This window comes from Mirounga angustirostris, unplaced genomic scaffold (assembly GCF_029215605.1).
Source record: "Mirounga angustirostris isolate CCGP_5_RB_7025 unplaced genomic scaffold, mMirAng1.0.hap1 SCAF_4, whole genome shotgun sequence".
Lineage (NCBI taxonomy): Eukaryota > Metazoa > Chordata > Mammalia > Carnivora > Phocidae > Mirounga > Mirounga angustirostris.
The window spans coordinates 173,026,958-173,099,046 of record NW_026991712.1 but is presented as its reverse complement, the minus strand read 5'-3'; the positions used below and the strand labels follow the sequence as shown (position 1 = coordinate 173,099,046).

At 38.4% G+C, this 72,089-nt stretch overlaps 1 protein-coding gene across 5 annotated transcripts; it reads right to left on the bottom strand.

Moving 5' to 3' along the window:
- Positions 1-35,760: 35,760 nt before the first annotated feature.
- On the bottom strand, positions 35,761-70,596 carry HNRNPR (heterogeneous nuclear ribonucleoprotein R). Of its 5 annotated transcripts, none has more exons than XM_054513078.2 (11): positions 70,440-70,595; positions 67,075-67,240; positions 64,697-64,815; positions 63,952-64,059; positions 61,342-61,455; positions 51,268-51,444; positions 49,522-49,656; positions 46,428-46,643; positions 41,803-41,952; positions 39,576-39,697; positions 35,761-39,442 (listed from the first exon to the last, which is right to left on the bottom strand). In XM_054513078.2, exons 2-11 carry the CDS (start codon positions 67,229-67,231, stop codon positions 38,830-38,832), a joined length of 1,911 nt encoding a protein of 636 aa, XP_054369053.1. In that variant the 5' UTR covers positions 67,232-67,240; positions 70,440-70,595; the 3' UTR covers positions 35,761-38,829. The 5 variants fall into 5 exon arrangements, with proteins under 5 accessions (XP_054369053.1, XP_064445844.1, XP_054369052.1 ...); XM_064589774.1 differs by having other exon boundaries at positions 46,428-46,633; positions 49,521-49,656; positions 67,075-67,243; positions 70,440-70,594; XM_054513077.2 differs by having other exon boundaries at positions 67,075-67,243; positions 70,440-70,594.
- Between the last annotated feature and the right edge of the window lie 1,493 nt (positions 70,597-72,089).

Here is a 72,089-nt window from a genome sequence, read left to right as displayed (position 1 = left end):
TATATTTTAAAGATTTTATTTATTTATTTGACAGAGAGAGACAGCGAGAGAGGGAACATAAGCAGGGGGAGTGCGAGAGGGAGAAGCAGGCTTCCCGCGGAGCAGGGAGCCCAATGCGGGGCTCAATCCCAGGACCCTGGGATCACGACCTGAGCCGAAGGCAGACGCTTAACCGACTGAGCCACCCAGGCACCCCTCAAATAAAAATCTTTAAAAAAAACACAAAAAAACAATAAAATAGCTGGCTTGGACACTTCAAAAACACCACATAAAAAAGGCTAAAGGACATTTTCAAATTAAAGGAGACTAATAACTAAATGTAATGTGTGATCCTGACTCAGATCCAAGACTGGGGTAGGGGGGAGGATAGCTGTAATGGGCATTTTGGGGACTGTTGATGAAATCTGAAAATGTGCTGTGGGTTAGACAATAGTATTCTATCAATGTTCAATTTCCTGATTTCAATAACTGTGCTGTGGTTAAGCAAGATGTCTTTGCTCTTGAAAGATGCACATGAAATATTTATGGGTATAGGGACACAAGTGTTTCCAATTAACTCTCAGGTTGCAGAAACACACACACAGAGGGAATGGTAAAGCAAATAGGGCAAAAGCAATTGATGAATGTGGATGAATGTTATAGGGAGTTCCTTGTACTATTTTTGCGACTTTTCGATAAGCTAGAAATTATGTAAAAGTAAATAATAGGGGCACCTGGGTGGCTCAGTCAGCTAAGTGTCTGCCTTTGGCTCAGGTCATGATCCCAGGGTCCTGGGATCAAGCCCCGCATCGGGCTCCCTGCTCAGCGGGAAGCCTGCTTCTCCCTCTCCCTCTGCCACTCCCCCTGCTTGTGATTTCTTTCTCTGTCAAATAAATAAAAAAATTTTTTTTTAATAATAAAAAGTTAGCCCCAAGTCTTATTTCACCCTATAGCACTAAAAATATCCCTAAAACAGGAGTGTACCTTTTTGGTGTGGTAAACACCTTTACAGAACATAACTGAATCTCTCTGAAATAATTCAGAGGTTCTTCACTGTCCTAAATGTTCAATCACCAGTTATTGTTGATGAGGAAAAAAAATTTTTTTTAAATAAATTTAGCTAAATTTCCCACATAATCAAAACTTACTCCTTTAAGTCATTCTTTCAGCAAATAAATGGGAGCCTCCTTATGTGCCAGACACATTCTAGGTGTTTGGTGAACCAAAGAGACAAAGCTCCCTGCCCTTAGGGAGTTCGTGTTCCAGCAGAGGGACACAGACAATGAACAGTGGACATAACTCCTAAGTAAATCATGTGTTATGGGTTAAAAGGTGATAACGTGCTGGAGCAAGAGTAGGGCAGGGTAAGGGGGATCAGAAATGCAGGTGCAGGGGACAGTAGGCCAGGCTGCCGTTTTAAATGGGGGCAGTCAGGAAAGGCTTATTGCGGAGAAGCACAGACTTGAAAGGGGTGAGGAGTGAGCTTTCCAGATCTCTGTGGAGTGGGCAATCCAGGCAGAAGGCACGGCCACTGTAAAGGCTTGGAGGTAGAAGCCGCCCAGTTTCAAGGAGCAGCATGGAAGCCTCTGCGGCCGCAGCGAACTGAGGAACTCTGATTTCTGTTCAAAATCCTCTACTGCTTCCCATTTCTCTCAAAAATCCTCGCAGCAGCCTTGAAGACCTTATCCTTGTTAGCTTCTTGATTCCATCTCCTACCTGTACCTTTAAGTTCAGGAACATTTTTAACTACACTGGAACAAAAATATCTTCTGAAAAATGTGTTATCTTCTCAAATGCAAGCATCACATTTTTTGGACTGCTGGTTATTAGTAATTACACCATAGTGTAATGGCACTAGTCATAAACTATCCTGAGTACTGCATATAGATTAAGATGTTAAGGACCGCCGAAGTGTAGTGTGTGAATGTGTGAGTTGTATGAAAGGAAGGCACGGTAAAGTCCAGGGTTGTGTGTACAGACTTTCCCCTCACTGCTGAGTTCTCATTTTTATGGTTTTTCCCACCAAAATGTGCAGGCATCATCTGTTTCAGAGAATCACACATCAGATTATCTCCAAGGTCCCTTTCAGCTCTGGACTGACACCCCATTTTCCAGTAAGAATAAATTACTTGTCTAAAGGACACAATCCAGGGACAACTAGGTATCTGTCTTAGCCACCAGAAGCCACCTTCTCCCAACCCCCCCGCTTTCCTACTCAGCAGCTCATCACGGTCTCCCAGAAGCTCCCGAGAGGACAAAAGCACAGAAGTTCCCTCACCTAAGAATAAAACATTTCACCCTATTATTCTCCAGGGACAATCAGGGAGGGTTTCAGGTTGTGTCACTGATTACTTGCTATCATTTTGCAACTCCAAATAACTATGTTCCCATAGCAACTCTCTCTCTTCTGGAAACCGACATTGTTCTCTAATCCACGTGGGAAGAAATAAGAACTTCTCCCAGAAAACTCACAGCAGGTGGGAGAAGACACGTCCTGGAGTGTTAAGGGTGGGGATGGTTATTAAGGACTTTGTCCTGCCAAAGACAATGAACCTAACAGCAGTCACCACTGAATGACTAACCAATCCTTGACCATCTTGAATAGACTCCAAGGAGAGATCTCTGCCAAGAAAGAGTCTTCATGTTGCAAGAAGCATTATGATGGTTGGCCAAACCAAGGCAAGAAATTAAGATCTTAAGCTCCATCAAGTGAAAGAAACTTCCACTAAACTTCACTAAAAGTACACAGTACATTGCAAACCCATAAAATTTATGTTGGCAGATAGACTGGAAGGCCTATCCTATGCTGAATTATTTGGGAGGTTGTGTACAGACGTCTGCAACTTACTTTGAAAGGGATCACAGAAATAAAATTGACTGATGGCAGGATGCATAGACATGTATAAAGCAAGTATAGTCAAATAACTGTACAACCCAGGTAGTTGGTATAGGGGCAGTCACTGTAAATTCTCTCCACTTTTCCCAAAGCTTGAAATTTTCATAATATGATGTTGGGAGTAAACTTACAGGCATATCTATCACATTAGGAGAGAACAGGGAAGAAAAGGAAACAATTGAGAAAAAAGGTGGCAGGGAAAGGGGTAAAAAGGAAGAAGAGACAGATCTTTAGTGTCATCCTGAAGTTGATTCCTTTTCTTTCTCACCTCTGTCCTTGAGAACGGCTTAAGGCAGATGATTTTGACTGAACTCAGTTGAAGTCATTGAAATATATCTTGTTGTCAAAAGGAACCCAAAGGAACTTTTTAAAAACACCAGTTACTGATGCCACTTGATATTCTGGAATTGGCTATGGTTGTCCTAACAGATGCTTGGTTAAATTAGCATCTATAAAGGGCAGGGTAGAATTAAACAAGGGTCTTTTCGCCAGGCAGTCCAAAACGGAAGCTAGAACGGAGAGATTTTGAACGTTAGTCCCTCTCATTCCCGTCTTGGGACCAGTGGAATACATAGTTGGAAAACTTCGAGGCTGATGCTCATTCTTTTATGCACAAAGTTCACAACAGCGTGTCAAGGTAAAAACAAAATAACACAAATCTTTGAAATCTGAAGGCAAGGATTTTCTGTGAGCTACTGACAATTTCAAAGCATACCCTACACCCACAGCGAAGTAGCTCTAATCTAGAAGCAACCAAGACCTGGTAGCTGTGACAACAGTGCCACCTGGTGGCCAGAGCCAGGAACAGTCTGGCAATGCCTTCGAATGTCTACTAGCCCTTTATTTTTTCCACTGTTTTTAGTTATTCGACAAAAATGTATTAAGGAACCTCTGGAATGCTAGAAAGCAGGGCTTGCAGACAGAAGAACTTGTCTCCATACTACTGTTCTATAGCCCTTCTGTTCCTAGGAGTATTTTTGAACATAAGTTCTCACAGGGGGCACCTAGGTGGCTCAGTCAGTTAAGCAACTGCCTTCGGCTCAGGTCATGATCCCAGGGTCCTGGGATCAAGTCCCACAACGGGCTCCCTGCTCTGCGGGGAGCCTGCTTCTCCCTCTCCCCCTCTCCCTGCTTGTGTTCCCTCTCTCGCTGTGTCTCTCTGTCAAATAAATAAATAAAACCTTTAAAAAAAAAATAAGTTCTCACAGGGACTTGCTCATTATAAGGCCCACAGAATGTTATGTGATGTGATGGAGGTGTTCGCTAACCCTATGATGGTAACCATTTTGCAATATATATGTGTATCAAATCAACATATTGTATACCTTAAATCTACACAATGTTATATGTTAATTATATCTCAATAAAGCCAACGGTTGAGGCTGGGGGAGAGAAAGAGTCCCAGAGACCCAACTACCTTCCATTCATGCCTTCATAGAAGATGATTGTAGTTGACTCTTGAACAACATGGGTTTGAACTTCATGGGTCCACTTCTACGTGGATTTTTTTTTTCCCCCCCGATAAATATAGTACAGAGCTGCCTGGCTGGCTCCATCAGTAGAGCACATGACTCGATCTCAGGTTGTGAGTTTGAGCCCCACGTTGGACGTAGAGCTTGCTTGCTTGCTTAAATAAATGTATTTCAAGGGGTGCCTGGGTGGCTCAGTTGGTTAAGTGACTGCTCAGCTCACGATCCCAGGGCCCTGGGATTGAGCCCCGCATCAGGCTCCCTGCTCTGAGGGAGGCCGGCTTCTCACTCTCCCACTCCCCCTGCTTGTGTTCCCTCTCTCGCTGTCTCTGTCAAATGTTAAAAATAATAATAATAAAGGTATTTAAAAAATGAAGTATTGCAAATGCATTTTCTCTTATGATTTTTTTTTTAAAGATTTTATTTATTTATTTGACAGAGAGAGAGAGAGCATGAGAGAGGGAACACAAGCAGGGGGAGTGGGAGAGGGAGAAGCAGGCTTCCCGCAGCAGGGAGCCCAATGTGGGACTCGATCCCAGGACCCTGGGATCAGGACCTGAGCCGAAGGCAGACGCTTAACGACTGAGCCACCCAGGCGCCCCTTCTCTTATGATTTTAATAACATTTTTTCTCTAGCTTATGTATATAATATACAAAATGTGTTGTTTATATTTTCAATAAGGCTTCTGGTCAACAGGAGGCTATTAGCTGTTAAGTTTTGGGGGAGTCAAAAGTTATACACAGATTTTCAACTGTGCCAGGGTCGGCACCCCTAACCCCCTGTTGTTCAAGTTTCAACCGTAGTCCTCTTGGTTAGGTCATGGGAAATCCCACCTTTAAACAATTCCTTTCTTAGGGTAAGATTCTGCATTCTCACAGTTTTCTGATTAAAATAGGAATGCCCAGGGAGGAGTGGTACCTGAAATGAAAAGACCTGGGTTCTGAAACCTGTCAGTTTATTAAGTGAGTGATTGGGAAATCAGTCCCTTTGAGTCAGCTTTGTTTAGAGGTCACCTGCCCATCCTACTTCATAGAGTTGTTGATCTTAAATCTTTCATGTCTTCTAGTTAACACCCATCTGTGGGGTCAGCAGCCTTGGCCTAGCTTGACTCTCCTTTCTTCCCTGGGCAGGGGACTCTGCTTCAGTTCCCTTCGGGGTACAGCAGCAGCTAGAACAGCAGGGAGTTAGGGAAGAAACACATGGAACACGCCTTCAAAAGCTGAATAAAGATAAAAATGAAGGCAGGTCAAGAAAACTGGTCAAAGTTATTAAAACTGTTGGGGCGCGTGGGTGGCTCAGATGGTTAAGCGTCTGCCTTCGGCTCAGGTCATGACCCTAGGGTCCTGGGATCGAGCCCCGCATCGGGCTACCTGCTCAGCGGGAAGCCTGCTTCTCCTCTCCCTCTCCCACTCTCCCTGCTTGTGTTCCCTCTCTGTCAAATAAATAAAATCTTAAAAAAAAAAAAAGCTATTAAAACTGTTGAATTCAAGTGAGTATATTATAAATTTTATAAAGAAAAGTTTGGGGGTAAAAGTAAATTTGGTGAGCTGGCCAGTAATAGACCTGTTTGCTGAAAATCTCTCTGAGCCTTTTATTTATTAAAAAAAAAATAGAGGGGCGCCTGGGTGGCTCAGTTGGTTAAGTGACTGCCTTCGGCTCAGGTCATGATCCTGGAGTCCCTGGATCGAGCCCCGCATCGGGCTCCCTGCTCGGGGGGAAGCCTGCTTCTCCCTCTGGCCTTCCCCGCTCTCATGTGCTCTCTCATTCTCTCTCAAATAAATCTTAAAAAAAAAAAAAAGAAAGAAAAATAATAGCATCAGTTTCACAGGGATGTTTAAGGATTAAGTCCGATTATTTAAAGTGCTTAGCACAATGCCTGGTACGTGAAAAGATGCTGCTATCCTATTATTAGTAGCACTGTTAGGCACTGGGATAGGTTGGCTCAATAACCCAGTACTGCAAGGACATTAGTTTGCTCAAGATCACATAGTAAGTTTAGACACAGATCTGGCTCCAAAACCCATATATGTATTTTTTAAATCCATACATTTTTCAAAAAAAAACTTTGTGAAATATAACACCAGTACCAACAAGTACATTAAAAATAGATTATAAAGCAAACCACCACGAAAGCACCACAGACCAAGAAATAGAATCTTCTGTAACGTTGTTGTACATGTATTCTGACACGTATGTGCATGAGCCTCTCTAGGCTGTAACTTTAAGGAGTGGCAATACTGGAAAATGGGGTATATGCATATGTGTCTTCAAATTTACGGTAAAGAAACTTTTTTTAAAAATTCAATTAACATATGGTGTATTATTAGTTTCAGAGGTACAGTTTTGTGATTCATCAGTTGCATAGAACACTCAGTGCTCATTCCATCACGTGCCTTCCTTCATGCTCATCCCCCACCCACCTCCCCTCCAGCCACCCTCCGTGTGTGTTCCCTACAGTTAAGAGTCTCTTATTTGGGCGCCTGAGTGGCTCAGTCATTAAGCGTCTGCCTTTGGCTTAGGTCATGATCCTGGCATCCTGGGATCAAGCCCCGCATTGGGCTCCCTGCTCCGCGGGAAGCCTGCTTCTCCCTCCCTCTTCCACTCCCCCTGCTTGTGTTCCCTCTCTCGCTGTGTCTGTCAAATAAATAAATTTTTTTAAAAAAAAGTCTTATTGTCTGTCTCCCTCTCTGATTTCAAAAGACAAACTGTTTTATAATGTGGTTGTTCTAATTTGCTCTGCCACGAGCTGGGTGTTAGTTCACGTTGTTCCATCACCAATACTTGCCATCATCAGACTTCTCTCCCCTGCAGGGTGGCATTTCATTGTGGTTTTGATATGATGTATTTCCCTGATTACAAATGAAATTGAGCACTTTCCTATGTTCAGTAATCACTGGGACAGCTTCTTTTATGATGTGCTGATTCATGATTCAAGTCTTTTACCCAGTTTTCTATTGAGTTACCCCATTCTTTCTACTCTGCACCTCACGAGAGGCTCTAGAGACGGTCTAAACTGCACAGAGCAGAGGGAGGCCAGGCTTATTCTCTGTTTGTAATACTCATAGTACTAGACAGTGCTGGTCACAGAGTAGGGCTTAACCTGCCAATTGATTGGCGCAGGTCCATAATCCTTATTGGCAATCCCCAAACCCAAAAGGTTAGGAAAACCAAGAGAACTTTTTAAAGTTTGGTATACAATTCACTTGGCGGCAAAACCTAAACTGACCTGAGGCTACTCATAGTTTTTATTGTGTTTCCCTGCAGAAATAGTAATGTGTTCGACTATGGGATGCTATGGTTTAGGACTATGGCCTGGGATGCTGCCCAGACCCAAATGGAAGATAACACACAATATGAAGTACCTATGCCCCAGGGTAGCTTCCTAAAATCAGAAAATTTCTGAATTGCTGGAACACATCTGGCCACAAGGATACTGAATATGGGATTCTGGACCTATTGTTTATTGAATTTTTGCAGTGTTTCTAGCACTAGGAGGGTTTTACATATACAATAGACCTGTGGTCAAAATTAAATAAGGTAGGTATCAGCCCTTTCACATTTTACGTAGGAGACACCAGAGGCTCAGACAATTTAAATAATTTGCCTAATCACAACAGCACTGCTGAGATTCATGTTTCTGGAAATGAGTCTGTCTTGCAAATCGCAAACATGGCACATTAGAGCATACGTGACCCTACAGAGTAATCTAAAGGTTATCACTGAAACATACTTACGAGCAGTTAGTGAGACAAGCTGGATACCTGCACCATATTCACAGAGAAAGGTGATCAAGCTGGATTAGTCACAGTAACAAGGAGCACAGAGTGCACTCTTGTTTCTAGGGACAGACAGCACGGAGGTCCAGAGAGGGCAAGGGGCACGCCCCAGGCCTCACAGCCAGTCTGATGAGCTTGCAGACATTAATTTTAACTGTAACAGGGCTTTCTGAGACAAGATCCCAACAATCAATAGCACATTCCTTCTATGGACTTGTAAAACAAGGTGGAATCCTTATTTCTGAAAATTTCATTATTTAAAGCAAACAAGTTTCAAATAAGGTAGTCTCAAATCTCTCCTTATCTTGCAAACTTACATATTCTTACCTCCAGTGTCAGAGGCTGTGAGATCTTTTTGTCCAAGGTCCACTGCTTCACCAGGGCCTCCCATTCCATGCACTCCCATCTTCTCTGGGGCCTTGGTGCAGTAGTCAGCACCCCCTCCTACACCTAACCCTTCCTATTCTCAACAGGCCCTTCTAATCTTAAAAACAACAACAAGGGGCGCCTGGGTGGCTCAGATGGTTAAGCGTCTGCCTTCAGCTCAGGTCATGATCCCAGGGTCCTGGGATCGAGTCCCACATCAGGCTCCCTGCTCCTTGGGAGCCTGCTTCTCCCTCTGCCTCTCTCTCTCTGTCTCTCATGAATAAATAAATAAAATTAAAAAACAAAAAAACAAAAAAACCCCCAAACCAAACCCACACAAAACCTCATCCCTCCATCCCTTATCTAGCTACCCTGTTTCCTCTTTCCTTTTTCAACAAGCTTAAGAGTACTCCTCACTACTCCCCTCCCTCTCCTCCCACTTATTTCTCAATGCACCACTTGTCCTTCCCCCACTATTCTGGCATCATATTGCCCATTTCCGTGGATGCAGCTCGTTCATCTTTCCCACACTCCCTGCTGTATTTGGCCCTGTCAGCCTTCTTCTCCTTGAAACTCCTCTTGGGCTGAGTGTTGCTCCTGTTTCCTAATTCTCCTGGAGGTTTATTTGCAGCCCTCAACTCTCACTTGAGCTTCAGATTACACGTACACAAATTTTCAGATTCGTTTCTGGTATCTCCAAACACCCATCAAACTGTGATCAAATTCCTAAGTCACTCCCTCTTGAGCCTAGGCATGCTCCTGCATTTCCTATCTCAGTAGAGCTATGATCTACTATATAGTATCACTAGAAACCTAGTAGTCACACCTGAGTCCCGCTCTCCTCAAATTCCTGCCTTTACCTAATCAAATAAGCCCAAAGGGGAAAGAAAATTCTCATTCTTCTTGTCAGTTCAGATGAGCAAACTTTTTAGAGGGCCTGATGTACACTTAGAATGCATCTCAGTGTAGATATTAAGCAGCCTCTAGATCTTAGAAAAATGTCTGCCAACCCAGTTGGTCAAAGATGCTATACACATATTAAACATTTACCTTTAGGTCAAAATACTTTTGGAGAACTCACTGTAGAGTATTAAGATGTACTGGGGGCGTCATTAACAGACATTTCTGGGGCGCCTGGGTGGCTCAGATGGTTAAGCGACTGCCTTCGGCTCAGGTCATGATCCCAGGGTCCTGGGATCGAGCCCCACATCGGGCTCCTGGCTCAGCAGGGAGCCTGCTTCTCCCTCTCCCTCTCTCCCTGCTCATGCTCTCTACCTCTGTCTCAGATGAATAAAAAATCTTAAAACAAAAAACCCCCCAAAGTTTGCATGTCAAGGGCCAGCTTTAGAAACTTGTTTTAATAGAACAGCAAATATCCTCAAATGCATCTCAAGTTGTGGCAACCAGCCCCCAAGATGGCCCGTGATTCTCACCTCCTGGTACTCTTGCCTTTCTGTAGTCCCTTCCCACACTGAATGGGGTTGACCGGTGCGATCAATGGAATATTATGAAAGTGAAGGCGGCTTGCTTATTATTCACTCCAATAGGGGTGGGGGGTGGGGTGGTAGCTCTGCATGTCATGAGAACACTCAGTCCAATGAAGAGGTCCACTTGACTGGGAACTGAGATCTTCTGCCAACAACCAGCACTAACTGCCAGGCACGTGTGAGCGAGCCACACTGGAAGCAAAATCTCCAACCCATCAAGCCTTCAGGTGATTGCAACCTCCGGAGACCCAGAGCCAGATCACTCAGCTAAGCCACTCTTGGATTCTTGACCCAGTGTAACTGTATGAAATAGTAAAGTTTGTTTTGAACTAAGTTTGGCACTTACATAAGGAATGCAGAAAACCCTACAGCACAAGCGTTATTACTTGAGCAAATGATGGTAAAATACTCTGAATGCAGTAACTGTGGAAAAGCCTTGAATGTTTTCTCAATTTTTAAGAAACATGAGAATTCATTCTGGAGAGCCAGTCCTATTGAATGTCATCAGTATTAGAAAGACTTCCATTTTCCCACATCCCTTAAACTTGTCAGAACTCCTGCTACAAGTTAACTTACGAATATAAAGAATGAGGGAACGCTTTTAATGGTGTCTCTTACATTAGGAAAATTCTCCCTGGATGCAAAACCAATGAGGATATTAATTCTGAAAATTTTTTCAGTGATTCCTGTCTTTACTGACAAGCAAGAATTCATACTGGAGGGAAATCCTAGGAATGTAATAAATAGGAGGATGCCTCAGCTTCAGCTCTGCACTGCATGGCCACAAAATCATTTATACCGGCATCAAAAAGCATAAATGTCAGGAATGTGGAGATTACCTTTATCAATACCCCTTTCTTAGATCGGGCCACTAGCTCATTAATTTTAGGTTTCTTGAAGTATAAACATTGATGTCTATAGCTATCCCGTAAAATTAACCTTAAATTACATTTTTTTTTTTAAGATTTTATTTATTTGACAGAGAGAGACAGGCAGAGAGGGAACACAAGCAGGGGGAGTGGGTGCCGAGCAGGGAGCCCGATGCGGGGCTCGATCCCAGGACCCCGGGACCATGACCTGAGCCGAAGGCAGACGCTTAACGACTGAGCCACCCAGGTGCCCCTTAAATTACATTTCAGTGAACAAGCAAGCTGCTAAATTTTGGGGGTAGTCTGCAATGCAGCAATACACAAAGAGCCCCCAAGACACGAGAAAACCTATTCAATACAACTCATGATCTACTGGAACGGAGAGAGCAATCAGACTCTTGGTTGTGAACAGCAAAGAGGTTGAAGTATCTGTCAAAGGAAGTTATTTTAAGTACCCCATTAATCAATCTTTGTGGGACAATCTCCAACTATGGGGTGTAGAAGTTGGGCTCTAGAGTCTATTCGGTAATTCATTTTTTTCTTTTTTTAAAGATTTTATTTATTTATTTGAGACCGAGAGAATGAGAGAGAGAGAGCACATGAGAGGGGGAAGGGTCAGAGGGAGAAGCAGACTTCCTGCCGAGCAGGGAGCCCGATGCGGGACTCGATCCTGAGACTCCAGGATCATGACCTGAGCCGAAGGCAGTCGCTCAACCAACTGAGCCACCCAGGCGCCCCTCGGTAATTCATTTTTTTAAAAAACTGAGGACCAGACCAAGTTACCCTGCATCTCCACTTAAGCCATCAATTTATGATCATAGTTGAGAGCCACACAGCCACTAAAGGAAAAGAACCCCAAACCCAGATTGCTACTGTCTCCCCTTACTACTAGCCACATGCTCAAGACTTTTAGACCATTTCTTCAAAGCAGAAGGCAGTAAATAGCGTTCATTTTTTTTTTACATCTGTATTTCCTACTCCTTTCACTTCAGGCACCACTGAGTCAAGCTAAACAGAACTAATGGCCAATCTCAAGAATTATACCTTTTTAAAACTTCTGAAATCTTAACATGCTATTTTTATACAGATCACACACTGTATTACACCTGAAATCTCCTACTTGATCAATAATTACGAGAGCAGAGGTGTTGTTTTGTTCCTTTATAGTATACCCAAGGCTTAGCACAGCACGAGGTTGGGCACACGGCAGATGTTCAGTAAGATAGCTGGTACACAGGCTCCCAGTGATGCCCTCAATAGTTTAGTACCTTCTGCTGTAGCATCTTAGGATACACCTTTCTCACACACCTCTTTCTAAAATCCTGGCTTACTTCAAGTGTCATCTCCAAGAAATCTTTTCTAATTCCTACCATCTCCAGCATCACTCTACCTCATCTGAACTCCTACAGATCTTTAAATGATCCTTGGCTCCCTTTCTGGCATTGTACTTGCCTTTTTTGCCCATCTAGTTATACCTATCAAACTGCAAACCAAAGCCCAGAATCCAAATCTCTCACAATATGTCAAATCTTAGTTGTGTGAATAAAGGAACTGCGTTTAAGGAGCTCAAATGGAAGGGAATGTACACACCCTCACATTCTGTTCATTCGTCTCTTTTCCCCCAAATGAAGAGCCACCCAGAGATTTTGTAGAACATCATCAAAGATCTTTATAAATATTCTGCCAGTTATATGGGCATTTTCAACTTAGAGCTGTCTTTAAACTAAAAATGAATATTCTCTTCCCTCTTAGAGATCAGATGTACCAATTTACATGAAGAGTTCAAAGACTAGAGGAGTAAGCCCAGGTGCAGTGAGACTGATGTCCAAAGAAACGAGGCAGTGAGGCACCAAGGCCTCGTGAAAGCCAAAACACCTTCTTTGCTGCTGGCCAGACATTACCAGTACAACTAAGTTCATGACCCTGTTTACTTGATAGGTGCCCAAATGTGACCTAGAGGTTGCAATTCAGCATCACCTGGAAGCTTACCAGAAATGCAGACTCTCCAATGGTACAGTCACTTTAGAAAACAGTTTAGCACTTCCTCAAAATTTTAAAGTTAACTTATGACTGAGATCTGCTGTACAACATTGTGCTGAAGTTAACAATACTGCAGTGTGCACTTAAAAATGAAGAGAGTTGGAGCACCTGGCTAGCTGGGTCAGTAAAGTATGCGACTCCTGATCTCGGGGTTGTGAGTTAAGCCCCACGCTGGGTGTGGAGATTACTTGAAAAAAAAAAAAAAAATCTTAAGAAAATTTAAGGGGGGGGGGGGGCGCCTGGGTGGCTCAGTCGTTAAGCGTCTGCCTTCGGCTCAGGTCATGATCCCAGGGTCCTGGGATCGAGTCCCCACATCGGGCTCCCTGCTCGGCGGGAGGCCTGCTTCTCCCTCTCCCACTCCTGCTTGTGTTCCTGCTCTCGCTCTCTGTCAAATAAATAAATAAAATCTTTAAAAAAAAAAGAAAAGAAAATTTAAGAGGGTAAATCTCGTAAGCATCCTTACCACAATTCTTTTTTAAGTTACCATATGACCCAACAATTCCACTCTTAAGGTCTACTCCTTATAGAAACAAAAACACATGTCCACACAAAATCTTACACACAAATGTTCACAGCAGCAGGGTTCATGATAGCCAAAAGGTAGGAACAACCCAAATGTCCATCAACTAATGAATACACAAAATGTGGTATGTCCCTGCAATGGAAAATTATTCAGCCATAAAAGGAATTAAAGACCTGATACGTTACTGGGATGAACCCTAAACATACACTCAATGAAAGAAGCCAGTTACAGAAGTCCATGTAACATATGATTCCTTTTATGTGAAATGTAAATAGAGACAGAAAGTAGATCAGTGGTTGCTAGAGATTTTTGGCAGCAGATGTGGTGGTGAATGGGGGTAGCTGCTAATGGGTACAGGATCTCTATTTTGGCATGAAGAAAATGTCCTGAAATTAGGACAGTGGTGATGGTTTACATAACTGCAAGCTTAAAAAAAACAGAAACAAAAAACCCCACCAAATTGTACATTTTTTAAGGAGTGAATTTTGCATGAATTTTATTTCAATAAATCTGTTTTTTGAGAAAAGAAATGCAGATTCTCAGGCTGACCTGACCCCAGACCTACCGAATCAAAATCTGCATTTTAACAGTATTTACAGGTGATTCACATACACACTGGCTTGAGAAGCACTGATTTAGAATACGATCAAATTTGTTTCTCTGACTAATCATGGAATAGTTAACTTGATTTCACCAGGATAGATTTTTCTTGTCAAATTGCTTCAGATATTCAACCACTGTTCACATTCATTTTGTAACGTCCGGTTTCTCCTCTATAAATTTGCCAAGTTTAAGTACTGGGTGGCACTTGCAATGAGCTAAGAGCAAAACCTTGGCATACAGATTTATTAACTCTCACCGGGACTGGGTATATAGTAGCTCTTACTTTAATTAAACCACCGATTTTGAAACAGGTGGCAGCAACATACAGCAGGTGACCAAAGGAGATACACAGCCAAATGGGAAATGAGACCAAAAAAACACTCACTTCAGAAAACACTTTATTCAAGGTCAAATCAGGTTTACAGGAGTATAAAAACAACAGGGGGTAGAGGTGCAGAAGCTTCAAATAAACTGTGCATACAACAGGACGTAAATTACCTACCTGGGGTTCTCAGAGCAGTTTTCTGCTCCTGCACTGGAGCCTAATCTCTTTTTTAAAGAATCCTAGGAAAAGTCTCAGCAGTCATATTTTCTCATGATTTAGCAGCTAGAGAAAAAGTCCACATTCCAAAAAGAAAGGGGTAAACCCAAGGGACAATAGATATTGAATATAAAATAACACTGAGATAAGCTCCGCTTCTCTGTTTCAGTTCTTTCAATTTTGTGTGTGCACACACTCTGTTGAGGGAGGGGGAAATGCTATTAGAACTTTCCTTTTCAAAAATTTCGAGAAGAATTTGGAATGTTTTGGGGCACCTGCCTGCCTCAGTTGGTAGAGCATGCGACTTTTGATCTCAGGGTCATGAGTCTGAGCCCCATGTTGGGTGTAGAGATTACTTAAAAAACAAACAAAAAAACAAAACAAAAAACCCTGGAATGTTCTATGGGTACTCACAGCCAGCTACTGCATATAAATATCACACCCCAATTAAGAGTGCAAGTTCTGCAATCTGCCTGTTTGGGTTCAAATATTGGGTCCTAGATCACAGTTGTGCCAACTTAGGCAAGTTAATTAACCTCTCTGCCTTAATGATTTAGAAAATGGGCTTTAGTAGCATTTATCTCATAGGATAGTTGTGAGGATTTAAAAAAATATATGTGAAGAGCTTAGAGCAGTCCTTAACACATATGAAGTGTTTTTGCAAATCTCTCTCATACACACACACACACACTCAAGTGCACGCACGCATAGGATCTTTCAAGTACAATCTGTCATATCCAGATTCACAAGCTAGAGTGGACTGTTGATGGGGAAATGAAATTAGCCTCATTCTGTTAGATTTTTATTTCCGAAACTAGAATTCCATCTCTATCATATCAGTAAAAAGTGAGCTTCTGAAGACATGAACTGTGTGCCAGTCTCTTTTGTATTCCAGGGTCTGACACAATGCCAGACACATAGGTGTATAATGAATGTGAAATAATTTAATCCTAGTAATTTAAAAAATTATCTACAAAACCAATATAGGTGAATGTTAATGGAGACCTATAAAAACCCATAATTTCACTCTTACTTCACTGCATACGATGCAAATGTAGTTCTCATAGTAACTCTGAGGCACTTAAGAAGTTTTCTATAGATACAGTGAGGGATAAAATTAAAACTGCAGTACAACAATTCAAGAAGGAATGTGAGCACAAAACAACAAAAAGCAGCACTCTGTACATTTCAATGCCAAGTTCCAGCTTCGCTGCTGAGAAGCAGGGGAGAAGCTCCATGTTGGCTGAACAACCCCTCCATCTCCACAATACTGAGAACCAAACCAAACGGGAGCAAGACTTTCTGAAGCTCGGAATTAAGAAGCTGTCTATCTTTACTAATATGAAACAATTAGTTTAAAAGTACCTAAAGGAGTCTTTCTTCAAAACAGGCATCTCACTTACCTTTTCAGAATATTTCCTAAAAACATTAAAGAAGACGTAAGGCTTAGCTGGTAATTTCCATGAACTCAGTTCTTTTCCTCTGACTGCAGTGATGTTGACACGACAAAGCAGGTTTGGGAATGCTAGAAATGAATTCCTACTTCCCTTTGCATTCTTCAGGTTCATTTTCCCCCAAATTTCTGCACTGGTTGGCTTCCATTTCAGCATCAGCCACGAAATCTTGAAGGTCAGACACAGTAAACAGGGAAGGACATAAAATTAAGTGATTCGGGCGTAGTTTTGAGTCTCACAACTTCAACAGGGATGAGTCATACCTTAAAGTATGTAGAAATGAATTACATGTTCTATTTCTTAATGAAATTCAGCTTAGTCAAGCTAAAGGGAATTAGTTCGCAACAGCCTAAAATTTTGTTCGTTCCTTTAATAAATGTTGAGTGAAAAAAGATGTAACTCCCAAGAAGGGGTGCCTGGCTGGCTCAGTCAGTAAAGCATGCGACTCTTGATCTCGGGGTCATGGGTTCAAGTACATGTTGGGCATAGAGCTTACTTTAAAAACATGAATAAAAAAAACCTAATTCCCATGCAGACCAAGTACAAGTTGATCATTTTAGTACAAGTCCGTGTCCTTGATTTATTTTGTAGTATAAATGTAAAGGAAAAACAGTTCTAACAATAGGAATAAAAAATAATGCCAAATTGTTCTAAGTGATTTTCTAATTTGCCAAATTTGAAATTGGTATTTACATACCACTTAAATCAGAAAAAAGGTGAACTTTCTCTATCATTAGTACAAGCTTTAAATTAAAAGGCTTATTCCATTCAATTGCTTTCTTAGTTATAGGAAATTAGCATTAAAATTAACTAGGTAAGAGAAGTTTTGAATAATTCATGTGGAATTAACAACCACGAAATGTCTTTATGCTTTATAAAATCATAAACTGAAAATTAAAACTTTCTACGTTTCAAGTAGTTCGCAATCAATTTTATTTATTTGCTTCCTATAAACCATTAAATATGTTTGCTTTACTCACACACTGACACTTCAACCCCAAAATGACAGAACTAGGTCACTACTTTGGAAATGGAAATGAGAATAGCTACATTAGGGGAACTCAGGCCAACAAAACCTGCTTTTAGGGGAACGGAAGAGAAAGCCATCAATATGCCATAAGAGTTTGAGCATTCTGACCCATATATCAGGCAGTTATTCTTGCTGAATGGTCCTGGATTCCAAATGACACAATTCTTCCTCAATGTACTCATTCCATCACTGGCTCAGCAGTCGACACTGGAGACCATTTAAAAACGTGCACTTTGCAATAACCATTATCTATCTTAGCAGCTAGAAAGGCAAAACAAAAGTTAGCATATAAAACTACCTTTGGGGACTAGGGCAGAATACTAATTCACAAATGATAAACATGATAAGCAATTAAAAAAGAAAAAGTATAATGAACACATCTGGTCCTGAAGAATCAGGTTTGTTTTTAAGGAAAACAAACAGACAAACCTCAAAATGTCTGTTTATCAGACATGATCAAAGTGCCCTCCTTTCCTGACCACAACTTCTACTTCTGGACTGGCATTCCAGAAGCCTAAGGAATATAAAATGGTTAGGGGTTCACTAGACAGGAAGGAAAGCCAGTGAATTTGCTCATGCTGTCCTATTTAAACACTGGATTTGATAGGCTTTCCATCCCAGAAAAATCCACGCATGAAAATCAGACACGGCAACAGCTGCTCCTGATGTCAGATTCTGGTAGAAAAGCACAAGAGGGACTCATGTTTTCACTTTATAAAGAGAAACAAAAAGCAAAAATCAGTTTCAGGGGAAAAAAAAAAAAAAAGGAATCACCATTTCAAATAACCTGAGGAATTAAGTAAAAACAGTCTGAGAACAAGCTATGTTAATGCTGGGCTTAATGCTTCTTAGTTTGCAGTTAAAAAAATATTCAAAGGGAAGACATTCACATGTTAAAAGTTTCTGAAGCAAGACTGTTCAAAGCTATTCAACAGTGGCAAAGCACCAGTGTTAAACTCCTATCTGGAAATAAGGCAAAAATAAAATACTGCTGTTTGCTATAGGGCTAAGATGCACACTGGATTAGATGGGCTAAACCAACAGACGGGAGTCAACAACAGACCTCTGCTCTTAGATATCCTGGTTTCTAGTATTTTGTTATTGTTGTAATAGCCAACAATTCTTAAGTTTCAAGGTTTGTATTTTGAAACTGATCATTCTTCAGTCTTTCATTATGAATTTTCATGGTAAATCTTACCTTCAAGGTCAGTCGTAAATCCTACCCTACTAAACACTTCTGTATTTAAAATCCTCTACTATAACCTAATATACTTAATCGGAGCCTGACTGACCTCTCAACTGTCCCTATAGACTCAAAAGGTGGTTGGGGGTGGGGAGGGAAGACTCTGAGAAATGTAAATATACCTGTTTCATTCTACTGGTTTTACAGAATAAACTTCGTGATCTGCAGAATTATTGTTTCTCTTCACGCCTGGTTTACAGAAGTTGACACTGGGTTATGAGAAAAAGTATAAGTCCTCGTGCCAAGTTTTCACAGGTGTTATCATCATTCATTTGAAGTTAAGTCCAAGAATATCAGCTAGCCCTCATAAAAAGGTGCATATAATGTCACTTCAAATTACCTTGAGCTATTCGTATTTGTGTGGTCCTCTATCATGTAAATAATCAAGAATCGCGTAATAGCCTTATTTCTCTGGCTACATTTTAAAGTGTTTGCATGGTTCTATGAAATATTAATTTCAAAATATAAAATGAGTAACATTATTTAAACGCAACATTCAGTGTCCCTGAGGTGGGCTCAATAACCTTTCAAAAAAATAAATAAATAACACTTGACTTACATGTATTTTAAGTACAGCTGCTGGCTTTGTCCCAACACTTCCATTTATTTCTCTTGACTTGCTTCTCAATTCAGGCTCACGGCCAAAGAGAAAAATCGAACCTGCAGGCTAAGTTTTGTTGACACTGAGGCAAAACAGCCACCAAGTCTAAAAGAGTCAATCTCTCCCAGTTTGGGGATGCTCTGATAGTAACAGTAAACAAAGTATCACGTATAAACTGTGCCCACAAAATGGGAGATCTCTGTAGCCTTAGCTCATGAAAATGCGTTTTAAAAGATTATGCTAAAGTGTTGAGATTATTTTAGTTGTGAGATGTTAACTATATCAGGAGAATAAGGAGCCAGAAAAAAAGAAATCTTGAGCATAGTTTCTTTTTCTGTATATACTTTCCTGACAATCTAAGAGCCATCAGAATATCCCTCATGAAGCCTTATCAGATCTGTTAGCAGATGATGGTGAAGGTGATCAGACTCGTGATTACTTATAGATGTTTTCCTTTGGAGAGGCTGTTGCCCTTGGACTGAATGCCACTAGAAGCATTTCTGCTACCTGGATACAGATTATCTGCTGCAAATCTATGCCTCCAGGCTGGCTTCCCATTCTTCCCCAACTGCACACTTAGGGAAGGAAACACTCATTTCATGTTAGTTCTAAGTAAACCATACAGAAAGCAAAATCAGACTACAAATTATTTGATACTTATTTGTATCATCCCCTACCTCCCTAATGCTGACCTCACTCCATTCCCTGCCTTTTTTTTTTTTTTGAGAAAAATATTTGCCTTGCATTATTCTCTTCTAACATCTGTGGGCTTTTTCCCTCCACTTTCTTTGAAAGACATTGAGCTAAGCTCCTGGAAATTTCAGGAAAAAAAAATCAGTGTTTTTTACTGATAGAGGCATATCTATAGTAAAAGCAAATATTACTTTTCACGTACATCACCCAAAGGGTTAAATGAGAGGCTGCAAACAGTTTATGGGATTAGCACTCTCTCCCCTTTCTTCTTGCCTTTGGTTCTGAGAACCTTAGAAATCAAGGTCACTGGCAGATTGTAAGGGACAAGGTGAAGAGAGACTACTTTTGGGAGTGACCCTTCCCCCTAAGGTGGAAATGTAGGAGCAGGGACAGAAGCTGTTGCAGTTTCATGAGCCAAAGGCTATAAACTTCTAGCCGAAACTTCAAAGGAAAAGAAATCCTGAATGTATGACTATCTTTTAATCGTTGACAAGTCAGTTATTTCACCACCTCTTTCATGGAAACACCAACATACTAACACATAACTCCATTTTTCAAGCCCTCATTTTCCAATTATATTGAATCTTCAGGTAACTTCAAAAAACCGTGCTAAAGCAAAGACGCAGTTAGAAAATCTGGATTCGAATGAATTTTGCCAACAATTGTTATGTAACCTGGAATGTCACTTTTAGAAATAAAAGGACATAGTATTTCCAAATGTCAATAGCCACACTTGCATTATGAACACTGTTTCTCCTTGCTTTATGAAATAAGTTAATGCTGAAAAATCCTCTGAACATAAAATTTTTACATACCAGGTGGATTTCCTACTGATGACAAACTACCTTCAAAGATGCCTTAACAGTCTTTATTTGATTGCTCTCCACTAGTTTTTGTCTTGTTTTGAAGTAAATTCTTCAATGGACTAATGGTTCTACCACCAGATACTTCACGTGAATTTCCCAATTTGACTTCGCTAAATTAGATTACTATAAATGAGATGTAGAACATGGTGTATTTTTTACATAGTCTTGTTCTAAATTTTTTCTAGATTGCCATCAGCCTTGTTCCTAAAAGATTTGATTATCTAGACAAACTAGGAAAAGAGAGAATACATACTACGCATATGTGGAAACTCATTTTCTCTCTGACTCTGCAGAAGAACCTAGTCCTTTCCAGTCATTCACTATAAAGTTCTACAAATAAATGGAGTTTAAGCAAACTTCAGGTAACTCCAAGTAAAAAAAACACTGCAGGTATCTAATTTTCAAAGAACACCTGACAGAAAAATTAGTGTGTTAAAATTTTTGGTGTCACTAAATTAACTTTAAAATTTTTAAATGTGTGGCATATCTTGGTATTAAAACAAAGGATGCTTTAAACAACTTTATGAAGCCACTTCCAAGGTTTTTTGGTCTTCTACAACTTCTAGTCCTAGAAAAGAACTTACAAGGATATGCAGGACTCACCTTGGCATAGCTGGCTCAGAAATGTGAGACACAATATAGGATTTATAATCCAATGAGGGTTCTGGGGATGTAAGAAAGCATTTGGGACAAAGCAGCAGTAAGGCCTGACTCCAATAAATCTAAAATGTGTTTTAATGTTTGCTATTCATTTTGTAAGTAATTGAAGTCCTGCATAAAATTTCACACAAAGGGGAAATACTTCCAAGTGGTAACTATTTCCTAATGTTAACACGAGACCACTTCTTGACCTTAAGGATTAAGAAAATTGATGTTATGTTTATAAAAATGAATCAAAATACCCATAATCATTTTGGCAAAATCTATACCACTTAAATTGTTTTGTAAATAATTTTCATATTGAATATGGCAGGTATGCAACTAAAGGAGATTTCATAACCCTAATTTGTAGAAAATGTTCCATATTGTATTTTTTACCTATGTCCTTCTTCAAGTCTGAGTGCTCCAATACATGCTAGTGAAAAAAAAGATCAAAATTAGCATTAGCACAGGGATTTTCAGTTAACACTACAAATAGAATCACCAGGGGAAAAAAGGCCAAAATAATGGAAACTCAAATATGTGACTAAATGAGAAACCCTTGAGACATACAAAATCAAACTGTATTACTTACCAAACCTCTACACCATCTCCTGATAAATATCCAGGAAAAAATGTGGGAGATCTAAAATGTATCATACACGGGCAAAGAGAACACTTTAATAGCCCTCCCCCTAAATAACATAATTCAAAATGAAAAATTTTAAGACAAGACACAAGTCAATTAAGCATAATTACTTTGAAGTCTTTTATAAAATCTCTAAACTTATGAATAAATTCCCAGTTTTCTGAAGATGCTAAAATCCTCTGAAAAAGAATAAAAGCAAAACAAAACAAACAAAAATCACTTAAATAAAGGGGCGGGGGAATCCAACACAGAACACGGGGTAGAGGGAAGTTGAGGTGAAGAGAGAAACACCAAACTTAAAACAGAAACAAAACAAAACAGGAGCTCTTTGAACAAACCAGTTACTGGGTATCTGAATCATAGCTCTACTACAAAATGTTCCTGCATCCCGGTGTCCTCATCTGTGAAGTTGTGAAGATTAAAGCAGACCACCCAAAAACACTTGGCACAAGTACTTGACATGCAGTAGACACTTAACAAATGCTATCAGCACTAAGCACATATTCACCTGAGTATTTTTTATTGGCTATTATTTTTAATTTTGCAAGAGCAAAAGCAGGGAGGGATCTCCCTGACTGGCTGGAATTTGAGTCCAGATTTTAAGAATGTATCTAATGATAACTAACTTTCAGAACTGCTTTAGGTAAATGCTTTAAAATCTCACAGACCTACACAGAAGGTATCACTCCTCTTCTTGCCTGGCACCAATTACTGCTATTGGTATCAGAAGGAGATGGTAGACAGCGTGCCCTTACATTTTCAGTGTGTCCGCACGCTAAATGAAGGGTGAACTGAATGTTCAAGATTGCTCCAGGGATAATCAAAGCGACCAGGCTGTACTTGCAAGTACAGAATCACCTTATTTCCTCTGAAGCTTCTGTATATATACAGAAGCATACATGAATCAATCACAAAATGTGGAAAAGGAAATATTCTATGATGCTGAGGGCAGGGTAAGGGAAGCACACAACAGCAAATTAATTTCTACAAATTCAAACCTCATATTCTAGAATAAACCTTTTGCTCTTTTAAGCCTGTCATTCAACCTCCCCCCCACAATAAATCTAACGTAAGAAAAGGTTTTGTCTCTAGCTCTAAAAAGCTAAGTAAGTATGTAGAGAAAGATAAAAATGAAAGGAAGTGTAATTCTCCTACTTGCTTTATCACAAACTAGCTGCACAACCCTGGCTAAGCCTGTTTTCCCATTGGTAAAATAGGGATACTACAGATACTAACTTAACTTAGGAGTTACTGCGAGTAGTAAATAGAAAGCACCTAGGTTCGTGTGTCTGGTACACAGGAACTCAATGAATGGGAGCTATTCCTTGACTAATGTAAGGGGTGTTGGGTTAGGTATCAAGTCAAAGTCGGAATATCAAGAAGCCTTTCTTTTGCACTTTCCCCAGGAAGAGACAGCTGGAGTACAGATGTCATAAGGAGGCAAGTCTAATGGATTTTATCTAGTTTATCACCGTGGCTAGAGAAAAACACTCTTATAAAAGCAATCTCACCTGTAGTCTGGATGACTACTGCAATAACATCGCAGTACGTTTACTTTCAGAAAACACAAAAGCATGTGAAAATCTATGTACTCACTTGTGCAATTTTTAGGCCAGGACTGGCCAACTAGGCTGTTTTTCTACTGTTTGGTCTATGTACTCTACCAGAGCAGGCAATCCTTTTGAGTCACTAGGTTCACCTCAAAACCTGACCGCAAACTCTCATATCCCAATGATTAATTCTGACCCTTCTGCATTTTCTTGCATATTGTTACCCACAGCACCTAGATAACAAGGTTCAATACAACGTTGTCAAACTGCCATTTAATTAATTCTAAATGCTCCTTGGAGTTCTGGTTGGAGTCTAGAAATCATTTAGCATTATGACAATTTTGATAGTTCTACCATGTATTCCTATTCTTTCATGAATGATAACCCATTTCAATCCAAGTCTCTTAAAGTGGAATAATCTCCAAAATGATTGCTAGGAATAAATTTAAGTGAGGTGGACAAAGGCAGTATAACTTTCCTTAAGCTAACAGTAAAGGTTTAAGTAGAATCACAGTCAGATTAGGAAAGGAATAAAAGGTCTGAAAGGGAAGACAAGAAGTATATGAAAGGCCTCAAATTTCAAGAATTTAGATTTGTTACTATGATGTAATGGGAATGCTGGCATTTGTGAGAATTATGGCAATTGTACAGGACAAAGAGAGTAGTAGGCAAGATTGAGTAGGACAGTTAGGAAGAGGTGAAACAATATAGGACCTGACTTTTAAATCAGAGCAATGCTTCCTCACCTTTAAGTCTTGGACCTGGGGGTCTGTCAAGCAGACTCAACATGATTTTTTTTTCCCTTAATAGAACTAGCTCCAAAAGGGGAGAAGACTATCTTACACCCACTGCTATATTTTTAGTACCTAGAATATTATCTAACATAAAGGTGGCTCTCCCAAATTACCATCTAGATCTGAATGTAAATGCTGTTGTAATTAGTAAAATATAATTCATTTGAGGTACTGCTGAATTCCTAGAATGTTTTAACGCCAAGTTTTCCAATTAACTGAAGTATTACAGTATAACTGTTAGTTATGATTGGTCTGATACCTTTTCCTACATCGGTTCCAAGTCATTCTCATAGAAGATTAAGAACTGCCACCCTAGGATAGTAGATTAATGACTAGAGAAATTAAGGAAAAAACATCATAGAAGAATAAGCATGACTTGATTAACAGAAAATCTAATATAAGGAACCATTATGACTGCAACCTGTAAGATCAAGAGGTGCTGCCCGGGCGCCTGGGTGGCTCAGATGGTTAAGCGTCTGCCTTCGGCTCAGGTCATGAACCCAGGGTCCTGGGATCGAGTCTCGCATCGGGCTCCCAGCTCGGCGGGGAGCCTGCTTCTCCCTCTGACCCTCTCCCCTCTCATGCTGTTTCTCTCTCACTCGCTCTCTAAAAAATAAATCTTTAAAAAAAAAAAAAAAAAAAGAGGTGCTGCCCAAACACATTAATTCTTCTATGGCTAGGTCTGTAAAGCTTTGCTCCCTATGCCGATGCTCCGCCTTTACCCCCGGTGCCAGTACAGGGCAGGAACGTATGTGCTCATTAAGCATCTACTGAATGAACACAAACTGGTAATTATTTTTCAACATTACCAAGTCTCATGTGACTTGGAGATACGTAGGAGAGTGAAAGACTGGGGTGAGAGATATAAAATCCAGCAGTCCTAACAGTGGTTCAAGTTCCTAAAGATGGACAAAAGACACAGGAAGGGGACATTACAGAGGACAAGGAAATTCAGGGAAGTGTGGATCAAACCAAGCCAGCAAAAGCCAGAGAAGTTTTGAGGTTTGTCACAAAAATAACAAGATCAAGGACAGTGATGGCGAGAAAAAAGGCAACTCAAATGACATGGAGGTCACTACTGCCATCCTGGTTTGGACTGAAAAGCAACAAAAATGATCTGTGATTACAAATCTTCTAGGCAGAACATAGCTGGATGGAGCCCTAAAGCAACCAAGGGCACTTTAGTTCATTAGATGTCTATTTGGAAAGAAGTTGGTCTTAGTGCTAAGTTTAACTAGAGCCAGCCCGACTTTGATGACTACCTTCCATGTCATTAAATAAATCCCAGTTCTGAGATATTGCTGAATTGTTTATTCACCAGCCATGTGCATGTATATATATACTACACATACATACATAAGCTGTTACTATTAGAGAACAGATTTTTCCAAAGTTAACAGGCAATCAATCAGGATGCCACTGAACTTTTTTTAGGTATACTCACAGGCTTCTTTCTCCAGGAATCAAAGTGAGAGGAAAACTATCAGGACATAAGTTCTGGTTCTGCTCTAGCTTTATTCTACAACCCTAGCGTAGGCAAATCCTGTGAGTTATGAAGTGAAATGGAAACAGTAATGCCCCAGTTCTAGAACGCACACACACAAATGGAAAGAGAACTGCAAGTAATCAGAAAGGTGTTAAAAAAAAAAAAGGATAATCAACACTACACAAAGCCATGGTTATGTATGCACCCAGCATACTTCATGACCTTCTGGTAGCCACTTCAAAGACATAAAAGAAAGCCAGGGAAGGTACAAAACAGGGCAACTAAGAAGTGTTTACAAAAATAAAGTGGCTTTTACCTTCAAAGAGTAAGAACTCCAATCTGGAAAGAAAGTTAAGACAATAAAATTGAATTCCATGTAAAATCATAATGATTGCAGATAAAATACCAACAAGCTTGACTCCATTTTATTAAAAGTAATTTAAAACAAATCCTGAACACTCTAACTAGGAGATGTTTAAAACTGGTAAAAGGAAATTTCAAATCACAAGATGTTTGTGGCTTTTGTCACAAGTACAAAAAAAGAGCAGTTTGAAAAATCACACACAGGTTTAAGAAGCATTGTTCGATTAATGGAGGCTACACAGTTAGCATTTATTTCCAAAGGGAAGTTTCACAGCTATTCAGTGGCAATCAGTAGTTTTACTATCACAATACAAAGTAGTTCTTATGTTCTTATTCCTAAAACTAGTTTTTGGCCCCATCTTTAGTTCTGAGCTGGCGAAACCACCAGTCTAACAAACTAGTTAGCAGTATCCCATTTATTCTATATTCCAAAGAAGCCTAATGACATTTACCTGTAAGACAACAAAGAGCAAGTAAAATCCAGAAGGTAGTACAGAGTGGTGGTTAGAATGTAAGCTCTGCTATCAGCCCCACCTGGGTCCAATACCAGATTGGCTACTTCTGCTTAGGAGGTCTTAGACCAAACTATCTCTGGACCTCCGTTTCCACACTTATACTTTAAGTTCAAATAACTTAAAACAATGACAGCCCACTGGAAATATTCAGTATTAGCTCTTCTGCCAAGTTTCTTTTTGACTGAAATTACGAAACATGTTAACTTCAGTTCTCTCTTGCTGAAGTTCCAGCTGGCAGGTACAGGTCTTGGAGAACTTTGTAAAAAGGAATAGATTCAGGAGTGAAAAATAAGAGGCTGCAAGCTATAAAGGCTGGTAAGCCGGTGGGTTAAACCATATAGTCTTATGAGACATGTAGTCTGGAGTCTTTGTTGAAAAGGAGCCATCATATCTTTTCTTTCTCAAGCACCTCAGCAGTCGCTCCTGTCAAGTGTATTAAAGTGTTGTAATACTGTGACAAAAAATGTATTATCAGACACTAGATTAATCAGTTTCAAAAAACAATAATGAAGTATGAAAACAGCTTGACCTCATAAGGAACTTTATGAGTTATAGGAAATGGAGAAAAGTTATTTTTAGTAAATCTACTCCATTTGCACGAAGCAGTATCTGTATGTCTGTTTATCTTCAGGGAGGGAGGAAATGTTTCAAAGAACTGTTTATTAGTTCACCAATGACCAGAGATTTCTCATTTAAAGGTTTAAAGTTTTCAATAATGGAAAAATAAAAATATAAGGAAAGCTACCTTCACATTTGTTCTTTCAAATTCAGAAAGTCACCTCATCTTTATATATTTATATGTTCTTTAATTAAAAATTGAACTGTATAGGTTAAAATTCTTACAATCAAGTTACTTTGACCATATCCAGTGGGCACTATATTTTTAGTTAGCTAAACAAACAAACAAAAAATGACACAATTTACAAACTTTTCTGCTTTCCAGGAATAACTGAAATCATACACACTATTCATGTATTCCAGTTATGAGCTGAAATAGGAGCACAAAATAGCTTTTAAGTTTCCAGTGGTGTTTCTGGAAGACTTATTTTGATGACTGTCAATACTATTTATAAATCTATTATTGCCTCCTGTAATCTAATCTGAATTCTTTGAAGATAATGATCACGGATTACTAATATTATATTCCTCTTAACACACAGAACACTCAATGGTTGTGAAATGAATGGATCATGAATCAACTATCAATGTATAAATTAAACTTAACATTTTTAATAAATGGCTGACTTTTAGCCAATTATCTAGATCTGGTGAATGATGTACAAGACTGATCCATTTAATATCCCTTCTTAAGCATTAACAGCTTGATGGAGATGTTACTGTACTTTCTGAAAAGAAAAACAAGTTAATTACTTTTATAATACCTTTCAAGGGCAAAATCCAGAATGGAAAATTCTGGTAGTTCCTACTATTATTGAGAGCTCACACTACGGAGAAATAAACTAGCAGCTATTGTACATATTTTTGCAATCTTCCTTTTAAGGTGAAAAACATGTTACATTAATAAGATTAAAGTTAAGAATTTTCAACACCAGAAGACATGATGATGCCTTAATTTGGGTTTGCTATCTCATTAGAATTATTTAAACTTTTTTTCAAATGTTTACTGAATGAACAAGATCACATAAATTATATATTGAGAATTTACGTTCTGTGTTCAGCTGGTAGACTACAGTTACTCAAACTTCTTTCTTCAAGGCTACTACATCCATCTACAGACACTTAAATATACTCTGCCCTAGACAAAATCTCTGGGTAAATTTTAAGAAGCACGTAATTATCGTTGCTTTGACCTATTGTCCAGATTAAAATAAAAACACTAAAATTAATACATAAATGTTGTTTTGAAAAAGCAATTAACACTGACTTTTCAGACACTGGCCAGATCATTATTAATGTAATATTTCACATTATTAATAACCCCCTCTGGCAGACATTTAGTCTACACCAAACAAAACTAACCTTGTGAAAATTTTGTTAAGAACTAGTTTTCTGGGCGCCTGGGTGGCTCAGTTGGTTAAGCGACTGCCTTCGGCTCAGGTCATGATCCTGGAGTCCCGGGATCGAGTCCCGCATCGGGCTCCCTGCTCGGCAGGGAGTCTGCTTCTCCCTCTGACCCTCCTCCCTCTCGTGCTCTCTGTCTCTCATTCTCTCTCTCGCAAATAAATAAATAAAATCTTTAAAAAAAAAAAAAAAAAGAACTAGTTTTCTGGGGCGCCTGAGTGGCTCAGTCGTTAAGCATCTGTCTTCAGGTCAGGTCATGATCCCAGTGTCCTGGGATCGAGCCCCGCATCGGGCTCCCTGCTCTGTGGGAGGCCTGCTTCTCCCTCTACCAGTCCCTCTGCTTGTGTTCCCTCTCTCACTATGTCTCTCTCTGTCAAATAAAATAAAAATCTTAAAAAAAAAAAAAAAAACTGGTTTTCTTAGAACCAGGCCAACTGATCAGTTATAAACTCAAAGAAGTGACTTGAGAACTTAGGCATAGTAAATGAGCTTTTAGGCTCCCCCCCAATATAGTGGAGGGAAAAGGGAAAAGGAAAGGAAGGAAAAAGAAAGGAAGAAAGAAGGAAAGAAACAGTACAGACAGAACTCAAGAATAAAAATAAATTTGGATTCTGTGAATAAAATATGTTGAAGTGAAATTTAAAATTTTTAAAAACTAAAATTTTTAAATTTTAAGTCATTTGGAAAGTGGCACCCCTTTCTAAATCAAGTATAATCTTGCCTAGGTGAAAACTGGCTTTCTCAGAGAGCAAAATTCAATGATATTTTGGCCTAAATTTTTATAGATGAAGGATGAGAAAACAAATGACGACTGAAATATCAACGTAACACATACATACATAAAAAGACACCTCAACAATCCACTTTAATCTAGGACAAAATCATTTTAAATGCAAACCAGGTTGGCTTTATTTTAGGCTTAAAGGGCTTTAAACATAAACTTTCTTGTAAAAGTAAAAATTTTAAAGTAAACATAAAATTTAACATTTAATTCTGAACTCACGTTATCAGGCCTATTTCTAAGCCAGTAGTTAAGAGTGTACACTTGTCAGGAAGAAAAGGGTTGGAATCCTAGCTTTGCCACTTCACAGACAGGTGAACCACCAGCTATATACAACAAATTATATAATCTCGATCTCTGAATTCCTCATATGTAAAGCAGGGACAATACCACCTACCTTAAAGGGTTGTTGATTACGTAATAATCCACAATTGTAAGGCAATTCTTTAGCACAGTGCCTGGTACGTAATACTCACACCATAGTATTACTAACCTACCATTAAAAAAAGCTTGGCTAAGGAAAGGAAACAGCAGAGTATTTGTTTTCCGTACTTCATCTGCTTTTATTTTTCAAAATAAAGTTTTAGAGTTGAAAATCAGATATTCTGCTACATTTATCAGGGACTACCTATCTTCTAGCCCCTCTATATAGAAATTTATACATACACCTGCCATTTCTATTCTCCATGGAGCATTTCCCATCTGTTGATCTTAATCCACAGAAGTTGTTTTTTAAGTCACCTTTAGTGATTTTCTTCTTTAATCTGCTTTAGCTTTTCACCACCCACTCAAGGTTTACTTTGATCTAATTAGTGAATGTTAACCATGGTTTTTCTTTCAGAGTTCGAGATTTCAAGAAAAATAAAACCACACAGGTATTTTTTAGTAACCTATCAACTTTCCTTTTCTGAGCTTTCAGAAGTTATTTTATCTTCCATGACTCTTGTAACTTGCTTTCTGATCTAATTCCTAAATAAACATGCCATGACATTTCCTCAGCAACCTGATCTTTTTTGCTTTTTCCTTCCTGTTGCTATTTTCCACCAATTTCCTAAAACTTTAATATTAAAGCCTGTTTTTCTAAACTAATTTCATTTTCTTGAAGATAATACTCCTAACCTTTCTTTTGGATCCCGAACACTATTAATATTTGTGGTGGCCTTTGCCTAAATTTTTAATCTCCAACTAGATCCAACTAGACCAACCAGATCCCGCAAACCACTGCACACATCTATTGCTGATACCTTTTCTACTAAGGTCTACTCTGAATCGCCCAGGGAGTGTGAGATAATCTATCACTCAAAGTATAGTCAGGGACACTGGCATCACCTAGAAGCATGTTAGAAATGCAAATTTTTGCCCCACCTCAAATCCACTGAATTATAATCTGCATTTTTTTAAAATCCCCAGGGATTTCTACCGACACTGAAGTTTGAAAAATATTGTCAAATGATGAATTGTGACCTAAACAGGTTTTAACTAGAAAATTAAAATAATCATCAGAAGTTCTTTCAAAATTATTTTGACAAATGTAACAAATGGTCTCATTTACCTTTTTTTTTCACATTTTGGAAAGTCAAACAGAAATGACATTACAACTAACAAACTTGCATTACTCTTCATTATTTAAAAAGAATTTTTAATAACAATATTATTGGTTGTATTTAGACAGATCAAATTTCTCCACACCAACTCTACATAGATACAATTGCTCTGGTGAGGTTCTGCTTCTTAACAGGAAGCATGGAAAGTTTCAATATGACCAGCCAATGCTAAACATGGACCACCTAACCAAAAAAATTTAGTTATACCATAACTTGCCAGAAGTACACCAAAGTTGCTCTGACCACACCAATTCAGCAAAAAACATAAACCTCTTTATAATCAACAGGTTCAAATGAAAACAATATTTTGATCAATATAAAACACAAAAATTTCAATAGTGATTTAGCTGATAAAAACAGTAATGGCTTTTTAAAACATATGAACTGCTGTCTGATCTACTTAAAAACCTAGACAACTGATATTTGAGTTTTAAAGGATTCTTGGCTGAAGTACTGAAAAGCATAGGCATGCCTTTTGTCTCCAAATTCTATTAAAAAAGGTGCTTGATACAGTATATAAGTTCTTCAATAATGTAGTACTTTCATATTTAAGGAAATACTTTCCCTTTTACATTATCTGAAAACGGAGGTTGAGCTCCTGCCCCCACTCCCAATGTTACTATCCTTGCCAATACTGATCCTCACCCTTTACCCTTGCGGAAAATAATTTTAAAGTGATCAAACCTCATGTTATTTTAAAGGCATGACTTGAGATGTACAATTTTATGACTAATTTAACCTCCTGCTCTCTTAATAAATGGATAGCTGGGCCTAAAAATCACCCTTTGGGAATTTTAAGTAAATAGTTGAATAAAACACTACTCTTGCTTATTAATTTTTTTTGCGTATTAGTTTTTGAGGAAATGCCTATAATGGTCTTGAGTTCAGCCACAAATTTCAGGTCTCAGTAAACAGAAATGTGATTTTTTTTTTCATAGCTACAGGCAGAAAATATTCCCCTATGTGAATATAATACACTCCACTGAAAATATCTAATAAAATCTAATTGTTTCTAAAAACAAACTAAATTAATTCAGGGCTTCAGGTAGAGCCAAAGATACCAACAGAGCCTAAGCTTAAAATGATCATCAAAAGCAACCTGCTCTTATTTTTGGAAAAAACACACCACAAATCAGTAAGCTGCCCCACCCATCCCCGGCTCTGTCAACACCTAAAGGGGCCCAAATTTAGATATTTTTTCCGTTAGAACATTCCTTCTTGTCTCTGTGAATGATCTGTTGATTTTGGACAAAAGGAAAACAACAAATAAAAATCTTTCTGGAAAATACTAACCTAGAGGAATTATTTTGTCTACTCCTTCTTACCTTAAAACAGTAAGGAAAAACAAAAAAACAAAAACAGTAATCACTTTTTCTTCCCTATAAGCTCACATTTATTTAAGTCTTCATTCAAAAGAAACAAGGCAGACTATATTGCTATTCCTTCTGAAGAGTTTCTTACTCAATTTGTTTATAGATTAGGTCCCTATCACGTTCCTCCTAGATCTTTTTTGCTATTAATGGTACAGTTTACAGAAAAATGAGCAAATTTCTTCAGGTAAATTTCCATTCTGAGTTGCAGAACTTCTACCTCTTTGACTGATAAAGAACTAAGTACTCAAGGGAAAGAACTCACAAGAAAAAGTATTGTATTAGGGCTCTCCTCAAGAGAATGGGATCAATAATGAAAACAAACGCTTAGAAAGTTTTAAGAAATCACTCTCAATATGGTACTTCTTGTATACTGGAGACATTTCTCAATGATGCATCTAAACCCTCCAACACAGACTTCCTCAAATATTCCCTCACCACTTCTTCACTTGCTGGCATTTATGTCAAGGAGTCAAGAACACGGGGAATAAAATGCCTACTGAAAGCACTGTACAAGTGTTTCCCTTTGCCCACCTCTGCATGTTTTCTAGGATCATTTCCAAATGGATATGCCACAATTTCATCAGAAAAACTTTACTGGCAACCTTTTATGCCAAAAGCCAACATTCCCATCTTAAACCTGAAGACCCAGCTCTAACCCCCAGTAAAGCTACTTCCTGACACTTTAATAAACCCCCTCAAGTTCAGCTCTTTTATTTTTACTCCTTCCCACTCCTTCACTGTCTTCCTTCAAATCGGTACCCGATACCTAGTACTGAATTTGAAGACAGGACTCCATTTGACCACAAAAGTCTCAATTACAGAACTACTGAACCTGTTTTGCACAATCGAAACCATCACACCCCACCCAAAATCACCAACACAACATTTTGAACATGTTAGATTTTATTAAAAATATTTAACATTGTACAAATATTCCAATACAGTTATGGTACCTGGACACTGTACCAAAAGCACGATTTTTATTAATCTGCCGATTAAGTGGTCTTGCAAATGTACCTACTTTAATATTCTCATATTACTGTATGCATATAGCAATGTTAATGTTCACAGGAGCTTTCAGCTCAATCATAGAAATAGCCTTACAACACAGTACTAAAGATCTTAGTAGGATTTGTTAAAGTACAATTCTACCTATGTTACTGAACAGGCTAGAGAAGTTCCTTTTGCCCAACCATTATAAATGAGAAATCAAGAAAAGCAATGTTCATGGGATCCTGACAAAGTTACTACATAAAATGAAAGCCCCTGTTTGTATTTGAGGAATTTAAGCTGTCCCCCCACCCCACAATGTCTCCTCTCCTGATCCCATGAAATGCATTTTGTTGTCAGTGTATCAAAGCCAGTAACCAGACTTTGTGCTGCAAAGATGAACCCGTCAGAATTACTTGAGTGTTCCTACTGCTTACTATCAAGCTTTCCAAAAAGCACATTATTAGTGCAATCTTTATCATCTTTTCTATCACTGGTACAGCATAGAATGTGTCAGAAGAGAAACAAGTACCTCAACAAAATGATGCAATCACTGCAATTCTTAAAGTATAATTTCATTGTAACGACCTACAAGTAGTCTACAACAAAGCTTACAGACAAGATTTCAGGATACTGACTAGCACGGTTAACACCTAAGAGATTCTTCCTAGACTGATACATTCAACCTTTACAAAGGAGGTATAGGAATATTTAGGAGGTTCTTCAGGCATGAATATTCGTAACTACCTTTAATCAGTGATTATGTCATATTACAACTATTTTTTATATGTTATGGTCAGAAATGCTTAGTTATTAAATTTCCTTGATTTATACTTTACTATCATGGAATCCTCTACTATGAGAGATTTTAATCTTTTAAGTATCATCTAAAAATTGACTAATTCAACCAATACCCACTAATCCCAACAGCTCTCCTGGGTTTCAGACAAAACACAAGTTGTTTATAGATTTATGGTTTTGCTATGTTCAAGGTCTAATATTTAGCTATGTAATGTCCTCTTGACCCAAAGTCGTCGTATCAAATGTATTTTTAAAACAAGCCCTCTCCTGTTTGTGAAATTACTCTAACTTTTAAGTTCCATTTTACAATGCTAAAATTTTTTGGAAGATTTAAAAAATAATTTCTCCTAGTGTTTAAATCCTCCATCCTATCAACACCTTCTACTTTTACTATCAGCGTGCAATACACGTCTCTTAAGATGCATTATGTGCTAATCTACCCAATAAAAATGCAAACATAAAGAAGTTAGAGGAATTGAAACCACAGTAAAATAAAGCAAATTTACTGTCTAAAAGACTTCAGAATCTTGTAAAGTGTCTATTTCGATCACCTAAAATATACCCTGAGTATTTTATTACTTCATACTTGCAGACCTTTCCTGCTAACTATAATTTGAGAATAAAAAGTATGAAGTAGTTATTATATGTTCCTATTAAGAACTAAATTATTTAATATTAAAGTCTTACTTGTCTACAAGGCCAACATAAATGCCCACTTATAAAATATGGGCATTCTCCCACACTTAATGTCCCACTACTGATAAAAAAAAAAATAGGAAAAAAAAATTTCTTACCAACAATTCCACTGGTTATCGTCCCCAGCGAACCCCACCTAGCAAGTCGACATCATGACATGTCAGGTCAGGGCAGCCTCAACCTCGCTTCCCTGATAGTCAGGTGATAAAAGGAAGGAGTTAAAACAGGAAAAGTACACTTGCAGATTTCTGGATAACATCTGAAAATGGTTAAAAAACAAAAACAAAACAAAACAAAAAACCCAGAGCTTCTGGTAACCTCTAAATAAAAAATACGTAAGTATATATATTTAAAAAGAAAAAAACTATTCTAGAAAGATTAACAGTAACTATTTCAAATTAAGTATTTATATTAATTACCGACCAATACATTAAATATGCAGTATTTTTAAGGCTTGGTGTTTGCATTTCAAAATTCAGAACTAATTCACAAACTTCTAGTGCAAAAGTAAACATGCCTGGTTAGTGGATTTGTCATTCTGAATTCTCTAATGAGTCACCCAATCCACGGGCTTACTGAGAACTAAGTTAACAGAAGCTCCCATTCTTAGAGAAACATAAACACACTTATAAATCCAGTGCACTCTTTCTATAAGGCTTTTTCTTAGCTTACTTAAAAGAGATGCCACACAATAAGGGACAACACTAACATTATCATTTCTTCCACATACTTCAGTTGGTTTTAAGAATACCAGATAATTCAGTGTAACAAAATTCTCTTTGGAAAAATCAAAACTGCAAATTTTAACATATGTAGAAGTCTTTATGATTGACAAATAATAGCCTTATAGCAAGTATTTACTGGAAGGGTTCTGGATTTTACAAATAATACACAATTAATAAAACGTAGGTATGATTATCCAAATGGGCAGGAGGCAAATGATGTAATGAGTTTCCAGAATATTATGTGGCTTTATGCTAGGAATGGAATTTTATGTCCCTTCTTTTGGAATTTAAAATAGAATTTATTTTGACGCATGCTGATCTTTTTAAAAAGAGGGTTCACCTCCTAAGTCAGATTTCAAATGAGAGAAAAATTGCTTACTAACAGAAAGCATTGGGCTTTCTTATGCAGAATAACCCTAGTAACTAAGAAAACTGAAAAACAATTATGCTGAACTCTTTGCTTAAAAAAACTAACTACAGAACCATATTAACTCAATTTCCATATCAATTGATCAAATAAACTTGGATTTATTAGAAATCTGGCAACTTATTAGAACTTTTTTGCTTTTAAAAAATTAAAACACCGTCATTTAAATACATACATTTAAGCAACTGCTATAAATGAGTGATCAAATAAAAATTAGCATTCCATTATGGGAAAAGGGTGTATTTAGGTCAGTCTTAGGAGGGTACCTACAAAGAAGAGGCTGGCCTCAATATGAAGTAAATATATTTCCCAACACACATTACTGTAGCAGGCTCATAAGTAAAAGCAAATGAATTAGGTTGGGGAACAAAAAAGATGGCGTAAGAGCAGGAAATGAAATTTCCCAGAACTCATTAAAAAAAATTCATTAAAATAAAACAGCTAATGAAAATCTAAAATAAAGACATCCTAAATGGCATTTTTCAGGCTTATGTATTAGACTTTTAGATTTATTTCTGTGAAAGTTAAGCTCTGAATCTCTTTTCTCTGAATGCTGCTACAGAGTTTACAAGATACAAACAAGGGAGAAAGCTCTAAAGTGAGACTTAATGTTCAAAAAGTTGTGTTTTTCTGTGAAATAAAATAGCTATAAAAAACTTATAAAGCAATATTAGAGGGCCATCTCTTAGACATATTTTAATAGGTGAGAGTAAAATATTATTTGCAATTAAAGGAAAGGATTTTGACATGGAACCCAAGTTTTAGTCTTATGTTTTTGCTAGGGTTTATATTTTAGGATGGGTAGGGGAAGTACAATCAGTTACTTTTTCAGAATCACTTCTTTACCCATTCCTAATTTTCTCCATTAACTCTGTATCTGGTAACATCTAATTTTAAAGAAATACAAACAAATCAAATTTTACTTGTAGATGCTTTCTTCTTTCCAAGAAAAATCAGGATTTAAGTCTAATTAAGGCTTATAGTTAGAGTAACTACAAATTGTATTTTCAAAGTTTAAAAGCAGCATTTAAAGAATGTTTGGTGTCTTTACTTACATACATGGGCATAAGAAAAACAACTGGATCTAAGCTTTACCAAACAGATACCCATGTTAATTTGGAACTACTATACAACAGACTATATATAATTCCTTTATGAGTTTCCAAAAACACAAGAAGAATATTAATAAGGCCTGTTAACTTACTGAACTACATAATAAAGTGTATTTTTAAAGAGAAATGAAATAGAGACTTTCATCAGTAAATATTAATTTTCTTACTTGAAATCAAAAGACAAGCCATGAAACCCAAAATATGATCTAAGCACGCTCATAAGGAATTAACTGGCTTATGATCCTGAGATCTACTACTGCTGTCATAAAAGACACCAAACAGGAACAAAACACAAAATAATGGTGTGCCCATTTTAATTATTCCCTAAATGCCTTATTTTTATAATTTAAAAACATTTTAGACCCACCTAGGAGTAAAACGGAAGGGAAAATTTTATGGTAATTTGAATGTGATCCAGACTTTTCTGCACTATAAAGTTTGGATTCTTTTGTTCCTCTTATTCTCAAACAAAACTGTCATTACAATAATTCAGAATTTCTAAAGGAAACAGGGAAATAGATGTTATAACTCCGGCCAACAAAAACTTTAGCCAGGAGGGTAGTAAAAAAATAAAAAGTATTAACAGAAAGTCACAAGTATGACTAGTGGACATTTTTAAGCCTCTCTTATAAAGGCATGAGTGCTTCTTACGTAGCAATAGGAAATTATATTCCTAAACCAGTAACTGAAGTGGTAGTCACGATCACGTATACTACAACTGAAGTTTAGTCCGCAGTGCAATTGACGCCACAGTACTAACATTTTTTCCTGTTATACATTCACTTATCCAGCAAATAAGGTCTCCAGTCAACAAATTATCCTTTATAGAAAGAATGTGGGTCAAAAATAAATTGCAGTCTGCTTCCCCAACCCCATTTTATTTAACGCAAATTATCCAATGCCTGCAAGAATGTTCAAAAGCCTTTGAACCTGTTTTTATAAAAATAAAGGATAAATTTTCAAAATCAGAAGAGACTATGAGAGAACACCAATCAATAAAGTGCTATTTGGAATAAATACTAGAATTTAGACTAATCCTCAGTCTGATAGCCACGATACATATTGGAATAGACAAGAAATTTTGCATGAATTTGATCACTCACATAGGCAGTTATAATTTGAAAACAATATTCCTTGCAAAGGATTACGAATAAAATAATGTTTTAGGACACAATTGAATTTGAAATAGGTAATGTTTTGAATAGATTTTTTAGTTTTATTGAAATCTTACATGAACAAGAAATTGGAAATACAATCACATCAAAGAACAAATTGTCACGGCTTTTGACGTTTAAGCCAAACAAATTTTGTAGGGCAGATTTCAAAAAGGTGTGAAGTTATAACAATTTAAAAACACAGTTAACCTACTTCTAGGAATGCAAAACATACAATCATAGGTTATTTTCAATACAAGAAAACTTAAATTTGTTTGCTTTAATTTCTTAAAACTACTAAGACAAAGCACTAGCTTGTATTTTTATTTACAGCATACTCCATACTCCTGTGTAATCTATCCCAAATCCAAAAAAATGAAACTGTCCAAAACCAAAGGTTCTGCAAAATCATGATTTAACAGTGTGCTCAGCTTGTTTTTGAAGCTAAAATGAAGCCTGAAACGATAAAAGCATTGTAACCCCCAGAATAAGGGAACTCTGCAAGCCCAATAATGTCCAAGAGCATTTATGAAAAGAGGAAAAAAAAAATAAAAAGACTTGAGTATATATACAATAGTGATTTCTTCAGCCCAATACAAATGGCAGCAAATTGCTACTTAAAAGATGAAACAGTTAAGCCAATTTTTTTTGAAGAATGTAGATCTAGAGCCAATCGGATCTTGCCAATATCATTTTCAAGCCCTCACTTGTCTATTTCCACTGTTGCCCATAAGTATCCTGATAAAATTCCTGGTTGTCATTATTGTAACCATAGTTACCAGAATAGTCACCACCTTGCTGAAGCGGCTGCTGAGCGATGGGTTGGGAACCCCAGTTCTGTTGGTTGTTGGTCTGACGGCGCTTGGAATCAGGTTGGTTGTACCCATCTGCCTTTCTCTTGCCTCCTACATTGCCCCCACGATTGCCCCGAGATCCACGGGAACCACGGCCTCTCTGCTGTTGTGCAGGACCCCCTCTGCCACCCCTAGAGCCTCTTGGTGGTCCCAAAGGTGCCCCCCTCTGTGAATAGCCAGCTCTACCTCTTGGAGGTGGTGCTCCCCGCCCCCTTGGTGGTGGTGGAGCACCTCGCCCTCCCCTTCCTCCTCCTCTTCCTCTTACTGCATAGCCATCATCATAGCCGTAGTAGGGATCTTCATAGCCTCCACGATAGTCGTGATAATCATAACCATAGTAATCATCATAGTAATCTTCATAGCCATAGTAATCTGGAGGGTAGCCATATCCACCTCTCCCCCCACCACGACCCCGACCTCTAATTGGAGGTGGCATACGAGGAGGAGGGTGATAGTAATAATCTTCATACCTAGCAATGGAAGGAAGGGAGAAAAGAAAAAACAAATTAGCTTACTTCAAGACTATTCCTGAATTTTTATTAAGTTGATCTCTATTACCAACTTATTCTTTGTTCAGATGTATTTACTAAAATGTAGACTCACGCAGTGCTTCTGGAAGCCTGTCTAGCAGCTTGGCGCTCTTTCCTTTTCTTGTCTGGTGGCTTGGCTAAGACTATTTCAATTTCTTCCCCTTCTATTTCCTTGCCATTCATTTCATCCATGGCCTATACAAAATTACAAAAATAAATTTATTTTGCAAGTAAAAATTAATACTTTAAAACATAATTACATAGACATACCTGTGCCAATTAATAAAAAATTTACTTCACAACTATTTTAATTGGCAAAAGAATCTAGCCACGAAGAAAAAAATACAAAGTACTTATTTCCCTCAATCTTACCTTCTTACATGTAAATTATATTGAAAACAAAACTGATGTCCTACTCTTATATTTAAAAAAATAAAAGGGCTTCCAGAGCTGCCTATCACTGCTCCTTAATCCTGAATAACTAACCTCTCTAGGTTGAGCCATACCAAACAAGCAAATCCCCATCTGGGAAAAGTGCCGTAATTAACACAAACTTTTCAGGACTCAAATTTTAAAATAAAAACATGACGTTCAACATGTAAATCTGAAACTGCTCTTCCATAAAAATCTTAAAGATCTGAAAGACAAATGAGGTTACTGAATGAAGTTATCAGTGAAACTGAACAAGAACCAAAAAATGCCTACGTTTCCTCCACAACACTTCACCTAAACATACTTCACCTGAACAGTTAAGAGCAGAGCCCAGAACAGGCGTGGACTAATGAAGACTTGAGTATTCACCTGGAAAGCAGTAATCAAAAGCATCCTATGCTCTAGTCCCTTGTCTATGTTGTTCCACCTAACAGCCTCTGCCATACATCCAAGTTCAAGTAACCCAGCAACAAAATATCACACCTCCTTGCCACAGCATTTCTGCTTCCCTACACAAACCTTTTTCTCTCCGGACAAACAGAATAAAATGCTCTATCCATGAAGAACATTCAGAGATTTACAAGCATCTAGACAAAGATTAAATCAGTCCCCTTCTACATGCTAACTGCTCCCCTTTACCACATTAGCTTTTGGCTACTTCACCTAAAGCAACTAAGTAAGTCCACAGAAGCTTCCCAGTTGCTGACTTATTTTGTAATTTCAGAGACTTCTTTGGCAAACCACCCTACCAGTTTTTATACTTTTCAGTTAGAGACAACCAGTTATTTAATAACAACTGAATGAAAAGTATTTAGAAGGTATCAATTAGTTATCCGTGTTTCATACCACTGGCAATTTCAGAAACCAAGCATTAAATTCTGCACTAAGTTGTGAATTTTTAAAGCAATGCTGTCTCACTAATTGGCTTTCATCAAAAAGCAAACCAATAAATTCTAACTAGTCCAAAGATTCTATGAGGCACAGTTTAAAGCAAATATCCTGGGCAGGAAACAGAAAACTGCTTGAATTAGAGGGGGCACCACTTCAACAGACGATGCAGAAAAAGGACCAGGCCTGAGTCACTGAGGATTTTGAACCTACCTCCCCAAATAAAAAACTTTTGTTAGTATTTTGTCTTCTCTTCCCCACTGGGAAAGGTAAGAGGAAAAAGAAACTACAAATTTTACCCATGAAAGATGCTGCTGATCCATTATCAGCAGAAAAGAGCACAGGTATTCAGGTTTTACCCTCTAGCCACCACATGAAAATACTTTTTTCACACTTTTTGTTACTATCATCAAATCGACTCTTATATGCAAGAAATATATATCTCTAACAACTACTGAAACCAGCAACACAGTTAATACTACTAGAATTCTGCAATGACTGAAGAAAGGCAAATCGATGAAGGACTAACCACTCTCTCAGAACCCATCTGCTGAATTCAATATGCTGTGCTGTGTGTAAAGTCACGTACACTACTCTGGGTCTTTCACAGGTCCACAAACTAAGGTAAACAAAGTAGTTACAATACGATTCATTACCTCTTTACCATTTACAGCAGCTAATTACTATACCTTGTAATATTTCCAGGGCATCATGCTATCAAATCTTAGGCTTACAAAAACAATACAGAGATTAAAAATAACTTGCCTGAAATCACAAACCCAGTTAGTAATAATCAGGCTTTGAAATATGAAATCTTACCTGTTACACTACTACCACTTCACAGATTATTAAAAGAAAGTTCCAGAGTTCGGGAAAAGCTGAAAACCAATTTTATTTCAGTTTTTAAGGTCATTTTATGTGTTTAGCGAGTTTCAACAACAAAATTCAAGTATCAAGAAGCAAAATTTCAAAATCTCTACCTTAACAGCTGCTCCTCTGTCTTCAAAATGAACAAATGCATAATCTTTCAACTTCTTCACTCGCTCAAGTTTTCCAAATTCAGAAAATGACTTTTCCAGTATTTCTTCTGTCACTGTAGTAGCCAAGTTTCTCACAAATAAAACTTTCACCTAATACAACAAATACACAAAATTGGCAATGGCTACTTAATTTTAGCTGAAGTCTTATGTTAATGTATTTCTTCCTATCCTCACAGCAGGCTTTCCTTCTCAAAAACATTAAATAATAAAGCTGCATCATAGAAAGTATAAAAAATGACAAGAAAATTATTCTGTCAATTACCAATTTATATAGATTATCGGTTCCTTCTCCTGCCCTGTCATTAAAGTAACTAACACTGAGGTGCCTGGGTGGCTCAGTCGGTTAAGTGTCTGCTTTTCGGCTCAGGTCATGATCCCAAGGTGCTGGGATTCAGCCCCACATCGGGGTCTCTGCGCAGTGCGGAGCCTGCTTCTCCCTCTCCCTCTGCTGCTTCCCCCGCCTGTGCTCTCTCTCTCTCTCTGTCAAATAAATAAATAAAATCTTTAAAAATAAATTCTAAAAAAAATAAATAAGAATAAAGTACCTAACACTGAATAGAACCTTCAAGGAACCAACAGGAAATTACTAAGTTTATTCACAAATTTAACAGGTCCCTAAGTACCAACTGAAACAACATGTTTTGGGGTTTTGCTCCCCACCGAACTAAGTTAATTCTAAAGTTCATATGAAAAAAATAAACAAGAATAGTCAGGAAAAAAATTAACAAAATTCAGAGACTAGCCCTACCAGATATAACAAACTATAATGCTTAAATCACTGAAACAGTATAGTGTTCACTTGGATAAGAATAAAAGCTGGGGGGTGCCTGGCTGGCTCAGTCAGAGGGGCATGTGACTTTTGATCTCAGGGTTGTGAGTTCGAGCCCCACACTGGGTGTAAAGATTACTTAAAAACAAAATCTTAAAAAAAAAAAGTTGGATTCATACCTCAGACTATATACCAGGATAAACTCCAAATAGATCAAAAATTTTTAAATGGGTGGACAGGGGCAGATATGGGGAGACTGAAAAATATTAGAAGAAAATAAAGGTGGGGCGCCTAGGTGGCTCAGCTGGTTAAACATCTGCCTTTGGCACAGGCCCTGATCCCAGGATCCTGGGATCAAGTCCCACATCGGGTTCCCTGCTCAGCGGGGAGTCTGCTTCTCCCTCTCCCTCTGCCTGCCGCTCTCCCTGCTTGTGCTCTCTCTGTCAAATAAATAAATAAGTAAATAAATAAATAAGTAAAATCTTAAAAAAAAAAAGAAGAAAGAAAATAAAGGTAATTCCTTTACATAACACTGCTCCAAGGAAGGCTTTGTGATTTAAAAAGCATGATAAAATTTAACTACTAGAAATAAATGGCTTTCACATGGCAAAAAGTGCCGGAAGTGGAGCCAAAAGACAAATGACTTCTATCACAAAGAGTTAATCTCTATTTTTTTAATATCAGAGCTCCAGAAAATAAGAAAAAGCTTAATGGAAAACTGAATAGAAAGATATGCAAAATTCATGAATACCGGGCTCATACAAAGAAACACAAATGGTCCTTCAACATATTAAAAACTTAAACCCAAATCATTATGGCTTTGAGATATATCATTTACCAAACGGGCAAAATCCAAAAATATGATCATACACTATTTTGACAAGGATGAGGAAAGTGGGCCTCTTGCACTTTGCTGGTGGGAGGGTAAATCGGTACAGGGGGAATATGGCAATATCTTAGTAATTACAGATGCATGTACTCTGTGGCCCACGATTCTCTCTCTGAGAATCTATCCTACAGATATATCTGTACTTTTATCAACTGACAAGATACAAGCTAATTCACCACAGTATTGTAGTAATAAAAGATCAGAAACAACCCAGTGCCCAGCCAGTTGAATATAGTACAGTATATCTACACAAGGGAATATTATATAGCCATAAAAATGAGGAAGTGCTCTAAGAGCGGATATGAAGAGACTGCCAAGATAAACTGTTGGTTAAGACATTTCCCCCTTTTCTACATCTCTGAAATAGGGATCCAACTTACAGTCAATGTGACATGCAAGCGCTGTGTCATTTAATTGGCAACATTAAATAATTTCTTAGTGGTACACATAACAGTATACTACCTTAGAGCTAATGAACTAGGACAGTGAATAAAGCAAATATAGATTAGTGTATGCAGTAGGTTACCTGTAACCATCATGTAAAAAGTCAGGAAAGTAAGAATAAATACTCATATTTGCCCGTATCTGATCTACTAAAACTGGGAGTGTACTGGGGACGAGGGAATGCAGGAGATGGAGCTAGGTCCAAGTGGGACTTCTTTGTCTATACCTTTCTACGTAATTTTGATTTTTGAACTAAGAAACTATATTACCTATTCAAAGAAAAAAATTAACACACCCACTGAATAAATTATTACCTCAGATAAAGGGGTATGTGAATAAAAATTATTTGGGGGCGGGTATTAATTCAAGAGCGGGAAAATCTAACACTGTCCACCTCCACCTTCTTTATCTTTGCAGTCTTGTCACAGAGGTCAAACTCTACGTTATGCAGCCCTCAGTTGGTTTACTGTTTTTTTAAACTCAACACAGATCTATTTTTTTTTTGAGATGAAACCAAACACACTACATAAAAATTACTTGTTGAAGTTTGTTTAAAATATTCAATAGGAAAAAGTCCCTTTAAGAAAGATACATGTAGGGACGCCTGGGTGGCTCAGATGGTTAAGCGTCTGCGTTCGGCTCAGGTCATGATCCCAGGGTCCTGGATCGAGCCCCACATCAGGCTCCTGGCTCAGCGAGGAGCCTGCTTCTCCCTCTCCCTCTGCCTCTCTCCCTGCTCATGCTTTCTCTCTCTCTCTCTGTATGTGGGTCTCAAATGAGTAAATAAAATCTTAAAAAAAAAAAAAAAAGAAAAAGAAAGATACATGTATGCTCTTAGGTTTTGGTTGATTATAAAACTGACCCAACTTGGCAAAAAATCTTCAATGGATTACAACACTGATAATGTTAACAGCAGAAGGGCAGAACTCTAACCCACCCTCCAATTCAGAAAATAATAAAGGAATTAGTATTAGTCAATCAAATTTATTCAATCAGTATTACTCAAGTTTACAGAGGCCTCCTTTCCATTCTGAAAGTTGTTTATGATCTAGGAAGAATAGTTCTTAGAATAAAATGTTGAGGTTTTCTAATCCTATAAAAGTTTAGGATGCATTTCAATCTGAAAGGTTACAAGAGGTATGTGAAAGTGTCGAAACAAATCACCAGTATACTACACTTTAGATTTTCTGGGGATTTTATTTGCCATTTATAATGTGTAATATATTTATACTGCTATTTTAAACATGTTTTTACAGAAAAAGCAATACAAACTCTATTGTTTCTACAAAGCAGTTTGAAATTTTAAGGGTTCTTAACAGATTTACCCAATTCCAAGAGGACATCCAAGTTCAATAGGTTTGCCCAAAGTCACAATTGTATTAGAAAAAACAAATGGAATTAAAATCCAGTTAGTAAAAAATAAAAATAAAATCAGAGCTATTTAAATTTCCAGTCCCTTTCCTTAACACAAATCTATTCAAGGAACATGAGAAAAAGACACTGAGCGGCACATCTGAGAGCCTCTCTGGTTCATTCTCAGTGATCTTCTCTAAACTGAAGATGTCTCTGCCTACAAAACTCGATCACACTCCAAATTAATTAGAGTGAAGAGCACCTGCTCAGAACCTGGAATAAAAAGCTTCAGAGAAAGACTTCTCAGTCTAGGAGAATTCAACCACCAATTTATGGTCATCACAGAGTTGCTGCCTCACCAAGAAGGGAAGAGACACACCAAAATACTCAAAAATTCACTAAAAACAGCAGAGATGCAACTCTGATGAGTCCCTTCAGAACCAGGAATCACCCAAAGGAAAGCCTAACAATGAGGACTCATGGCACCATTATTTACCAGGCAGAGATCAAGGCAATGCAAACATAAGGCTTAGGAGGAAAGTGAGGGCCTGCCACAGGACATGCCATACATATTTTGCCAATATCACATAATAGCAAACATGATAACCCTTTGCCTTTCTTCATGGAGACGACAGTCTAAGGGAACTTAATCATGAATTTAAAAAAGAAACAAAAAAGAAAAAGAAAAATCAGTTATAAATCTAAATAAATTATCAATGGCCATGTAATAAAAGTCATAGTATGGTCAATGAAGATTACAATTCATAATCTCCAAAAAACATTACTTCTGTCTTTATTCAACAAGACCCTTTTTTTAAACCTCTGTATCCCTCCTAGTGCCTAGCACTAAACAAATTCTCAGTGTATATGGAAATACTTAAGGAATTTCATTTCAGTTCCTTTTGCACATTTAATCTCCAGGAAAAGGGATGATTAATAGAAATTTCTAGATACCAAGACAGACTACTAAGTTTGGTATTAAAGCAGATCCTAGAATTAAGATCAAGAGCTATAATCTGTATTTATCATAAAACTTTTAAAAGTTGAGCTTTACTCTGAGTACAAAATTTAAATAATAATCTCACCCCCATCCCAAGCAACTGCATTTACCTTAGCCATGACTTCTGGATCTGGTTCTTCCACAGGGTCAGCCCATTCAACTGTAACTACATTTCCCCATACTTTTACTTTTCCACTCATCAGCCGGCGTCTGGCTTGTGCTGCTGACTTGTGATCCTCATATTCAAGGAAGCAGAACCCCCGATTCTTCTTTTTGTCATCGGGTTGATGATAGAGAATAACGTCCACCAAACCCTCTGTTAAACCAACAGCCAGATATATAAGCCAAAAGCATCCACCACACATCTAGCGATTAGGCAGACCTAAATCCATTTGCCGAAGAGCAAAAAATATTGAAGAAGCCTCAAAATGATTCCCTAATTACCTAGTAGACAATTAAATCAGCATTGTTAGATATGGATTGTGAAACAATATTTTACGTTTCTTTTTAATTTTGGGGGGGTCCTGAGGGTACAGCCATAAACAACAGGTCCAGTTACTGTATTCTGATGTATAACATTCTACCATGTTTTAGAGTGTTTGATACAACATGACCTTGTAATTTATAAAAACACTACCAAGGAATTTAAAAATCAAATTATTAATATTAATTGAAAAGAACTTACATTCAACCAAGTAATCATGACCAAAAATCATCCTTGGATCTAAATTAAAAGTTACTGTTTTTACCAAGAATGAAAATGATTGCTGGGGCACCTGGGTGGCTCAGTTGGTTAAGCGTCTGCCTTCAGCTCAGGCCATGGTCCCGAGGTCCTGGGATCGAGCCCCACGTCGAGCTCCCCGCTCAGCAGGGAGTCTGCTTCTCTCTCTCCCTCTTCCTCTGCCCCCCACCCCCAGCTCATGCTGACTCTCTCGTGCTCGCTCTCTCAAATAAATAAATAAAATCTTTAAAAAAAAAAGAAAATGATTGCTAAATATTGGTGTCCCCCTGGTCTTAGTCCTGTGTTCTCATCTTTCCACACATGTTCTTTCTAGGCAGTATCAGCTAGTTTGTATTTTTAAAAGCTATCTATATCCTTAAGAATGCTTACATTTTATTTCTAGTCCAGACTTCCAAAATTGCAGTTACCGCTCCCCAAATCTGTCTTCTCTACTTCCCTAATAAACAGTACCATCTCCTGGTTCTCAAGCCAGAAACTGAAGACTCATTCTTGATTTCTTCCTTTACTTTCTTTCCTTTATTCCCCTACCCAATTCAGAGCCCATCTACTTCTTTCCACCTTCACAGCTATTACCCTAGTCCAATCTTCTATCCAAATTACTGTGATAGCCTCAACTAATTGATTAGCTTCTACTCTGAAGCCCCTCAAACCATTATCCATATGGCAGTAGAGATAATATTCTGTAAACATGAAACAGACGGTACTCCCTGCTTGGGATCTTTAAATACCTTCTCATTCTACAAAAATTAAATCTAAACTCCTTACAAGGTCCACAAAAGCCTTGCCTACTTCATCTAATTCTACAGTAATTTTAACAACACTGGCCTTTTCTCAGTTCCTGTAATACACCAAGTTCTTTCTTGCCTCAGAGACTTAGCATGTGTTGCTCTCTTGGAATGCACATCCCTCTGCTCTTTGTTATGCTACATCCTCCTCATTCTTCAGGTCTTGCTTGAAATGTCATCTTATCAGAAAAGCCTTCCATAACCATCAAAAGAGAGATAATAGCTATTCTCTAGCTAGTATCCTTTATTTCCCTCTTCTTAGGGCTCACCACAATGTGTAAATATTTCTTTAATTTTTTTTTTGTCTTATCTCCTTTCCCAGAATGTAAGCTCTACAAGGGCAGAAAACAGATCTTATTCACCACTGTATCCCAGCACATAACACAATGGCACCACTTTAACAGGCACTGGATAAACACCTGCTGAAGGAATGAATAAACGAGTAAGAAGTCAGAAAGGAGCTGATAGGTGATAAAGTGATGAGGTCAAAGAACTGCACCATCTGGAGCCTGTGACCAACACAACTGTGATGGATAGTGGCAGTGGTTACAAAGCAGAACGCTAGAAATCAAGATTTTGGAGTGGGTAGAATTTCTGGCAGCAAGATCCAGAATGTGATCTGGATGTGGGGGAGCTGAAGTAAAGAACTGGAGATGAGGTGGTCATAAAACTAGGAGGCTAGGGGACTGGACAGTCATCCATGTACATACATGTTAAAGGGACTACAAATAAGTCAATTTAGGACAGAAGAGCAAGACTAGGAGCCAAAAGCAATCTTCAATTAATGAAAGACTGACTCCAGAAAGGCAACAGATGACAGCATCAAGGAAGGAGAAAGGACAGTGTATCCGGAGGACAAAACATGGCTTTTATGAGGGGAAGTAATGGTCTAAATCAGGGTTTTTTAGACCATAACTAGAATGAGTATATCTCTACCCACATTTAAAAAAAATGAAATGGGGCGCCTGGGTGGCTCAGTCGGTTAAGCAACTGCCTTCGGCTCAGGTCATGATCCTGGAGTCCCTGGATCGAGTCCTGCATCGGGCTCTCTGCTCGGCAGGGAGTCTGCTTCTCCCTCAGACCCTCCCCCCTCTCATGTACTCTCTCTCTCTCTCATTCTCGCTCTCTCAAATAAATAAATAAATCTTTAAAAATAAATAAATAAATAAATAAATAAATAAAATGAAATGGAACAGGGAAGATCACACTAAATCATGTAAAATAAGTGAAAGTACAGTTCTGTTAAATTTTGTTTCAGTTATAAATGTATACAGACCTGTGATGTAAAATGTACTTCTCAATCAACTCCATGGATTTAGAATTGGAAATTTTGAAAAATCTGATCTAGACAAGGCAACAGGAAGGAGGAGGAGAAGAACTCTCATCCTCTTGGCCCTAAAACACGCTGAATGTTGGCAAGCCTTCACTGGAGGCTACAAGGCAAAGACTCCGGCAAAAGCTAAGGATCAATTAAGGCACAGAAGTAAGGGGACATTCCAAGAAATTAAGGATATAAGGAACATGCTTAGACCAAACCGCTGTAAAGCAGAAAGGAGGCAATTCAGACACTGAAGATTTAAATTTTTAGATTAATATACACTTCCTTTTTTTGTACTTATAAAATAGTACCACATATTTCCCAAAACTAACTTCTACTAAATACATTTTTGTTTTACCTGTGACTTTACTGAATTCTTCCAGAATGTTTTCCTTGGTCTTATTCTTCGGAATTGATCCAACAAAAAGCCTGTTGTTTGCCACAGAAATGCACACTCCAAGGTGTTTACCAGGGCGAATTTCATAGCTGTCACACTGCAAGGAAGAAAAGAACCAGATACCCCACAACCATCCCAAACTCAGGACAACTGATCTCAACCTAAAAAATTCAACAATATAAGGTCAAACACTTCCTGCTTCACAAACTCACTGAGTTCCCTCATGCTTACCATTATAAAAATGTGTATTTTAAACCTTGTTACGGTCTCTCACCTTAGTTTGGTTTTGTTAACTTTCACTGCTCTTCTGGATATAAATGACTCAATTATTCACTTTATTTTTAAAAACACCTTATGCCGTATTTCAATGTTATCTATCTGAAAAATTTTCCAGAGAATTTCAGAAAAAGTACCCAAGACTGATCATTCAGGATTCTTGGAGATAAAATTAGATGCACATAAGCCAAAAGCAAAATAACAATAGTCAACAACTATGTGTAATCAATAAAAAGAAATTCAGAAGAATTTCACATTCTACACAAAACACAGTACTCTGAACGTATACATGAAAAGTTTTAAACTGCACATCAAACACAATACCTTCAAAACTATATGACATGACAGGAAATTAAAAAGGCTTTATTTAAATCACTATGGTGACAGTTTCCTTGATAAACTTGAGCTTGTTAGACTTTCACATTACTTACCCATTAGCTTACTAAAAGATATGTGATTATTAAAAAATAAAAATCTCCATACATTGCCAAAAATAAGGAAATAAGGCTTTGAAAATTTCTCAGGAAAAGCAAGTTGGAAGGAAAAGTTCTTAATAAAAACTAAAATCTGGGTCAAGCTAGAAGTGGAACTAATTTAGAAGTGATTCATGAAACCAAAAGCCCTGGTGAAAGGATACGCATTCTAGAAGGATTGGAACTAGACAAAGCGAGGCTTTTAAATGTCTGGCAAGAGTAAGCAAAAACGACGACACGGTTATTTTAAGTCACTGACGTAGCTGTACCAACACAGGCGTGAAGGCATTTCTCCTTCGCAGAACTCGCTACGACTCCTACCGCTACTCGCAGCAGTACTACTGTGCCACTAAGCACAAAGGGGGAAAGGCAACTACTAGATGACAGAAGACGGGCTATAAAATAGTAAAAAAGGAGAGAAGGACTGAAGGCAGAGGAGACTGAAGGGCCTGAAAACAAAATCTAGAGAAGAACAGGCATATACTTAGAAAATAAACTGTATGATTAGGTTGTGACAAAAAGAAGAGTCTCAATCATTTCCTGAATTGTGTCCTAAAAGTCACTGTCACCCAGTTAGGTTCCCCAGAACCCATCCCAGCCTTCATTACACTTTTAAGAATCTTGTCCTAAAGTTTAACAGTAACAATTCACACCTTTTTTGCCTAAAATCCAAAGAGAGAACTGCAGAAGCCAATATTCAAATGAAACTTTAGATACTAACCAATCTAATAAATAACTTAATAGAATTATGGAAGACTTTCTCTAACACATTATTTCTTGGGTATTTTCATTCCGTTTTACTTTTATAATCAGAAAAAATAGAGCAAAGGTCACATATCAACTTTACCAACATCTAACCATGCAAAGAAAAAAACTAAAGAAAATGAGACAATGTTAACTGCAAACATTTTTAACTGAGGTGATTTGCCACTAGACAGTGGTATTTGTTTATCACATACCAGTTTAACAGCCTCCTGTGCAGCTTCCTTTCCACAGAAGGTGATAAATGCATACCCTCTGTTCTGACCAGACAGTGGATCCATCATAAGACGTAGATCCCAAATGGGACCAGCCTTTTCAAAAAGGGGTACCAACTCATCCTCATATAAATCTCTTGGTATTTTACCTACAAAGACCTGAAATAAAATCTCTGTATTAGAACCCCAATGTAAGCATTTTAGAGCCATAAAGCCTAACAACCTTTCTTCTAAGGGGCTACGGGCACAAAGATAAGGAGGAATGAGGACAATTTGAATCTTTAGGAGTTAACCCTAATGTTTATTATAATGACCTTAGGGTCATTAACACAGAACAATATTCTATATTGAAAAATGGAAAATGATTAAGAGTGTGCAAAATCTGTACAAACAACTCTAGATTTTTTATTTCTATAGTTTCACAAAAACACAGAATAAAGGATACATGTATGTATCTTTGGGAAATATGATATCTGCATTTTTATAAAACAATAATTGAATAAAGACTGTAGTGGTCTTCCTCAAGTTTTCTCGATTCTAGGGGTGCCTGGGTGGCACAATCAGTTAAGTGTCTGACTCCTGATTTTGGCTCAGGTCATGATCTCAGGGTCGTGAGATTGAACCCTGTGGCAGGTTCCATGCTCAGCATGGAGCATGCTTAAGTTTCTCTTGCCCTCTGCCCCTCTGCCCCGCATGCGTTCTCTCTCTCTTCCTCAAATATATAAATCTTAAAAAAAGTAATTACTAAAAAAAATTATGTAATAAGGATTAAATATACAATAAATTAAAACTAAACAATCAAAAACCTTCTCAGTATTTAATATCAGACCACAATTTCTTCAAGCTTCCACCACATCGGCAACATTAAAGACAATCTTTTACGTTAAAACATTTGCAATCCACATGCAGTCTTTTATTTAAAGATTTATTTATTTGAGAGGGAGAGAATCTCAAGCAGACTCCCCACTGAGTAGGGAGCCAGACATAGGGCTCGATCTCACGACCCTCAGATCATGACCTGAGCCAAAACCAAGAGTCAGACACTTAACTGACCGAGCCACCCAGGCGTCCCGACACGCAGCCTTAAAGAATTAAGTCAGTGTCCGCATTTGAAATGAATTTTTTCTTTTTAAGATTTCATTTATTTATTTGTTAGAGAGAGAGAGAGTGCGCTCAAGCAGGGGGAGCAGCAGGCAGAGGGAGAAGCAGGCTCCCTGCTGAGCAAGGAGCCCAATGCGGGGCTCGATCCCAGGACCCTGAGATCATGACCTAGCCGAAGGCAGACACTTAATGACTGAGCCACCCAGGCGTCCCCTGGAGATGAATTTTCTAGTGAAACTCATCTACATCAACATTTCATATTCTGAAAAATGACCTGATTAATGAAACAGCAATCCAAAAGATGGCCAAATTATTACTGGATATTACGTTTCTGACGTTAAATTAAGCTCTATAACTGTGCTAAGACAATCCTTTTCAAAATAATTAGATTTACCTTCACTGCTGTCTGGTAAAACTCCTTTTGAATCCCTAGCATAATTTCCACATAACACCTATTCAATCCTTCCGTCTCTAGTCTCCAATCCTCATTCACTAAGTCATTCCAAGGAGATCACGTGTGAAAGGCAGTGGTTTCCTCATATTCTTTCCTCTCAGCCTTAAATACATTCTCAGAATCTATTTCTATTTCTTTATACCGCAGAAAAAGAGATTTATTTCCTTTCCAAGGTTAACTCCTTAACCTTAGTAATAACAAAGCCCATTTCTTCACACCACATTCTCCTGGAAATAATTGCAAACTTTCATTTCTTCGACTCTCCAGTTTTGCTAAGTACATCCTTCCAAACATGTCACATCTCCCATAACAAAACAAAACACAAACAAGAAATATTTACCCATTTATCTTTCCTTTCACTTTCAAATGCTTTGAACACATGGCCATGTCTTTTATTTCATTCATGCAGTTATTCAACCCATCTACCATATCCTTAGTACCGTGCAGCTACAAAGTATAAGACATCTAAGGCATCATCTGTGCAATATCCCTACAGAACCGTATTTCTAACAAAAACTCACTCTGGGGAGCCTTTGGCATCTATGCTCTCTCTTTAACTACAACACTGGCTTCTTCTACTAACACTAAGCTGCATACCCAAATGTCACTAATGGACTTCAAATGACTAAATTCAAGTCTTTTTTTCCTCAGTCTCATCTTGCCTTCTCGGTAAGCAACAACATTGGTGATGCTGCCTCCTACAAATTCTCTTCCCTTCAATTTTTACAATCCTCCACTAGCCTGGTCTTTTTACCTTTAATTATTTCCCTATCCTTTCCATGGTGATTCTCCTACTCACCTAATAACAGTCTGCATGGTTCCCAAAGTTATGGCTCTATCTCTTCTTCCCTGTATTTCCTTCACTTCCAAAGATCATATCCATTCCCCAAGTCTGTATCTATTTAGTCATCTCTCACATCTCCATCCTAAGACCTAATTTTATAATTCCAACTGCATTTGGAAGCATTTCCTCTTGGTTGTCCTAATTTTACCTCAAATCATCAATAAATAGCAATGTCATTTTTTTGTTTTTTGAATATAGATGCATATATAGATATGAATGACTGTGTATGTGAATAGTACTAATAGTGATGTATCAATGCATGAAAAAACTGTTATAATTTTATTTTTTCTTTATTTCCTGAGTATTCTACCATAGATGTAATAGACTTGTAACAAATGTTTCTTTTTTCCAAAAATCAAAATAAGTAAAACCCACCCTTGTCAACCAGTTCCTTTGATCTTCCTCATTTCTCTTGGGTAACATAATTTCCACTGCTCCCTCCACCCCCCAAGATCACCAAGGAAATAATACTTTCATAAACTTAAATCTCAGCTATTTTGAATCCCTCCCATTCCTATCCATACCCAATTAATCTTCTAAGTATCAGCCTGAAGTTGTTCCAATAAATACCTAGCCTACATAGCAACTGACTTCCAACCTACTCAGAGAACTTGTCCACACTTTTCATGAGACATGGAATTCCATATACCTCGAACTCATATGCTATGTATTTTTCTAAGTTCTAGAGATACAGTGAATACCACAAACAAGGTCTAAGCATTCATGAGGCTTATATACTATTGATAGAGACAAAAGTTAAAAAAAAATAAATACGATTTCAAGAGGTATTAAAGGCTAAGAAAAATAAAAGCAAGGAAAGGGAATAAATGAGGAGGAAGAGGGTTAGGAGGGTCTCCCTAAAGAGGTAAATTTGAACTGAGATCTAAGGTAGAAAATTAAGTAAAAATCTGAGGAAAGAGCACCCCAAGGTAAAGAACAACTAGGAAAAGATGGGAATACACTTGATGTATCTGATGAACAGCAAACAGGACAGTGACTGGAAGAAAAGACCCACATAGGAGACAGTGTTGGGAAAGAGAGAAGAGGGGCCAGATTAAGATAAACCATGTTAGGAGTTTCCATCTTATTCCAAATGTGTTGGGAAGATATCAGAGGGTTCTGAGCAGACAAGTGACTAGGTATGACATGTTCTAAAGGGCTGGCAAAAAGGTAGAAGATGGGACTGTATGGAGAAACAGGCTGCCCAGTCAGGTTCACAAGGCAATCTAGGCAAGGGATGACAGCGGCATGAGGTAATGGGTTGATAGCTTGAAGGTAGGGAGAATGTGAGAAATCATTAAGTTTTAAGTTATATTGGGTTCAGATCTACATTTTAGTTACTTTGAGCAACTTAATTAGTGAGTTTCAGTGTCTTCATCTGGGAATAACATCATCCAAAGGGTTCAATGTCCATGTGAGCAGAGAGCCCAAATCTTGTTCCTCATTTTATTCCCAACTTGAACACAGTGCCTGAAACATAATAGCTGCTTATCTTTGATTAATGTTCAAAAGATCATCTACCTCATGCTGTTAACTTAACACTAGATCCCATCCCTTCTCTTCCACTCAAGGACACATGGTCCAGCAACAATTTGATCATTAGCACACAAGTGATTATAATTTCTCACTTAAAAAAAATGTTTTTAAGGGGCCCCTGGATGGCTCTGTCGGTTGGGCACTGGACTTAAAATTTATTTTTTTAAGATTTTATTTATTTATTTGACAGAGAGACACAGCGAGAGAGGGAACACAACAGAGGGAGTGGGAGAGGGAGAAGCAGGCTTCCCGCTGAGCAGAAAGCCAGATGCAGGGCTCAATCCCAGGACCCTGGGATCATGACCTAAGCCGAAGGCAGACACTTAATGACTGAGCCACCCAGGCGCCCCTAGACTTAAAATTTAAATGAAAACAAAAATATATCTTGACTATGACACACCTTCCCGTTATTATCCCATTTCTCTACTCTTTTTAGCAAAATTGCTCAAAAGAGCTGTATGTACTTCGTATCTCAAATCCCTTGCCTCCCACTCTCTTGAATCCTCTCCAAATATGGCTTTCACCACCATTCTTGTCAAAGTCACTGATGACATCCATGTTGCCAGATTCAAATGTCAATTCACGGTCCTCTCTTACTTGGAAAGTTTGTTGTAACCAACCACCTTCCTTCTGTGAAAACTCCATATTGACTGGACTTCTAGGATACCACACCCCTGATTTTTCTCTTACCTCATTGGTTCTTTCTGCTCAGTTCCCTTTGCTAGTTCCTTCTCATCTCTCCAATCTGTAAATGTAGAGGGCTGCAGGGATCAGATTTTAGACCTTTAGTCTATCTACACACACTTCCTTGGTGATCACATCCAAAACTCATGGTTTTTAAATACCAAGTAGATGCTTATGCCTCCCACGTTTATAATCTCCAGCCAAAACTCTTCCCTGAACTCCAGGCTTATAGAAGTAACTGCTCATTCAACAGCTCCACTTAGAGGTCTAAGAGATATCTAATTCTTAACATGTCCAGAACTGAATTACGATCTTTCAATCCTGCTAATCTGCCCTTCTCTACAGCATTCTTCATTTCAATAAAGGGCAACTCCAACCTTCTAGCTGCTCAGGTCATACGCCTTGAAGTCATCCTTGGCTCCTTCCTCTCATACCCCCATATCCAACTCATCAATAAATCCTGTTAGATGTGCCTTCAAAATATCCAGAATCTGACCACTTCTCACTAGCCTCAGCTTATCAATCCTATAAACGAACATTCATAACAGGGCACAGCGCTAAAAAAACTACGGATAAAAGATGTCCTGAGACAAAATAAATATACAAGGATAATCGGTATTTGTTTTGAAATGTATTTTTTGGTGTGGCTAAGCTCTCTGGCCCAGTCGGACAGTGTTTTTGTACTTGAGGGTATTTGTATTTGAACATTTAAAAACTGTTCTGGGAAGGGGCGCCTGGGTGGCTCAGATGGTTAAGCGTCTGCCTTCGGCTCAGGTCATGATCCCAGGGTCCTGGGATCGAGTCCCGCATCGGGCTCTCTGCTCCTTGGGAGCCTGCTTCTCCCTCTGCCTCTCTCTCTCTCTCTCATGAATAAATAAATAAAAATCTTAAAAAAAAAAAATAAATAAATAAAAAAAATAAATAAAAACTGTTCTGGGAAGCAAATTCTGCTTCATACTACTTCCATTAACATAATGCAATGGTGCTTCATAATTACATTATTCACTATCCCTATTTCTTCCATATCCATTATAAAAACACATAAAGCAAAGAGCACATAAAGTGGCACTGTGAAAATACACCTGACACACAGCTAAGTGAGGAAGCTAAGTGCCAGGTTATTACACTTATGTAACACTTGTGCCTGTATTTTTAGAACAGACAGGTTTGCCTCATTAAGTAAACCTAACGTGAAAAACCTGTATTTTCAGAAAAAGTAATTTAATGATTGTTTAATCACTTTACATACAGGATTCATAAGAGCCAAGTTCCTTGTATACTCCAAAGTATCATTTGAATGTTAGAAGTCCAACTTACAGATTTTCCATAAGAATACTGTTTTACTTTAGAAGAAACATCAACAAATCTGTGGTCAACAAAGTCCCCAATATGATAATCCCTGGGATTCAAGAAGAAACAGGCTAAAAATACTGATTTACTGAGAAGCCGGAGATGGCTTCATTTCAAGATCAGTTTAACCCAGGACATGTAAGTAACTTAAAAAGGCTAAAAATAAACAGCATTCAAAACTAAGCATGATTCCTTTAAAAGTTTCTAAGCTCAATTTTTAATTAACTAAAATGAAATAGGCCGCCTGGGTGGCTCAGTTGGTTAAGTGACTGCCTTCGGCTCAGGTCATGATCCTGGAGTCCCGGGATCGAGTCCCGCGGGCTCCCTGCTCAGCGGGGAGTCTGTTTCTCCCTCTGACCTTCCCCCCTCTCGTGCTCTTTCTCATTCTCTCAAATAAATAAATAAAATCTTTAAAAAAAAAAATGAAATAAAACTGTTCTCCTTTTATGAATTCGTTGGTCCCTGAGCCATTCTGGCTCCGTATGAACTGTGTGGAGTAAGCCTGCAGGCATACATGCAGGTGAGCCTCCCAGCCCCCGCCCCTGCCCCCGCCCCTATTAGACCCACAGAATCTAATGAATACCGTAACAACCAGTTCTTTCTTTACTCACTAAGCATCAAGGCTTGAAAAAGTTTTGCTTGTCTACTATCTAACCATCAAATACTTCAACAGTAATAGAGAAAGCCCTTTGAGGCTCTGGAAGGAAGAGAGTTAACAGGCAGTGCAACGTAGTCTTTTGAGCATCTACTAGGGCTCTTCCCTTATCCAGCTCCTATTTGCTACTTTGCAAACACAGCAGCTTTTCCTCATACGTAAGGCCGTTCAGGTACTACTAAGTCATATACTTTTACATCTCTGTTAAACACATAGGTTCTCTAACACTTCCATTAGTTAAAATACCAAAGAATTAAATTTCAATCTACCATTTCCTTTGAATTCCTCTACAAAACACCAGTGCTGTGCTCTTTAAAAAGATAAGTGCTTATTATATTGGAAACAAATAAAAACAGAGGCTGCTTCCCCAAACAGTTTTACAATGCCAGCTGAAGAATACAAAGATACTATAAGCAGACTAGACCTGAGGGCCCAGACACACTAAAAAATACACTTCAAAATTAATACCTAGCTTTCTTATATATTTCTCATCTCAGGACAATGCTTAGAAACAATGCAAAGGAGTGCTCCTTTATAGGATTAATTTACAGTAGATTTTACCAAGATGAAACCTCGGTCTTCTCGTAACTTTAATATTGTCAGACTCAGGCATGGACCCTCACTTCAACTTCCTCAATCAAGACCTAAAATTTTTTAATGACTGTAGTGAAATATAAAAGAACTTAAACCTCACAGCATCAAAAATGACACCAACTAAAACCAATTTATTTATTAAATCAGCAACCCAATATATTAAAAACCTATTTTTCTGATTTTTTAAAAACTAATTTTAGGGGCACCTAGGCGGCTCAGTTGGTCAAGCGTCCCACTCTTGGTTTTGGCTCAGGTCATGATCTCATGGGTCGTGAAGTCGGCTTGAAGATTCTCTCCCTCTGCCCCTCCCCCACATGCTCTGGCTTTAAAATAAGTAAATCTTTAAAAAAAACCAAAACAATACTTTAATTTTTAACATATACAGGCCAAATCTCATGGAATTTAACTTTATGGGAAGAATCCAAACCTTTACACTAAGATTTTGTTGTAACGAACTGCGTGACAGGAGTGGCTTAGGCTCATATAGGGATTTCACGGCAAAGTTATTTGCTGTATGCGACGGTATCTAATATATAGGAAAATGCATCTTTCTCCTAAAGACACAATGCAATGTAAGAGAATATGCATATTTTATAATTAGGATACCAACTTTGTTTCTAATTGGATACTCAAAATAGTTTATCCTATTAAACTGTTTAAATGCTTTCAGCGAAAGGTGAAGAGTACTAACAAACTCCTTTCTTACCTATATAAAACAAGTCTCCATTAATGAGCTCAATAAAACCAATCTAATGGGCTAAAAAAGTTCATTTTTATAATTATGAAATAGATACAACCAACTAATTTGATACTAGGCTATACTGGGCATTGGAAAGAACATTAACAATATTATACAGAGTTAATTTTTATTCCTAAGGATTTTATAACTAAAGAAACAAGACTAAGATGAATGTAGTAACTGATAAATACTAATGAGGGTATCACATGCTGAATGGTATACTACAGATAACTTTTTCAAACATACATATTTCCCTCTTGAAGGTGTTGTAGGCTGCCTCTAAATAAGAAGTGAAAGAGTAATTATATTTATTTATTTTATATGAGGGTTTTAGGTAAGAAAATTTAAAACCATTCAGAAAAAAAATACCTATGACGTAGCAGTTCAAGAAAGTTGAACTATATTTCTATATTGTTTAAAAGTTAATAAAATGTAAATGTAGATTTGAAAGGGTTCACAATCTAACTAGAACATTAAAAATGAAGGACGGCTTGAGGCACCTGGCTGGCTCAGTCAGTAGAGTGCAACTCCTGATCTCAGGGTTGTGAGTATGAGCCCCACGTTGGTACAGAGATTACTTAAAAATAAAAAATCTTTTTTTTTTTTTAACGATTTTATTTATTTGGGAGAGAGCGAGCGAGTGCACAAGCAGGGGGAGCAGCAGGGAGAGGGAGAGGGAGAGGGAGAAGCAGGCTCCCCACTGAGCAGGGAGCCCAACGTGGGGCTCGATCCCAGGACCCTGAGATCATGACCTGAGCCGAAGGCAGACGCTTAACCGAATGAACCACCCAGGCGCCCCATTAATAAATCATCTTAAAAAGAAAAAAGACCAAACTACTACTCACTTGTATACTATGTTTCAATGACATTTGCTCCTATAACAAACTTAGATGGCTCACAGTCCAATTCTAACTCTACAATAATTATGCAACATGAAATAATTTATAGTTTTTTTTAAGAGACTCAAAACAATAATACATAGCTGATTTAGGTTATCATGAAAAATAAAAATGCTTAGAGTCCCTTTTAATACCACTAAATATTAAGAAAAGAATATTAACTATAATAATGCTTGAAGGAAGTTCAGGGCACAAAGACCAATGAATGTAAACTCTATTCTATACAGAGAATACACTGGAATTACTTCTGATATAAATCTAAAAAGTTAGTTAACTGGTGACGTCTTATTTCACAAACTAGAAATAATAATCTTTTCTTTTGGCTACCTGAAAGACACCAGAAAGAAAAGACCTTGCTGTACACTTATATTTTGGCACACAGTTTTTACCATTTAAAGGATCAGAACTGGTGGGGCGCCTGGGTGGTGCAGTGGGTTAAGAGCCCAACTCTTGGTTTTGGCTCAGGTCGTAATCTCAGGGTTGTGACATCAAGCCCTCCATCAGGCTCCGCACTAGCACGGGAGTCTGCTTGGGACTTTCCCTCTCTCTACCTACCCACCCCCCCATGCGTGCATGTGAGCGTGCACTCTCTCTCTAAAATAAATAAATCTTAAAATAAATAAATAAATAAAGGATTAGAATTGTCTAACACAAAGGTATATGAAGAAACCTTTATGAAGGCACAGATGGAGCAGAAATTGCTTCTTTGTTCAATGACAGACCAATGTACTCGATCAACCTTTTATCTGATCCTACATCCTTTCCTTGTGTGACCCACTCCCATCAATAAATCTCTCAGCAAATATTGAGTACCTTTTATGTGGTGGGAGGAGGATCAAGGAGGGACGAGGGTCAAGGAGGGAGGACAAGAGCTGTTCAGAATTACTGACATAAAACAAAAACAGAATAAAGCAACTGTTTCTTTTTAAGAACCTCAACCCAAGCACCTAAAATGGTGTGTTGCTGGTTGCATGATTTTAGCAACCAATTCCAAGAACTCTACATTCTTTACAGAGTGTTTGGATATCTACTAGTCACATGGTTCTCCTTGCTTAGGACTATAGTAAAATACAAATGGATATCCTAAGAAAATAATTATAGCTACACTTTAAAAAGAATCAACTACTCTTCCCCATCATACAACAGACAGAATAATTTACAAACTGGAAAGATTTCAGCAAACAGCCGAAGAACACTTACTTCTGTTCCAATTCCGGGTTGTACACCAGAGTACACACTGTCTGGTGGAGGACCACCATACTTCCTCTGTCCTGTGGTTACATCCAGAGTATAGCCAGTCCTCTCAAGCAATGCCTAAAGATAATTATACATCCGTTTATACTTGAGTATTATATCACACATCAGTATATTATCTTTTCCAAAAGATACCCCAACATCCTAGGCTATGTATCTTAGGTAAAATAATGTCAAAATTCCCACTGGTATCACTCACACGTGTTGCTCCCACTTCATTTTACTGCTCCTTTCCATACATTTAATGGAAAGAATTGTAGACAAATTAAATCTCTAAGCACACAATTTTTTGATATGAATGAGAACAGAAAAACGGGGCAGATTATTACAAATGTGACATAAGCTGACCCCAGGCTACCTATTCATATTTCTATACTGCAGTAGTCCTCGTTCTGCATTCTCCTCTACTTCAATGAGAGCTTTCCTTAACTTGTTCCCTTTACATACCAGCTACCTACCTGTGATTCTTTTCAAATAAAATGTTCTCTAATCAGAAGTCCTACCTCCTTCATGCAGCTTCTCTCATTCACTATTCCTCACATCTTCCTGTGACTTTCTATTAGTCAAGTAATTTAACCTTTATTTTGTTTAATCCTTTTGTTTTGTACTTCTGCTAGATCATAAGCTCTATAAGAACCAGACCATTTCTCATACAACACAAACTCAAAATATTTGGCAATTACCAAATGAGTATACTCAGGTTTCAAAAGACAAAACCTTACGTTTCCTGACTACCAACCTTCTTCACAACATTATATTAGGTATTAAAGAGGGACTGTAGAAAAGAAGGTAATGTTCTTGCCATCAAGGGTTTGTATTTATATGAGAGGCCAACAGCGCAGACACAATGGAAAAAAAAATGCAATCTACCTAAAACGGGGAGAATTTTACACTTCATGTTTTAAAAATCAGATGGTCCCCAACTTGCGATGACTCAACTTACGATTTTTCGACTTCGGGATGGTATGAAAGTGATACGCATTCAGTAGAAACCACACTTCAAATTTTAATTTTTGATCTTTTCCAGGGCTAGCAATATGCAGGACAATACTCTCATGATGCTGGGCTGCATCAGGGAGGCTCAGCTCCCAGTCAACCACTCAATCACAAGGGTAAACAACCAATACACTTACAACCATTCTGGATCCATACCAATCACTGTTTTTCACTGTCAGTACTGAACTCTGTAAATTACACGAGACATCCAACACTTCGCTATAAAATGTGCTTTGTGTTAGAGGTGATTTTACCCATCTATAGGCTAATATACGTTTTCTAAGCACATTTAAGGTAGACTAGGCTATAATGTTTGGCAGGTTAAGTGTCATTAGGTATACTTTCGACTAAGGATATTTTCATCAATGTCCAGATAAACCCATCCTAAGCTGATGAAGATCTATACACAATGTCAAAACAACAAGAGATTTTAGACATCATCAAGTTTAGTGGCTTCAGAAGTATTGCTGGAGGAACCCTGGGATTCCAGAGTTACCTTAGGGTCTCTATTTTTCTACCTTTGACTCAAAAAGAGCTGCTCTAATTTTAAGCACAGAAATACATGTAATATATAATATACATACAAAAAATGTATTACATATTTAAACATTACTTGTCTATACACATATCACATATACAATACATACTTATCAAAAGCAAATATCCACTTTTGGGGAAATAACACAGGCCTATTCAATACACACTAGTAAGTTTATGTCAAATGGAATTTTCACGTATTTATTTTAAAAATACAAGAATAGGTTATGCCATTTTACAGATGAGGGAAAAGGGTACAAAGGAGCTCTATGTAAACTATTATATGACAGGAACTACAAGTTCTACTTCCTGTCTAAAACAAAACTGTACAAACAACTTCATTAAATAAAATATTTCAATTTGAGAAGTCTATCACTGTGGCAAAACGTCAATATCCCCTTAACTAAGGAATGAGGTTCACTAGTCTTTTCACCAAAAACCCTATATTTATCTTGCAGAGTAGTTTATCTAAACAATAATAATAGTAATTGGTCCTAGTTACACAGTTCTTGCCACATTCCAGGCATTATTCTAAGCACTTGACATATCTTAATTCCTTTAATCCTCATAACTCTATGGGAATAGGTACTATTACTATGCCCAGTTTACAAATAATGAAACAGATAAACAGAAATTCAGGAGTAAAGCAGTTATAAAACACCTCTTCACCAAAAAAAAAAGAGAGAGAGAGAGAAAGTGCTTATTTAGAAAGAAACCAAACCAAGAGACATGACTTAGAGTCAATCTGAAAAGCTATTATCAGAAGCATCAATAAACATGTATCATTCACAGCCAGAACAAGTAATGAGGCAAGGGTCTGAATTAGGGTTTTTCACCAAACATACAACTGAATGTTTGCCCCCCAAATTCTTGTGTAATTTACCTTAAATTATCTCATTCCTAAACACTAGCTTAAAAAAAAAAAAGTGGAACAATGAAAACTATTTCCAGGAAATATGAAAAGAAACGTTCAATCTCATCATTAAACTTATTACCATTACAAAGACCCGAGTCAAGTTTTACCTTGATCTTTGCTTCATCAGGCCCCTTTGTGGACTCTTGCACCTTGCTCCCTTGTTTCTCCCTTTGCCTGTAGGTCTTCATAACTCCACATAAAAATGCACTCTTGTTCTAGAACAGACAAGTAATTCAGTGAAAAGGAATCACCAGGAATCATCGAAGGGTCAAATATGTAATTAATTTACAATTTCAAAAGACCAGAATTTTAACAAAATATTTACTCATTTATTCACTCAACAAATACTTGCTGAGTGGTTACTATGTGCCAGAGACTGGAGCAGACCACAAATAAGACAGCCAAGACCTCAGGGAGCTTACCTTCCACACTGGCAAAACAGTCTTCCATTTGTTGATATTCAAATGCATCTGGACTATCTTTGCCAGACATTCCAAAACTATTCCTCCTACCTACATTATTTTCCTCCAAGATAATAAAACAGGATCAGATAACCCAAAAATGTTTAAAATCTGAGTAACCTAAACCCATAAAAGCCTAGTAATAACAATCAGCAAACCCTGACTTTGATTTTGAGTTTTTAAAGTAACTTACTGCAAAGAAGTGGGGAGAGATTTTACTTTACAGTTGTGTTTCTGAGAACTCTGCCAGAAAAGGTTTTTTTTTTTTTTTTTTTTTTTAACAGAAGCAGAGGTAGTCACAAAAAAACATCACTTCTCTTCAAAAAAAAGTAATGGTAAAGTAATTTCTCATCATCAGTTGTTCAAAGGCATTTCCAGTTAATGGCCTTACCTGAACATGTGATAAGTCACTTTCCTTGAACTGCTGTAGTACAGACAGAGCTCCTTCTTCATTAAATTCCCTGAGAGCATCAATTGCTCTTTCATCAAGATCGACATAAGCTACCAATCCTAAAAATTAAATTGAGAAGGGGTAATGTTATTGCAACAAAAGGGATAACCTAACTGTGCTATCAATGTTTAATCAAGAATTGTCATAATTCAGTACTATTACTAACAAACTACATTTTCATTTAATATGCATATAGGAAGCTATACAAATACTACACAAAAAGGTCAAGAGTACAAATATGAAAATAAAAGATAAAATGTCAAACATGAATTTCAATCCCTATAAACATGAATTTCAATCCCCACATCCCACAAAAACCCCACAAAAATCCTAGCCCCACTTCCCCTCCCCTCCTTAAGGCTTGGAAATTAAATCTGATGTACAGAGTGTACTACAGATTAAGCATTAATGTAACAAATTCTGATTTATGTTAGAGTGGTAAGCATACACTGTATTCCCCAAGGATCAATCTTCAAATTATATGGACTGTTGTAGTTGTTGCTAACCACAAGAGGTGGGAGAAAAAAAAAGAGAAGCCATTTTTACTAACTAATTCTTTCCACTCTCCAAAAGGTATCAAAGGCTTTTCCTCCTTAGCACCAAAGAGAAAATGAAATGCATTTGTTTATCTGAGCATCTACTTTGCTGCAATCAGAATGTGGAAAGGCATAATTTTAAACTCTTCTACAAATGCAAGTGCAGCTTGATTAATCAATTCTGAAAGTCATATTTTAAGGCATTTTTTTGTTCTGATGTGTCAAGCTGAGGTTTAAAAGATGCTGTGGCATTCACAACATTGTCAATAATGACTATTTTTTTCAAATGGCATTAAGGACTTTACTATGGACGTACAAGTAAACTATACAGAAAATATTTGCACTGCATTCTATACATATATTAACTGCACACAGAACATCTACTCAGTTTGAAATGTAATCTCTTAAGTCTGTTAAGTTTGTGTTGTATTTCTCACTCTATAAGGAATATATTTCAGAATTGATCCAATGTAAAATGGAAATATTTGGCAGATTAAAACCCCAAGTCCATATGAACTAACATCAAAAGTGACTCCATTTTGATAAAGCAAAAAAGAACTTTATTCCATACAGTAAATATATTTTACATAATGCCATTTGTAAAGTTACTTTAAGAAAATGTTGCCATGTTTATTTTAAAAGCTCAAAATGAGCATGACTAAATATTTGGAGTTTCCTTACTTCAAAATTCCATTACCACCACCCAAAGCCACAACTCAGGACACCCATCGATCCATTCTGTCGATCCAACCCTACACCCAAACCATCAGCCTCTTATCAATAACAAAACACTCTACAAGAGAGCATCTCTGAGCAAATCACTGCCAATTCTCTATGGCAGAATGTCACAGGAAGTTCCCGAGGACTGATTTTCAAATGGAACCATCACCCAGGAGTCATTTTTAGGAAGTCATTTTAACGTCTAAAATTATCCTAAGCGTCTCAGATTTGAAAAAAAAATTTAAGGACAAAAAAACAGATATTTGTTACTACAGTACTTAAGACACATTTGAGAGACAATTCAATTCTCTCTCCCAGAATCTGGATAGGCACACAAAACACAGAGGAAGAAAGTTTCCATCTATGGCCCCAAAGGGGGAGGACACATTTATTTATGAACAACACTCCCTAAGGGTAAATATTTCTCTCCCTCTTTAAAACTTCAAACCGCTTACAACCGACCATATTAAGATATTCAAATTTGCTTAAGCACTTATCCATGGGACTTCTAGATTTTTTTAAAAAGCAGCTGTTACAAACCGAACACTTCCAGATTACTGAGAGATGTGGATTTTTGTCTATTAGAAACTAGACAGGCCACAAACTCTCAAGGAGTCTGACATTTATTATCGTTTCAGACAATACAGTCTAACCAGTCCTCTTATTATGCCACCTAATCAGACCTAAGCTAATTTAACAATCACTTTAAGAAGCTAAAAGTAGAAAAGTAAAAGCAAAATGATGACTGATTTAGATTAAGAAAAAAATGTAAAATTTGGTATGCTGAAACATACATTTTAATTGGTGGTAAATCTAAGACAAATTGATGTACTGTTCTGAAACAACTAAGACTGCATATTCAACACTAAGAAGGCTTCAAAATAATGAAATAAGAATATCAAAGTCAAACCCAATATGCCCTCAATGAAGGGACAGTAACAAACATTCAGCTCTACATAGATCAGAAACAATATTATTTAACCTTAAAAAAAAATCTATAAAATTCAAAGTGGTTTGCCCTCACTTTCATAACCAGTCAGAAACAAGAAATGCATATTATACCTGTCTGAAATATTTCATCAAGTCTTTCTGCCACCTTCTGTGGGAGGCCTGCCTCTATCAGTGTCTTGTAGTGTTCTGTGTGAGTTACACTGGAAGTATCCATTGGTTCTTCCTCTTCTTTTAACTGTACCGCATTACCATTCACCTGATTAGCCATTTTATTATGCTGCTGGAAAAAATTCAGGAGCTATATTACATTAAGCCAGAAATAACTAGTTTGTAGGACAATGCATGATTTATCTAAACTAATTTGTATACATGCTGCTAATAAACTCTATCAAAATAATATTATATGCCTTTTTGTGATGTATCTGACCTAAATTTGCAACAATAATCCTGTAAAACCATAGGAAATGTACATGGAAGCATTAGATCTTTAAGGAACTTCATGTACACAGGGTTAAAAAAAAAAGGCTTGAATTTACTGAAGGTAGAATTGCTGATTAACAAAAGCAGCTGTTGTGTCCTGACAAGCATATCAACAAATCACCACAAAATCCTAAAAAGCCCATCAGCTCTCAATTCTTACACAGTTTTTAAAAGTTTGATTTAGAAACAGAATGAACACCCACAGACCACTTAATCAAGGTTTAAGGACTTTCAAATTTTCCTAGTTCTGCTTCAAATCTAGGATAGGTGTGAGATAAATGCACTGCTGTCTCTACTTCAACATGCTGGTGGTTTGGGTTTTCTCCGCCTCACTTAAAAAAAAAAAAACACAACTTGACATTAATTTTTGTTCTAAAATTAATTTGCTATTCCCATTCACAGATTTAAAAGAAAAAATGACCAAGTTTAAAAGCTAAACGATTGTTTTAAGTCCACGTAAAATACGAAGTGAGCTACAATTGAGGGTGCGTCTTTAAAAAAAAAAAATCATGAGTATATGTTGCATTTTTCATATCAGTGAAATAAAGCTGCAAAAACATATCGAAGAATAGACAGCTAACTTCTTCCAAATAGTTTCAACAAACATTACCCAATAGGGTAAACTTAGGTCAGATGTCCCAGATTAACCTACCCAAATTATTTTGTATGTTCAACCTATATACAACACTGAAATGGACCAACTCCCCGAAGAGAGAGATTAGATAATAAAACCATACAAGGCCAGTCTCTATACTGCCTCAAAAGACAGGGAATTAAAGTGCACTTGTCTGTGGTGAATGTGATGAAGATAATAAGCAGCAGAATAAAGACACTGCAACAAATACTGAAATAGAGGACATGAAGGTGGATCTCAAGAAGAAGCCTACTTTTCTTGATGAACCTCAAGGTACCTAATCAGCTATAAAGAAAATACAAGCTTCCTAAAAAGCACTAAAACCCGCAAGATAACCACACTTCCAGATTGCTTACAACCATTGTGCAAATGCACCAGGTGCAGTTTTCTGACCTAAAACAACTTCTTTTCATTTCAAAGTCCACTTATATTTGGCTGAAGTTAATGAAAAAGGAAGACCAAGGGGAACGAGGTAATAGAGAGCAGGAAGAGAGGAAAATGCAGAAAGGGTTATTCTGAAAATAAGATAAGTATCATGACTTCTTATGATTACAAAACATTAAGACCTGATAGCCCACCAAGGTCTACACAGACGCAGACTCGTTAAACTTTGGGTGGAGAAATGTTTCTGAAGGCAAGCCTCAAATTCTGATGAATTGGCAAAAACGAAAACATTCAAACTGGCACACTTTTCATCAAGAAACTTCTTACAGTGTAAGATGAATACGTTTACTGATTAATACAACCTATTTCTATAAAGATGCACTCTAAAGTCCAAAATCTCTGTAGTTCTGTTTTCCCATGCTCCCCCACCCCCAAATACAACCATAAGATCATAAGAACTCAAAAGTTCTCAGTATCACAAGACCCTTAACAGTATTGCACCTGGGAATACTATTAGTCACAGAAAGAAAGCAAATTTTTAACAGGAAAGTTCAATGAACATCTGCTAAGGTGGTATTTTTTTTTTTAAGTATGTGTAAAGCAAAAAGACAAGTTGTGTATTAAGCACAAGACAGAAATATTTATGACTACCATTTCATTGCAAAGGCTCTCCTACAAGTTGATTCTAAAATTGGTTGATATTGTCAAAAAGTTTGTAAACTTTAACAAAAAAAAAAGTAAAATAATTAGATTCCAGAAAATAAAACCTTTCAGATCAAGGAAAACCTCTCTCTTCGAGCCAAATACAATGTGCTCATTTTTAAAAAAAGTCTTTTATGTCATATGAGACCGTTTAAAACTTGTGTCAATTCAACACAATGCCACACAGCCAAACCATATTTCTGGATGCAGCAAATACACTGTGACTGGAGTCATTTGATCTAAGCATTTTTGCAAAAAGTAGACATTTAAATAAGATTTTAAAGGGCTGCTGGGAGATTTGGGAAGTCAGCACGAGCCCCTCCCTGACTTTTTCTGAACATCTCTGTGCAAATTCTTCATATTAAGAGACGGGCTTTAAAAGAACCAACGAAATGAAAACTAACGGGTATCTCAGGGCTTAGGAGTGTCAAAGCCCTTATCCTACGACTGACTCATGAGACATAAATTCAGCCTCTTGAGGACAGCAAAAATCCAGTGTGAAAGGACTGAACCTTTCAAGAACCCCTTGGCCTTAAGTTTTACATTTTGGCAACACGGTTACTACCGTATAAGAAAAAGAATCGCCTTTCCAATTTAGTGCGCCTAAGACATTCTTAGAATTATGGATCTCAGGCGCCGCTTGAAGCCTAAGTTTCACGGCCTCTAGTAGTCATTTTTTCCTTCAAATCTCGGCTCGCAGCATGCAGAGTGGGGGAGGGGAGGGAGGCTTCCTACACCAATCGGCCCTCGGGCTCCAGCTCGCACAAAAGTTTTCTCCCGGCTCAGGTAACCCCGGGTTTGCATCCCGCCCTCTGCCCACCCCACCCCCTCATGCCCGTCCCGTTCAGCAACACATCCCACTCGTGGCGAGGCCGGCCGAGACGACAGCGAAGCGGCTCCAGAGGAGAGAAGCGGAGGGGGCCGCGGGCGTCTGAGGCCGCGGGCCGGGCCGGCCGCGTGGAGCAGCGGGCGGAGGCGGGAAAAACACGGCAGTCCCCGGCAGGCCGCGCGGACGGTGCCCGGCGGGCAGGACCGCGGGCCGGGGGCTGGAGGGGCGGGGGGAGGATGAGCAAGGGCGAGGAGGCGCCTCGGCGGGGCTAGGCCCTCCGCTGCGCGGCCGGACGAGGCCGAAGCCGCCCCCAGCCCATCCCCACCCCCACCCTAGGGCCTCGGAGCGAAAACGAAACTGGGGCCAAGGCGCCGAGCCCGGGATGGGCCCGGCCGGGTCGGATCGGGGCTCCCGGCCCCTCCCCCCACGGGCCGGCGCGAGACTCACCAGGGCAGAGCTGGGGCCGCCGGCCGGGCCCGTGAGAATCAGCGCGAGGCGCTTTGAAAACGACTAGAAATGGCGCGCGCGCCACCCCCTCCCCCCCTCATGGACAGAGATGCGATCCCGGCAGCACGCGGGGTTTCCCGGAACTGCTTCCAGGGACTCCGAGCGGCCGGGCAATCACCTGGCGCGGCGGCCTGAAAGGCGGCTCGGGCGTCCAATAGTAGCGAAAAGAAGCGGCTCACGCTGGACGACAAGGGAGCCAATCGATGAAGCCGTCGGCTGAGCCAATGAGGGAACTCAGCGCCGCCGGCTGGGGCGCCTCCGGGGCGGGGGCAGGAACACAAAGGGGTCTGTGGTGGAGCCCCGGGTAGAGGCGAGGCTGCGGGGCACCAGGCCTTGAGTGGCCGAGGCTCTTCGCCCCGCGTCCGCCGCCCATACGAGACCGAAAAGCTAGGTCTCACGCCGCGTGGCTGCCTCCGGAACCCCGCCCCCCAGGGCCCGCACCGGCCTCGCTCCTCCGCGGCCCTCCCGCCCCTTCGCCGGCGCCGCGGCGTCCCTAATCCCCTCTCGCGCCGGCGCCGCCGCCGCCGCCGCCGCCGGCGTTCGCCCCAGACACGCCCACCGCCACGCGGTCGGGCCTCCTTCTGGGTCATCTTTTGGGTTCGGGTTGGAACACGTTTTAAGACTGATTTGGCTGGCCGTCTGGATGGAGAATTTAACGGAGAAAGTCATCTCTTGGGAAGATCGGAAAACTGCCCCCTGGCTCCCTGCTACACATCGTTGGGGCAGCTCAGAACGTGAGGGAAATCGCAAAAGTTGGCACCATTCAAGAGCACGGTTAACTCAAAAATGCTAGAGCAGGGACCTTTTCCCACAGAGTTTGAAGCTCCTTTTTATGAAGAAGTAAGGCAGATCTATGCATCTGCGAAGCCAAAAGAGCCGTGCAGGGAAAAGGGCTAAGTCCCAAAGGAAGCGAATTCCTGTTATTCCTAAACCGATTTTTCATCCTCCACCCTTACTGGTTTGTTTCCTGTCCTTGCCTTAGTCCAAACCTCTCTCCTCCCACAATCTTCCCAGCTCACTTCTGTAGAGCCAGCTCTTCCCTACCCCAACATCCAATGCCCTACCCCTCTTAGGGACTGGAGAAGGTCAAGCAGTGGTCTACAGAATTTCCAGATAACACTGGAGGATCATTTAAGTTTCCCAGAACCTATCAGCCCAAAATTAATTATTAAAAAGGTACTATGGGGGCGCCTGCATGGCGCAGTTGGTTAGGCATCTTGGTTTGGGCTCAGGTGGTGATCTAGGTGGTGGGATAGAACCCTGCCTTGGGCTCTGCGCTCAGCGGGGAGTCTGCTTGAGATGCTCTCCCTTACTCTCCCTCTGCCCCTCCTGTTCCTGCTCTCGCTCTCTCTTTCTCAAATAAATAAATGAATCTTTAAAAAAAATACAACCTACTATGTGCCCAGTACTGAGCTGAATGTCTCAGTGGATCCAAGTTTTGTATCACAGGTTGTGAAACTTACACAAATGCTGGGATCTTTTCGAGAAAATATAAAATGATAAATACAAATTGAGGAACAGAATCTTAGAAGGGCATGGTAAAAGTGAGAGACCTCACGCCTTAAGCTTTATTAGCCTCTAGCTCAAGGG

Bases quoted from the DNA above. Each gene is read 5' to 3' on its own strand.
- HNRNPR (XM_054513078.2), bottom strand. From the start codon at position 67,231: ATGGCTAATCAGGTGAATGGTAATGCGGTACAGTTAAAAGAAGAGGAA. The intron at 64,816-67,074 runs GTATAATATGCA...TTTAATTTTTAG, and splicing joins TGATGAAATATTTCAGACAG to GATTGGTAGCTTATGTCGAT. The intron at 39,698-41,802 runs GTAGAGATTTTG...AATTTTGTATAG, and splicing joins ACAGAGGAGCAGCTGTTAAG to GCCATGGATGAAATGAATGG.